Source organism: Molothrus ater, chromosome 13 (assembly GCF_012460135.2).
Source record: "Molothrus ater isolate BHLD 08-10-18 breed brown headed cowbird chromosome 13, BPBGC_Mater_1.1, whole genome shotgun sequence".
In the NCBI taxonomy this organism is placed as follows: domain Eukaryota; kingdom Metazoa; phylum Chordata; class Aves; order Passeriformes; family Icteridae; genus Molothrus; species Molothrus ater.
In genome coordinates, this window is record NC_050490.2 from 14,439,771 (window position 1) to 14,510,285 (window position 70,515).

At 48.2% G+C, this 70,515-nt stretch overlaps 2 protein-coding genes across 2 annotated transcripts in view; one reads left to right on the forward strand and one right to left on the reverse strand.

The window, feature by feature from the left end:
* The first annotated feature begins 1,756 nt into the window (after positions 1-1,756).
* On the forward strand, positions 1,757-32,209 carry ST8SIA2 (ST8 alpha-N-acetyl-neuraminide alpha-2,8-sialyltransferase 2). Its single transcript, XM_036390002.2, has 6 exons — positions 1,757-1,911; positions 15,437-15,499; positions 17,410-17,538; positions 18,055-18,312; positions 21,115-21,408; positions 31,792-32,209. The coding sequence occupies exons 1-6, from the start codon at positions 1,814-1,816 to the stop codon at positions 32,075-32,077; spliced, it is 1,128 nt and encodes a 375-aa protein (XP_036245895.1). The 5' UTR covers positions 1,757-1,813; the 3' UTR covers positions 32,078-32,209.
* A 23,066-nt stretch (positions 32,210-55,275) lies between these two features.
* Positions 55,276-70,515, reverse strand: part of FAM174B (family with sequence similarity 174 member B) — a 16,380-nt gene continuing 1,140 nt past the window's right edge. The window contains exons 2-3 of the mRNA XM_036389648.2: positions 64,220-64,351; positions 55,276-59,069 (exon numbers count right to left, since the gene is read on the reverse strand). Coding sequence (XP_036245541.1) covers positions 59,066-59,069; positions 64,220-64,351 — 136 coding nt within the window. The 3' untranslated portion in view covers positions 55,276-59,065. The remainder of the gene's footprint in view (positions 59,070-64,219; positions 64,352-70,515) is intronic.

Genomic DNA, 70,515 nt, shown 5'->3' on the forward strand with positions numbered 1-70,515 from the left:
TCACACTGCTGGGGAACTCCAGAACAGAGTGGGCAAAAGGAGTCCAAGATGAATAAAGCAGGAGGAAAATTAGGCTTTTCTCAGATTTACGCAGAAGGTAAATTATGGGGCTACTTATGCCACCTAAAATCACTTTTTCCCCAGGGTCCTGGAGATGCTCCATTATGAAAGCTGTATACTGGAGTGTAAATTTGCCACATACACACTACAATATAATTGTACCAGACTCACCTGTGTCGTATTTTTCACCTATAAATGTAATGGTGATTTGTTTGTCTCCTCTTTCTACAAGAGTTTCAGAATCCCCAGGAAAGCACGTGGGCCATAACACGCTCCTTCCACCATTTAATCCAGATAAAGAGAGAAGTCTTGTGCTGAGTGTGCCTCCCCATACACTATACTGGTGTTAGCATCCCTGTACATATGGACAGCTTTATCCTGGTGCAAGGCACCTCGGCAGGAATCACACAACACTGACAGTGTACCACACTGTACTTCTGAATTGATGCAAAAAGCCGTGCACAGAAGGGAAAATGGCAGCTTTCCAAGTGGCCCCAGTTAATAGCTCTGTTTTGCTTAATGGTGCCTCCCATTCAGACTAAAGATGCTGTTTTAAATATGTAAGCAATTAGTATCTCTCGCTCTCAACACATCTGTGCTGCTTCTCTCTGCTGCATTATAAATCTATCGCGTGCCTCTCCAGCTCGGCAGTGCATATATCACCAGATATTCTGATTTTCAGCAACTTTCTGGTCTGAAAGAGTTGTGCTTGGATTTGGTGTGGCTGTGCCAGGCTGGCATCGCCTGAGCCTCTCTTCTCCATGCCTGCCACTGGACTAACAGATAACAGGGATGTAGGGAAAGCACCTCTGGGTGTTTTTTTTTGGCAGTTCTTTGGTCCAGCCAGTACTTCTGTGTTTTTCCCAGCTTTCACACACTTTCTGTGTAGGAACTGCAGTTTTTTCTCTCCGTAACAAAACCCAAGGGCGCCTTGTAGCCTGCAGGAGGATGTTTGCAGGGGTTGCAAGGTGGTTGAGATGCAGCCAAGCATCTCTGAAGCAGAACACCTACCTTGCAGTTTTGTTCTTAAATAAATTCTGCCCGCACAAACTCCAGCGGGATCTAGAGTCATGGCAGGACTAGCGCGGTTATGACGGTCAGTATTTATAGGAGTGCAAGAAATCATTCTTGCTAAAACAGCAATTGATAGTAATAGAACTGGGTGTGATAAGTTATTCAGCTTTTTTTCTCTCTCTTTTTAAGGGGGAGAAGGCACCGCGCGCGGGAGTTCCCGTTGTCTGATTTTATCACAGTTTTTTGTCCTTTCGCGGAGAAGCCGCCCCGCCTGCGCGGCGCCCACCCCCTCCCCGGCCAGGACCGACCCCGCCGCACCGCGCGGTGGGCGCAGGGGAGGAGACGGCGGAGCGGCGAGGAGCGCAGCCCGCTGGCCGGGGCTGGAGGGGCTGCAGGAGCTGACGAGGGCTGACAGGAGCCGGCCGGGGCTGCGGGGGGCTCGCAGGGCGCGGCGGCGGCGGCGGCTCAGCCCGGGCCGCGGTGCGGGACGCGCGGGCCGCGGGGCCGCGCCGCAAACTTTAGCGGCGGGGGGCGGCGGGGCCGAGCCCGCCCCGAGCGCCCCCTCCCCGCCCCTCCGCAGCCTCCCCGCGCCGGCGGGGCGGGCCGGGGGCGCCGAGGGGCGGAGCGGCCCCGCCGGGCGGCGGCGGCGGCGGCGGCGGCGCCGAGCCGGGACGCGGCGCCGGGCTCCGCACCCCGCGGAGCGGCGCGGAGCGGCCCAGCCCGGCCCAGCCCCGGAGCCATGCCGCTGCCGTGCCGGGGCTGGACGCTGGCGCTGCTCACGCTGCTCGTCGGTTTCCTCATCTTCGCCGATATCTCGGAGATCGAGGAGGAGAGCGGGTAAATCCCCCCCGTCCCCGCGCGGGGGAAGGGGCGCGGAGCGGTGCTGGGCACCGGGGAGGAGGCGGTGGCGGCGGCGGAGGAGGGGGCGGGAGCCCGGACAGTTTCTTTGTCTCCGGCTCTCCCGGGTTTTGCCGTGCCCAAGTGGGAAGGGAGCGCGCTGCGCTCCCGCGCGGCTCCGCGGGGCCGGGGACAGCCCCGGGCGGGACCGGCCCGCCGGGCAGGACGAGGCTGGATGGGGCTCGGGGCCGGGGACAGCCGCGCCGGGCCGGGCAGGGCTGCGGGAGCCGGTGCCTCTCCCGCTAGAGACGCGGTGGTACCGGTCCGAGCAGGGATGCCGGAGCAGGTACCGGTCCCTTTAGGGATGCTGAGCTACCTGTCCGGGTGGGGATGCCGGAGCAGGTTCCGGTCCCTTTACGGATGCTGAGCTACCTGTCCGGATAGGGATGCCGGGGCAGGTACCGCCCCGTTACAGATGCTGAGGTACCGGTCCGGGCAGAGATGCTGGAGCAGGTACCGCTCCCGTTAGAGATGTGGAGGTCCTTTTAGAGAGGCTGAGGTACCGGTCCAGGGATGCTCTATCAGGTACAGGTCTGGATAAGGATGCTGAAGTGGGTACCAGTCTGATTAGAAATGTTGGAGCGGATCCTGGTCTGGAGAGAGGGATTTTGGCACGGGCAGTGCTCGGGTGCTGATGGACGGATGGAGCAGGTCCCTAAGTGGGGTATGGGTGTGAGTGTTCTGCTGGACAGGGATGCTGGGGCAAATTGCAGCCCAGGGGGCTTAGGTGCCACTGCTGGTCCAGATGGGTGTGGTGGAGAGGGCACCAGCTGATGGGAGTGGTGGATAACGGAGCAGTCTGCAGGTGGATAAGGGACCAGCCTGTGGGATAGAAGAGACTGAGCAGGGATCAGTTGGGTGGGGGTGATGGAGCAGAGAGCTTAACCCACTGATGTGTCCCTGTGGGATGCTTCATGATCACCCCTTATTGATCACTGTGATGGTTGGTGTTTACCTGCAGGTGCCATGTATGGCAGGGGCTAAAGCAGCCCCTCAGTCTGTGGAGCAACACCCTCCCCACCCCATAAACCCCATCTCTGAGGTCTGCTTGGAAATTTAGGGTATGAGAGGAACAAATGCAAAGAGGAGGGTTTGCATTAACTTGAGGAACTTGCTACAGCAATGTGGAAAACCAAATAATTTTAGTAATGAGGTGTGCACTCGGGGCGCCCAAATGACACAAAGGTCTTTCTGTTTGGGACCAGCTGGCTTTGTCAGCTTTTACACTGAAACAAGCACCTTTATGAGATGATAAATGAAATGCAGGGATTTTTGTTTATTGTTTCATTGTTATGTTATGCTGAGTGCCACAGGCAAGAAGTGCTTAAAGGTCAGTAGCCTTGTCCAGAAACATCCAGCACCAGACTGTGGGTTACCAGGGTAGATGAATTGTTGCTCTGCAATGAGCTGGCACTATCTATATAATAATAAAGGAAATTAAAATTTTCTGATGCATCCTCCCCATTGGACAGGCTGCTCTGATCCCCTTGCTTTCTTCTCATCTCCTTTTCCGGCTTCTGTTCTTTCTTCTCTCTCCTCCCCTATCTGCTAGATCTACCCACTAGAACTTGCTGTGCCCTTATTGAAAATCTATTCTGTTTTGTTACTTACTTGTCCTGTTTTTCACTCCGGTTCATTAGGGATTCCCAGTATTGTGTATTTTTCTCCCCTCTTTTCTATACATTGTATGGAAATTGGCTGTTTGCTGGCTGCTTATCTCCAAACCCTGGCATCTGAGTTTGTTGCTGTAGTTCCTCCGAGGAAGTTCTGCCAAGCTGTGCGGCGGCAGGGACAGCAGCAGGGTCAGATGAGTTCTGTAGGAACAGCAAGCAGCTCGTTCCACACAGCCTCAGAAATGGCAGGGCAGCAGGGAACTGGCAGAGGAGAGGAGCCCCCTGCATCCAGGGGGTGAAGGAGGGTCTGGGTCCCAAGCCCTCTGATGCACATGATCACCAAACCTTTTGCAGATCAGTGCCCACATCAGCTGTGCTTCCCACAGGGGGATAAACAGAGCAAAGGTGGGACCCTGCTGTGTTAATTATCTATTATTTAATCATGAAGTTGGGCAAACCGAGCCTTTCTCTTGCTTTGTCCTCACCCACCCACTTTTCTCCATTGGATCTCTGGAGTGTTTTGGGTTTGATGAGCTCCTGCATCCCAAACACAGTAAGAGAAGCACAGAAGCCTGGCACAATGGGCACTCCATCCCTGTGTGCTGCCATGGTGCCAGGAGTGGTGAGCACAGTGCTCTGACCTGGCTGAAATGTATTGCTCTGGTGACATGGAAGAGCAGAGTGCCTGGTCTGCAGCAGGTCAGGGGATGATAGAGGGTTTTCAACTGTGGGAGCCACATAATAGTGTTTTTGTAAACAGGTCCTGTAGGTAAAGGGAACTGTGTGACAGCAAAAGTGCACAGCAGTGTAGAGAAGAGACCCTTCCAAAGTTTTCCAGGAGCTCTCTGTGTGTCCAGGAGGGAGCAGCTCCTCTCTGTGAGAGGTTTGGGAGGTGCTGTACATTTGTGCAGCTTTCCCCCACATCAGGAATGTTTGGCTGTTGTATTGTGTGGCTCAGCATCCTCCCTGACACCCCCCAGACCCCCCTTGCTTTGATCAGTGCAGCAGGGAAGGAAGGAGCTGCCCAGCTGTCCCCTGGCAGGCTGGTGGCACTGAGGGGGAGCTGGGAAACACGGGCAGGTGCAACTCTTTTCTTCTTTTCCCTTGGCATGGAAACACTCTCTAATTATTGTGAGGAGCGAACAGCTTGCCCACTTTTACACGTACCCTGCCCCCTGCCTGTGATTTGGATTGTCTTTGGAAGAACGTTCCTCGCACGGGTGGGAGAGGGGGGGAGCAGATTTCTCTCACCTGCAGACACTGAGAAATTTCAGAAAGAAAACACAAAACGTTCATTAGGTTAAGAGAGAATATAACACTACTGGCAAAAGGACAAAAAGCCCAAAGCCATGCTGTTTGTCTGGACAATAAGTTCCCCGCCTCGCAGGTGAAGGGAGGTAGGAGCCGAGGGCAGCTGGAGCTGCTCTGCCTGTCACAGGCTTCTGAGAAAGATGTTCGTGCCTTAAGCAGTCCCATCTCACTCCTCTAGACATCCTTAGACCACCTCCCACAGCCGGGAGATGCTGAAACAAAGAGGTGTTGGGGCAAGGATGAGAATTCAGCAGTTTCTCGCTCCTGATGCTGCGTCGCTCTTGCTCAGCCCGTTCCTCCCACCCTGCAGCCACCCCTGTGCGGGTTTTCCCCCTGCTACATCCTTGTCACTGTCTGGACGTGTCACCGCTTGTGTGGCGGGGCTGTGGGATGCTGGTGGGATGCCGGTGGGATGCTGGCGGGCAGGGACACGCTGGCCAGTGTGTGCTGCTCCGTGAGGTATTGCTGTGCTGAGTGGTCTTGGCACTTTGTTTCCGAACAGGCAGCTGGTTCCGGGCTGCTGAACTTTTCCTGCAGCCCGGTGGCGCCTGCGTTTCCATGCAGCGCTCCCGCTCTTTGTTTGGCTGGCAGGGAACAAAAGACGCGCTCCGTCTGCCTTGGGGAGCGCTGATGACATCGCAGCCATTCCTGCATCCGCGCCGGGATGGGGCAGCGCCGCACACCTGTCCCCGCAGAGCAAAACAAAGGATTTGGCATCCACTGGGGTCACTGTTGTCGCTGGTGAGGAGGAGAATTCCGCTCTGGTTTAAGGGGACTCTCTTTGTTAGTGTGCGCCTGCTGTTGCAGTTCTGCAGGGGTCCGGCTGTGTCCTGGTTGTCTGTAGAGGGAGCTGGTGACCCGCTGCCACCAGGTGACTTCTCGAATTAGCGTCTGAGCCATCTTAGGGAGCACTTGACACTTGGTCTTAATATGAGCCAACCTTTTCCCTGCTAGCCCAGACCACATGCCTTTCCATCCTGATTACAGGAGGAATTATGTTCTGCTCGCTCTCGGTGACGGATAGGAGTCTCTGATATTGCTGGCCTGCCTGCCTGGGAGCTTGTCAGTAAATTGCCACTTTTTCCTCGTGTGCCCTTTTCTAACAGCTGCCTTTCAAAGGCTCGGGAAGAGAGATTTTGTGTCCTTTATGGAGGCTGCTGCACTTGCTGTGAGCGGGCTGCAGTCATAACGCCTCTTGTCAGGGTTGGTCCATGAGGTATAAATGTCCTGCTTGCATCCTCCAGGCTGTGATTTACTGCACCCAGCCCAGAGTTAGTCTAAGGCTTGCTCTCCAGCAGAAAGTTTTACTGGAGAAAGTGCTGCATTCTCCCAACAAGCGTTTTGTGCCCTCACACAGTGGGCAGCAATTATCCAGGTTGGGCTGGAGGAGGAATGGCTCTCGGCAGGAGAGGAGCCCATAGACATCCTGGAAGTGCTCATGTGTATGGAGCCAGAGGAAACCTTTGTGCTCCTTGGGCATGGCAGGGCTCTAATAAAAGCTCCGTGACACATCAGGCTGGAAAAGAAAAGCAATGTTGGAGCACTGATTTGAGTAAGAAAATGCTCAGGGTAGGCTTTGATTGCAGCTCTTCTGACAATAACCTGAAGTACAAGCAGCCGATTCCAGGCTGGCTGCAGAGCTCCCTCTCCTCCCCATGAAACTCTCCCTCACCTCCTGCCAAAAACACATCCAAAGCCCTGTGCTCCTGCCTGGAGCAGGTTTGGGAAGTGATTGTCCACATTAAGCTGAGCTCTGAGGGAATGGTGGAGTAGTAGAGGGCTGGGATCAGCAGGATGGAAAGCACTCACAGACCCCCAAGTGAAACAAAAAGGAAAAGCCAAAAGTGCTAAGGGATTTCCAGTCTGTTGAAAAGTTACTCCTCAGCCAGTACTGATTGCCAGCAGCTTACAGGACCCCCAAGGAGGAAAGTTCTGACCTTGCTGGTGAGGAGAGCTGTGGTAGGAGGATGCAAATCACCAGCCAGCCTTTCTTGCATCACTATTGCTGTAGCCAGGCCAGTTCATGTGACCAGAGCAATGGAGACAATAAAGCAGTTCCCAGCAGGGCTTCAGGTTTCCTTTTTGCCCAGGTGGGCTTTTTGTGAACCACCTCTAACCCTGCAAGTGCAGAATTGCAGCTGGGAGTGCAGAGGAACCCTTTCTGTCCAGCAGAGAGCACGGAGCTGCGAGTGCTGGCTCCCTTAGGGAAGGTTTGTTGAGCAGCTCACGGTGAATTCAGAGATTCAGCATCCTCTGGGACCAGGGCCAGCAGTGACACAGCAGATCCTGCTGCTGCCACCACCCCTCCCAGCCTTTCCCAGGCATCTCCACCCCTCCCAGCCTTCCCCCAGCAGGATGAACTCAAGGGGTTGGTTTCCTCTCACATGGCAGATGGGCTTTTGATCTTCCAGGAAAAGCATTTAACAGGAGTGCCTTTATCTTTCCTTGGGCTTTCAGGCTGTCCTAATGATAAGATGAGGAAATGGCCTTAACTAGCACCAGAGGAGTTTTAGATTGGATAGTAGGAAAAAGTTCTTCACTGAGAGGTCTGACAAGCAATTGGCACAGGCTGCCCAGGGAAGTGGTGGAGTCATGATCCCTGGAGGAATTTAAAAGATCTCTTAGGACATGGTTTCATGCTGGACTTTGTGGTCTTGGGATGACTGTTGGACTCAGTGATCTTCAAGGATATTTTTAATCTATATGATTCTGTGATTCTACAGGTATCTTGCTTTTTCATCCCTGAGAATAGCAATGCTTAAATACATCAGGCACAGTTCCTGCAAAAACCAGCTCTTCCAAAACCAAACTAAAATTGGACTTCTTCTAATTGCCTCCCACATTTGTTTCCCCTGGGCCTGGGTCATCCTCAGCAGCAAGAAATAAGCCCAAAGTACAAGATTAGACAATAATTATTTTGCTGCTTCTCTGGCTTCCATCTCCAGTGGCCTCAGGAAACAAGCAAGTTCCCTGGCAAAGTAAATTCACTGGAGGTGCAGAGTTCCAGGTGTCCTTCAACAAACACCACTGCAGAGCAGACAGGTGTCAGCTTCTCAGTCCCTTGCAATGCAGTAAAAAAGAAGAAAAAAGAAAGAGGAAAAAAAGGAGAGTATCTTTACAGCTCCTTTTTCTTCACATTTCCACTGTAAATCCTTGTGTTGGCTGGCAGCAGCCTTGATGGTGGTGGTGGCCTTGGGAGATGCATCTTCAGCAGCAGCAGCAGAATTGGCCCTGATTGGGAAGTGGAAGGACTGATCCAAGGGAATGGGCACAGCACTGCTGAAACCTGCCTGAGCAGTGACAGCCCTGTGGGGTGAGAGCCCTTTCCAAACTTAGTTCTGAATGCTTCTTGCCATTGCAAATCAGGTGCTTGTTATAGCATGCAGAAACCCCCTGGGACATCCCAAACATGCACAAAGCCCAGCCCAGGCTCGCTGGCCTCGTGCTGAGCCCACTGTCCCTCCTCATGCAGCGCTCTCCATAGGCAGGGCTGCCTTGAAAAGCACATTTTGTCACAGTTTTGGGGTGCTGTCTCGAGGCATCCAGTGGGCTCCAGGTATCACCCATGTGTCTGGCAGCTCTGAATCCAAGGGTGGTTCTTACAGCCAGGCTTTTCCAGCACCCTCAGAGATATCAGTCAGCTCTTGGCCAGCAGCTACAACAGTGGCCATGTTTCCCCTGAAAAGGTTAAACATCATCATGAGGCATCTCCAGCACCTTTTCAGCCACCCAGAAGCACATTCAGCTGGCAACCAGCAGCTGCTCAGTGGGTAATTAAACTTCTTACTGCTGCCTGGATTTCCATGGTAGCTTTGTGAGCAGTGGTGCTGAGAGGAATTCCAGCTCTGAAACCATCATGGACTTTTCAGTATTTGACAACTTAACATTGAGATCTGGGATCTACATCACTGTGAAGGCCCTGGGATGGCTCAGTTGCTGGTTGTGGGGTGTAGCTCTCACCCAAGCACTCACAGCCCTCTTTGTGTAGGCACCAGATGTTATTTATGTTATTTTGGGGATGCTCATACAAAAGAGCTTCCCCAGGAGGGTGTCTCTGCTCAGGAGAGGTCCCTCAGCATCTGCATCAGCAGGGAAAGAGGAAACCACATGAGGCCTTCAGTATTCCAGAGTGCTGCACAGAGCACTGGGAGAGGGATGAGAGGGGGGTAGGAGGATGAGCCCAGGGGCCCCCAGCCCCACATGAGAATGGTTCATGTTGTACCATCTCCCAAGGTATGTGGCACCCAAGGTGCTGCAGGAGCCACTGGGATTTCTGGTTTCTGGGGCACAGATGCTCAGGGTGACAGGTTCTGCTGCAAGCCTGATGCTCTGCTGCTTGTGCTCCCTGAGAGCTTTGCTCTGTTAGCACAAAAAATTATCTCAGGACAAATGTATGGTGTAGACGTGTTTTGTAAGCAGGGAGGCTTTTGTCTCAGCTACTTTCTCTATCTTCTCTGAACTTTTTTTTTACCTTCTCCCTTCCAGAAGGAAAAAAAAACAGAGAAAGAAACTAAATGACACAAACATACATGAAATTTAGAAAGCACACCCTGCCTGGTCCCAAGCCCCTCTGGATGTTTTTTGCCCCTTTCAATGTCTGTTTCTTTGCTGGCTGTTTCATTAACACAGCCAGAGAAAAAGAGCTGATGCCAGGAATAATGTTTTAAAGATGAGGGAGGGAATAAGGTCCTGCCAGTACTCAGGATGGGGAGGGGGGGAAGTGTCTGCCTTTGGAGCAGTGATGGAACCAGAGCATCTTGAAGTGATTGAGTCAGGCCATGCTGATGTTGTGGCAAATGCACGTGGATGTGAGAGCTGACACTCCACAGGTGCCAGAGAGGCTTTTGTGGCTCAGGAAAAGCTGATCCTGGGTTGTGCCCAGAGCTGAAGGCAGGGACAGGGGTTTGGTTACCCCAGTGATCCCCAGCAGTGCCCTGGTGAGAGGCTGCCACTGCATCTCCCATTGCCCCATGTCCATCTGCTGTCAGAGCTGCACCATTCCTGCTGATTTGTCACTGCTGTTGTCTCAGAAGTGTCTCAGACTCATTGGCATGTTCCTTACTAAGCAATAGATGTCTGCTTTGCAAACTCATGTGTGTCTATCCCATCGTGTCCTCAGCAGACACCTGCAGTGGTTGCTCAGCGTGGCTCTCAGCCAGACAGGGCTCAAACCCTGCTCACATTTACTGCAGAGCTGATGTGGAGCCAGTGCCAGGCAGGGACACTGAGCGCTCCCAACCTTCCCATCCTCTTGTGGTCTCTGGGAAGGAGCCTGCAGGGTGGGTGATGTTGTGGAGGTGGGATTGAGGTGTGGGAAGAGGTGACCAAATTAACAAGGCTGCTTTGCATGGGACTGACAGATCTGCATTTCCCATTTATGGGTTATGTCCAGTTCCATCAGGTATAAGACTATTCCTTCATTGACTTCTCCTATTTGTCTCAGATTCATTTGATTCCATCTTACCCTGACAGTGATTATTTTTCTTCCTTTCTCTAAAGAAAAATCCAAACAGAACCATCTAGGAACCCATACTGGCAGGGAAGGTGGGGTAAGAAAGGTATTAAAGCACTGGAATAACCAAGGAGACAGCTCATAGCTAATGTCAGGGGGGCAGAGACATTAATCCCCATGACAAGTGCCATGAGCAGCAGTGGGTCCATTGCCTGGTGCCTCCCTGGTGCTTGCTGGAAGATGCTGTTCTGCCAGCCTGGCTGCTCCTCATGTACCAGCCCTGCACTGGGAGCCCAGGTGATGTTTCTGAAAGCCATAATACAGGCACACTTTCCCAAATGTGATTGTATGACTTGCTAGAGTTAAGCTTGGAACACTAAAAGTAGCACCTGATATTTAGGAAATTTTTGACACTTGGGCTTGCCAAGCTGTGACAATATAATCAAGTGAGATTTTTTAAACACATGGAAGTGTGAATTCAAATATCTCATCAAGAGTTTTTGCAGGACCTTCTATCCTAGCAGACAGCTGCTTTGGAAATATCTTCTCAATTAATCCCTTGCTTGCCTGGGGAGTGTGGGTACACATCCACCACCCAGCAACCACCACTTCTCTTCAGCACAGTCTCCTCTACATCCCAGGGTGAGGGAGCCTCCAAAAGAACTGGTGACATGTCACAGGAGTGGCCTGCAAGGGTCTGATGTGCCAGCTCCCCCCAGAATTTAATGAGATGGGTTGCAGGAAGGGGAGATGATGCTGGAGCCTGGAAGGAGCAGCATTCCTGGAGGGGACAGTGCCAGGAAAGTGCACAAAATATAAAATACAAAATAGATACAGACTGCCTTAATGGGCACAGTCTGCAGCCATCTCAGGAGACTGTTGGCTGCTTTTTGGGCCAGTGAAACCTTTGCAGATTAATTCCTGTGGTCCTCTGGGTCCTCTCACCCAGCAAGAGCCACACCCAGCAGGTAAAGAGCAGCATTTTCAAGGGGACAGGTCTGCTGGAAGCTCACAGTGCCTGCTCCTGGCTTGTGGAACTCCTTTTTTGGTGTTAAGGGCGAAGCCACTTCACCCCCAGTGTCCCAGCTGTAAAACAAGGATCATAAAATGCACCTAACATAAAAGCAGGTTGTGAAAACTTAATTAGTAGGTGTTAGTCTTTTGAACCCCTCAGGTAAAAATTGTGGCACTCTGAACTCTCTTCCTGGGGAATTCAGGTGGATAAATTCAGTTTAATAATCCCCCAAGGGACTATTACTTAACTTTTATGTGGAGGAGAGAGAAGAGGAGGACTTGAGTTGCCCAAGGAAGAGGCAGGGGTTTTGTTCCACCAGAAATGAGCTTCACAAATGTGGTTAAATGCGGGAGGGTTGGAAGGAGATGATCTTTAAGGTCCTTTCCAACCCAAATTATTCTGTGAGCTATGAAATGTGTGGTTGGGCGTGGCTGAAATTTCCAGTTACAGTTCCTGTTTCTGGTGCCCACTTCCCATGCGTATCACCTGCCACAAACGCTTGGGAGGGGAGCAGGACTTGGGGCTGGGCATCCAAAATAGCCAATGGAAAAGACATTTTCTAGTTGGTGAGCCTGGGAACGTGGACGTGTGGAGTCTGCTGGTGGAGATCTGCTCTCCCAACCGGGCTCTGTGACCTACTTGCTCAGTCAAAGCAGCTTTGATTTCACGTGTCCGAGTGGCTCCGAGCGAGACCAAACTTACCTAGCAACAATTAAGAGAAGCATTTAAGGAGCAGGAAACTATGAAAAGGGAAATAAAACCCCTAAACAGGCCCATTCACAGGGGGTGAATAGAAGAGTCTTTGCATACCTGATTTTGTCACAAATTGTTCATCCAAGAAAATTAGGACCTGAACCATATGACAATTTTTCTTTTGCATCCTCTGATATATGAATCAGTGTCACTTTAGATCTGAGCACAGAACGTTTTGACCTATATAATATCTTAGATAGTTGAAATGCAGCTTGAAAATCTCAGAGAAAATGAGAAAAGATGGCATAAGTCAGTAAGATGGCATTAGCACATATAGATGCAACTTATCACTGGAAAACATCCCAACAGAAGCCCAAAGAAAAATGTTTTGTAAATAATAGGATTAGGAAGCAGGTTGGTACTTTGTGGAGCTGGCTATACAATGAAACTGATAACAACTAGATTAATAAGGCAATTCAGTCCAAACACAGTGTAGCACTAGAAAGCTTTTCAAAATCAATGCTATCTGTGCTATTTTAATCGAGGTTGGTCTTTGCCTTTTGAAGCAAAGAGATTTGAAACTCCAGGTCAGGAAGGTGTAATAAAATGGACTGGGTTTTTTGGGTTTCTTTGTTGTGGTTTGTTGGGTTGTTTTTTTTTTAACATGTGCTTCCTAATTAGTACCCTCCATTTCTAAATGTTTTCCTCTTCCAGGTGGGGGAAGTGAAGGCATACAGGGGTACTGGCTTGCCTGTGTTGGCAGTGAAGTGTGGCAGACCTTGGAGAATACTGTGCTTGCCTCAGTTTCAGTGTTTTGGGCAGCTGGTTTGTCTGGCTGGGACCCACCAGAGGGCTGAGCTGAGCAGGGTGGCTGGACAGGGCCAGAGCATCCTACAGCACACGTTGCCTTCCACTGTACAAAGGGAGATTGCAGGGAAAACGTCCTGAGGTTGTAGAGTGGCACACAAAGCACCAAGGACTGACAGTTTGGAGCATTTTAAGATCCACTAAAGCAGCTCAGACCTTCAGCCAAGTACCATGTCTCAGCTTTGGGCAGTCTCCCTGTCCTGGAGAGAGAAGCCAAGCCTGGCATAGGGTGCAGTGTCTCTGCCAGCATCTCAGTATCCACGAGAGCGTCGTGGCCAGCAGAGCAGTGATCCCAGTGCCATGGGCAGGTGGTTAGCAGAGCCTTGCTCTCCTCCACCACTGAGCTGCCCCCTCCCTGTTCATTTATGACAGCAGAACCCTTTATGCCTCTGTCTGCATTGCAATATTTTTGCTTTTCACAGTGTGTGAGGAGGAGAGGGTAACCCCTGACACTGTCCCTGAGGCACTCTCAGCTGGCAGCCAGTCCCCTTCCCCACCAGGCTGCACACAGGCAGAGGTGCTCTCAACTTGTCTTCCTCACATCCAGCATCTCCAGCCCCTACACCTGCCTTAATTCCAGGAGGAAGCACCACAGAGCTGTCACTGGGGGCATGTGAAGCCAGGCTGGGTAAATGCATTTGAATAATACGTTGTGATGCTCTGAATCCTTCCTGCTGTAGCCACAAAACATGGATGAGGTAGGAACTAACACCTAGGGAACAGTCTTCTCTACTTCCTAATTTACCTTTTTTCCTTTCACATGTGAATCAGCATGTATTCAGGGGAAAAAAAAACCCCATTTCTTTCTCTAAGCTTTGTCTGTCCTACAGCGAGTGTGAAGGAGTGTGAATCCCATTTGGAAGCTCCTTCAGAGGAGATGTCTCTGAGCAGGTGCGTGGTTTGCACACTAATCCAGCCTGCTCCCACACCCTGCAGTGAACCCCATTAATGTGGAGCCTTGTTAAATGCCACGAGGCTCCAGGAATGAGCCAGCCCTGCTGTTCCCTTGATGCACCAAAAAATGAAACAGCTCGCAGGCTCTCGGGTCTGCCATAGGACAGAGGAGAGCAGGAATCGCTCTGACCTGGCCATGGATGGTCTCTGGCATGAGGGAGAAAAGGGAAAACCATGGTGGCATTTCCAAGGGTTTGATGTTATGTGGTGCTGAGGGCTGTGCTCAGCCTAATGAGGGGATTTATGTGGCATCCTGCAAGTCTGAAAATCCTTTTTAATGGCACCAAGCACACTCACACGCGCTTTTCCTCTTTCATTTTTGTCTAATGCATTTGGGATTTTTTTTTTTTTCAGAACTGGTAGAAATACATTCTCCTGAGATACATTTTCATTAAGGTGTATATTTCTGGGTAGCAATATTTCTGCTGGAAGAGAATTTGGTTCTCTTTATGAGTGTGCTCATTGGGATATCTGTGCAACGGGAACAATAAAACAGAGCAATGAGTACATGGAGGTTAAAGTGTGTCTGAATGGGAGCCCAGCTCCCTTGAGCATCACAAGGTGGGTGGTTTGTTCTTTGTGACCCCTCTGAAAACAGCAAGCTAAAGCAAGAAGGAGCTCTGCAGCCAGCTAGATGCAGACCAACGCTTGTGTGTATTTAAGTGAGGATTCACAGCTCCTGTGAATGGTGTGGTTCTCTGAAGGAGCTTGGTCCAACCTGTTCTTCAGTATAGCTTCATGGAGGTGCTGGAAACTTTGGCTGCTCATTCCCACAGGTCTTGGTCAGCCTGGTCTGATGTCTGTCCTTGTGGGGTGGTGTCAGGCCATGGGAGTGACACTGCTGTCACTTCAGGTCTCAGCTCCAGCGTGTGAATGACTGTGGTGAGCTGGCCTTGGAGCTTCAGCCAAGTCCCACCAAAGGTGGGGAGAAGGGCTTGGAAGGCACTCACAGGATTGGAGTGGGCTGGAGTGGAGCTCTGGGTCTGGACTGGGTCCCTGGGAGCTGGGAGAGGGTACACTGGGAGTGTGAGGTCTCCACAAGTTGTTCAATCTGTGTAAAATAGAGATATTGGATGTCCTCAGCTAAAAGCCCAGGTGAAGACAGCAGTGGGATCTGTCCAGATCATTCAGTCCTTACCTGAAAAGGACAGGGCAAGTCCATTGGCAGCTGGAGATGGAGGAGAGCTTCTGTGTGCACTGCTAACACCTGGCTGGTAAAGAGAAGGGGAGATGTATTTAATGCAGCTGTAGGGCGCACTCTGCCGTGGCAGCAGGACCAGATGTCTGTGATGGCTGGTTAGATCACACAGGAATTATTAATTGGGGTGGCTCGGGGCGTTCTTTGTCAGAATGGCTTCATGGTCACAGCAGGGCAGCGGTGACAAGGGAGGAAAAGCCCTTCAGAGGCATCAGGACAAGTCCCTTCTGGATGGGGTGGGACATGGGCAGCGTGGCAGTGTCTCTGCTCAGAGCCCTTCAGAGCAGGATCTCTTGACTGTTGAACAATGCTTGGCAGAAAGGAGCTGGAATTATAAATAATGCATTTCCTTTGTCTTGCAGGAGTTCTGGAGGCAGAGGTACAATCAGATCAGCTGTGAACAGCTTACATAGCAAATCTAATAGGTTTGTAAATTAGATTTTGTGTTCATTTGTTTTTGCTGTAAGGCAGCTATTAATCTGCTTCTCCTCTTCGCTGGATAGTGCTGTTCTTATTTAGCAAATGTATCTGTTCCTTTTCACTTCTGCTTTGCATTTTCCTAATCATTCCCTCCCTTCCTTCTTCCAGCTCAGTGCAATAATCATTTGCAAATAACCAAGGATCTGGAAGTTGTGGTGATTGAGAGAATGAGAAAGAGTTTACTTATTGTGAAAATAAGTCAGTGATAGAGTTGCTATTTTCCATAGTTTTAAGTGCTATTAGAGGAGCGATCACTGTGTTTGGGATCAGAGCTCCAGTTCTGTTGCAGTGCACTCCCATAACATCCCTTTGTGGCAGAGTCATTCCCAGCCCCATTCAGTGTCTCTCTGTGTCATTTTTACAAAGATTCCCTGCCAGCCCAGCCTTGCCAAGTGGCATGTTTGAAAAGCTCTGTGACAGCATGCAAGGAGGAGTGATATCGTTCTGTGATGATGTCACCACCCATGACCAAAACACAGAAAATGGATAAAACAAAAACCCCAGAGTTATTCCCAGGATTGCTTTACACTACTTCAGTCACGATTTTTGACACCTTCTAGGTAAGGTTTCCAAGACATGAGTGATGCAGCAAAATGCAAGAAGCAAACAAATCCAACAGACTGGCAGCCTCTGGAGAGGTACTGTACACACACACATCAGGACACTGGCAGCCAGCATTTATAAACACATTTCCTTGCCATTTCGACACATTATACAGTGTGAGCCACAGTGTGTCCTGGGGAGCTCTTTCCCTGAGCTGGAGATACCTTCCCAGGAGCTGGATGTTTGTCCCTGAACCTGGGCCACCACCTCTGCCCCATCTCTCACTCTGCTCCCTCCTTGGGGTTTATATGCTTTATATAAATGTATTTATTTACAAAGCATTTCCCAGCTGGAAGAAGCCCTTTGCAGTGGAGAGGGAGATTCCCTTTAGCTGATAGCAAGTGCTTTGGCTGTGTGTATTTTTCAGAGTGCTCTGAAGTGTGAAGGCTTTTTTGGGTCTGCAGATACATACTCAGCTTCTTGATGAGATGCTTGGCTTTTCTTTTTGGAGGGCAGCTGGCTGGAACCAAATATTTGGAAGCTCCTTCAATTCAAGCAGTTTGATTTTAATGTCACAAAAGTTCTGGGGCCGATTTGCTTCTCTGAGCAGGGATTAAACACTGGGGTCTCCCAGTGATCTCTGGAAGCTGCTCATTTCTTGGTCTGGAACAGGTGATATGGGTGCTGAAATCCTTGTGCCCAATTCTAAAGAGGAGAAAAGTTTCCAATGAGCCAGCCTGCCCCTCTTAGTACAGGATGCTCACAGCCCAGTCACACAAGCAGCACCCAGCAGCTCAGCTGAATTAATTTAATTTCTCCATTGGGTGAAGAGAGGGTTGCTCCTCTCTGCTGAGGATTTTAATCTTCTCCAGGAGCTGAGATGGCTCCACTTTGGGATGTTGATGTGTGACCACGAGGCAACAGGGCAGCCACCTTGGCTAGGAAGTTTCTTAGTGAATTCTGGGGGCTTTGGGGTGTCTTGTCTGCAAGTGCCCACCTGCCAGCCTGTCCCAGTGTGTTTTTCTGTGCATGCCTCCCTGCAGCTCAGTGTGTAATGGTGTGTTTGCTGTGGAGCTGTGCCTGGCTGTCAGTCTGTGCTCGTGGAAGCGAGCGGGTATTTAAGGATCTCTGTCTGTCTGCTTGAGTGCAGCAGAATAGGAACAGGCTTTCACTTCTTGTTTAGCTAATAACTACAATTTGGCTGTTCTGATGAAGTTTGAATTCCAGCAGCCAGAGCTGAAGATGGTGATTAGAAGTGCCATTGGGATGCTAACGGATTCTGTCTCCCTCTCCCTGACTTTCTTTTCTCTAGAGCTGAAGTAGTAATAAATGACTCCTCATCTCCAGCTGTTGTTGACAGAAGTAATGAAAGCATTAAGCACAACATTAAACCAGCCTCATCCAAATGGAGACACAACCAGACACTCTCTTTGAAGATCAGGTACTGGTAATTACCTGTAGGACAAGAGACAGATTTGGTCCTCTCCAGTGCAAGCTGGCAAATTGTGTATCATCTAAAGAAGTCAAGGAAGAAATAAAAAGACTTACCTCCTGCTGAGATAGGCTTCATATCTGTAAATGATTGCTTGGAAATGAGTTCTCAGCTAAGCCAGCTGGCCTGGCAACAACAAAACAAGGAGCACTTGAGCTCCTGTTTTTCAGGCCAAGTGGAATTTGTGTGTGCAGGTGATGGGTCACAGAGGGAAGGAGACCCTGAGTCAACTCAGGGACCCTCACTAATGGTGGGGTGACTGTGGTGGCCTGCCCCGGGCAGGGATGAGTGGAGAGGGAGCAGGCATTGAGATGGAGATGTCCTTTAGTGAGCTGTGCCTGGAGAGCATGGTCAGATGGACTGGCCAGAGAGTCAGGGCAGCCAGGAGGCAAGAGCTCATCTCACACCTGACCCAGCTTATCTCTGCACCTCACCTGACAAGGCTCTTTTCTTCCCTGTGCTCAGAAAACAGATCTTGAAGTTCCTGGATGCAGAGAAGGACATTTCAGTGCTGAAGGGGACGCTGAAGCCGGGGGACATCATCCACTATGTCTTTGACAGGGACAGCACCATGAACGTGTCCCAGAACCTGTACGAGCTGCTGCCCCGCACCTCTCCCCTCAAGGGCAAGCAGTTCCCCAGCTGTGCCATCGTGGGCAACTCGGGGGTGCTGCTCAGCAGTGGCTGCGGCCCCGAGATCGACGCTCACAGCTTCGTCATAAGGTAGGGAGGGCACTGCTCCTAAAGCACAGGTGGAGTTTTTGTGGTCCCCCGTGGCAGGAAGGAAATGAATCTGACTCCATGTTCTTAGAAGGCTGTTTTATTTTTACATATTATTTTATTTGATTTTATTTATTTTTACATATTATTTTTATTTATTTTTAATTTATTTATTGTTTATATTCTATTTATATTGATATAATTCTTGATTGCATTATTTATAATTAATAATTATAATGATTCGTTGATTTAATAATTGAATAATTAATTACATTAATATATTTTATTATATAATATATTCTATATTATATTATTTATATTTATTTATATTATTATATCACATATGATATTATAATATAATATGTTATATTATATTATATCATATCATATTATATTATATTATATTATATTATATTATATTATACATTATACTATACAAAAACTATACTAAAGAATAGAGAAAGGATACTTACAGAAGGCTTAACAAGATTCTAATTAAAGCTCCTGAACTGCTTCCAGTCCCGACACAGCTGGATGGTGAATGGTCATTAAATAAAAAGAATTCACATGAAACCAATCAAACAGCCACCTGTTGGATAAACAATCTCCAGCCACGTTCCAAAGCAGCAAACACAGGAGAAGCAACCAGATAATTGTTGTTTTCATTTCTCTCTGAGGCTTCTCAGCTTCCCAGGAGAAGAAATCCTGGTGAAGGGATTTTTCAGAAAATGTGATGGTGACACAGAGGGGCTTTGGGAGCAGTGCAGGGGGCTGGAATCCAGGTCAGCTGGGGCAGCACAGCCTCACAGCTCCATGTGCACTCAGAGTTCTGCTGGAAACCCTTCCACACATCTCCAAGTGCTCCCCACGTGTTCTTGTAAGTGCACCTTGTCTCTTCTCATGGGGCACCATTCACCCCCTCAACCTCCTCTTCTCTCAGGTTTGTCCTCTTGCAAACAAACCCCATCCTGGGCTCTCACAAACCTGATTCACTTCTGCCCTTGAGCACGAGGCACCACACAATGCCCTGGCACCACATGCCCAGGTGTGACTGTCCCCTGTGTCCCCTCTGTCCCCAGTGCTGCACTGCCCTAGGGACCTGCAGCAGCACATCCTGAGCCCTGCTGGGACACACCAAATTCACTTCTGGAGGTGTCTGAAGTGGAGAGGAGGAGCTCCTGCCCTCCCAGCCCCATGCCCCTGTTAGCTGAGAGGCTGTGAAATCCACAGATGATTTATGTACATGCAGACATTTGTTTTCTGGTGAGTCTATTACAAGGACAGCCCAATCCATCAGCAGCTCACAGAGGCGGTGCTGGTGTGACGTGGGAATGAGGATAATGTCACCTCTGTCCCCCTCTCAAGCCCTGCTGCTCCAGCTGCCTGGCTGCTGGCAGCTCCAGCCTGCCCACAGGGGATAGAGCATCATCCTCCACTGGAACACAAGTCAGCAGAGGGAAAAACTGCTTACTGTGCTTCTGGCAAAGTTCAGTGAGGGGCATTCATGTCAGGCAGCAAAACTGCTGGAGAAAAGCTCTTCTGGATGTGAGGATGGGGATTTTGAGCAGCTTCTCCCCAGCCATTTGCTGGTGCAGGTCTGGCACAGACACACTTCCCATTGTAGGTTGTTTGAGCCACTGCTGGAACCTGCATCTTCCTGAGGATGGTTTGCTCCATCCAGGCAGCCTTTTCAGCAGGGTTGGCAGTGACCAGTGATTGGGTCTGTGTCCAGGATACAGCTCCAATGTTTATTTTTACTCAATTCATTCCTGTAATGAGTCAATCAAAAGGCCCCCATGCCAGTAGCTAGATTTTCCTTTAGTTTTCCCATCTGTAAGTAGGGAAAACAGTAATAATATCTGATTATCAAGGCAGATGCTTAGGATGCAATTCCTGCTTGTTAAATACTGTAACTTCACTGTCAAACACCACAGCAGAGCACTCAGTGTGCAAACACATGGGTAGCCTCTGGTTTTTGGGATGCTGGGGGAGCATCTCTCTGCATCTCCCCATCAGCTGGTTCCCAGTGCCATTTGCCCTGTGCCATGGGCATGGCACAGACACAGATGAAGCTGTAGGAAACCACTCTATAACCAGGGTGATTTGTTGGCACTTTGTCCCACAGGCCCTCAGCCCTCACACTGCTGTGGCACAGGAGATCAAGACACATGGCCCATGCCCACATGTACAATCTGAGAGGAGGCACCAATGAACACTACAGAAAAAGGTGTTTTTTGAGGGTCAGAGCCTCCAGACAGGCAGACCCTGTGGCGACCATGTCCTGGCATCCCCCTCCTGCTGGTGTCAGTATCACCACGGTGCCACCAGGTCTGCTGTTGGCAGAGACTCACCAGGGGAGAAAAGGCCTTTGAGAGTGTGTTACTCCAGCAGGGCTGGAATTAAGAGGGAAATGCTTTCCTTGAGTAGAAAAGGCTGTTTTGTCTAAAACCTGCCATGAGAGCAGAGACAGGAGCTTTGTTGCTGATGTTATCTTTGAGAGGCACCAGAAGAGCTGCCACTCCCTGCAAACCACCCAGGTGACACCACAGTTGTGGCTGATATTAGCCTTGTCCCAGGGGGAGATGTGTGCACATGCCATCGTGCTGAGGGATGGTGGCTGAGATGGAGATGGCTCATCATCACTAATTTACTGCAGAGGGTCATTCTCCCTCCTCTTCCTCCCAAAAGCACGGGCGAACGGGTGCAACGTCACCAGCCCTGGCTTTTGGCACCCCACCCCACTCCTGCCTGTCCCTGCCCTCTCTCAGTGCATTAAACAGGGCTGCTGGGTGTTCTCCTTTGCAGGTGCAACCTGGCCCCCGTGCAGGAGTACTCCCAGGACGTGGGCATGAAGACAGACCTGGTGACCATGAACCCCTCGGTGATCCAGCGCGCCTTCGAGGACCTGGTGAACGAGACGTGGCGGGAGAAGCTGCTGCAGCGCCTGCACAGCCTCAACGGCAGCATCCTCTGGATCCCAGCCTTCATGGCCAAGGGGGGCAAGGAGAGGGTGGAGTGGGTGAACGAGCTCATCCTGAAGCACCACATCAACGTCAGGACTGCCTACCCCTCGCTGCGCCTGCTGCACGCGGTCCGAGGGTGAGCGCCGCTCTGCTGAGCTCCCAGCCCGCAGCCCCTGGGCTGCAAAGGGACCCCTGGGCTTCTGGGATCCACAGATTGTTTTCCTGCAGGAAAACAGCACCAGTTGTTCCCTTCTGCAGACCATGAGGATGGGGGGTGGTGGATGGTCCCTAGATAAGCGTGGTGTTTGTGAGGTCACCAGGCTGGAGGAGGAATTGAGAATCTGACTCCGTGTTCTCAGAAGGCTGATTTATTATCATATCATATCATACCATATCATATCATATGGACTCTGGGACTCTGGAAGCAGTCACCAGACTTTATTAAAAACTTTTATAGGTATCTTTAGTATGGTTTTAGTATAGCATTCTATAATCTGTATATTATATTATATTATATTGTATTATATTTTAATTATATTATATTATAGAATTCTATATTCTGTAATAATCTATAATCTATATAGATCTATAATCTATAATCTATATTCTATAATATTCTATAATATATCATATATATTATATTATATTATATTTTAATTACATTATATTATAGAATGCTATATTCTATAATAATCTATAATCTATATAGATCTATATTCTATAATATTCTATAATATTTATATTATATTATATTATATTATATTATATTATATTATATTATATTATATTATATTAATTATATTATGCTATACTAAAGAGTAGAGAAAAAATACAGAAGTTTTTAATAGACTGGTGACTGCTTCCAGAGTCCCGACACAGCTGGACTGTGATTGGTCGTTAAGTTAAAACAATTCACGTGTTGGATAAACAATCTCCAACCACATTCCAAAGCAGCAAAACACAGGAGAAGCAATCAGATAATTGTTGTTTTCATCCCTCTCTGAGGCTTCTCAGCTTCCCAGGAGAAGAATGCTGGGCAAAGAGGATTTTTCAGAAAATGTGAGAGTGACAGATAAGAACTTCTGAGCAGGGGCTCCCCACTGTGCTCTTTGAGTGTGAGGGCTTTTAGCAATATCCAAACCTCCAGGGCTTTCCTGGGGCATCACCATAACTCCCAAGCCTGGGTTAGGGCTTTCCATGGAGAAATGGGTGAGCACTGAGCTGGCAATGAGATTTGTCACCTTGTGCTTCAGAGACACAGGTCTGACACAGCTCCTCAAGTCAGGGAGCTCCTGTGTGAGCCTGGTTGGGAGGGGAGTGATGTGTTCTGGTCCTGCTGCTCACATAAACAGGGCCAGGTGGTGGTGACTGGGTTACTCTGAGGGAAGGAAAAGGTCTTTCTGTTCTCTGCCTGATCTTCAGGTGTACAGGAGACACAGCTGGGAATGGTGGGAATGAGGAGGCTATAAAAGAAAGAGAGCCCCAGGGGTGAGATTTTCATGTAAATGACTTGGGAATGGGGTAGGCTCTTGCTTTTGTGCTTTATTTCTCTAGGAGGATCATGATTCTTTAGGCATTTAGGGAGTTGAGGCAGACAGTGACTTTTGCTGGAGATGACTTATGGCAGCAGTTGTCCTCTGATCCTGACTAGACCCTGTTCATCTCACAGGATGGCAATTTCCTTCTGTAGCTTCTAAAAAGCCTCAGCAATAATGTTCCTTGATTTCTTTGAGCCCTTCTCCTGCACTCTCTGAGTCTGAGCTCTGCAGTCAGCTGGCCCCTGCTGGGTGTTTCCTGTCCCAGCTCAGGTTGTGTCAGTGCTGGGGGTGGGTAGGGGACAGGTTTTGGGGTCATTTCTGCCAGGAGCAGGGCAAGGAGGGGCTCTAGGGCAGCCTGGGAGGGGTGGAGGGGCCCCATGGTGCCTCACAGGCAGCAATAATGAGCAAGTACCACATCTGCCCCTAGTGTTAGAGGCTTCCCTGGGCCAGAGAGGCATCTCACAGAAAACACTGGCTTTGAGGTAAGGAAAGGGAAGGAAATGATGCCACAACTCACAGAAGGGGAAGACAGGAAGGAAAAAAAAAATCCCACAACCCAAATTCAGAGCTATTTCTAGCCATAATTGACTTACTTTCATCTGTCAAAATAGAATTAAGCTCCTGTAATAAGCCCTCTAAATCAACAGGGTGCTAATCCTGTGCTGGCAACCATTCCCAGTGCCAGAAACTTCCCATAGGAAGCTTTGCAGAGGAGTTGGCAAGGGTTAGGCATCCCTTTCCCATGGGAGAGGAGGATGCCTCCACAAGCTCAGCTGCTGGGCTTATCTTCCACCTCACAGCATCTCCCTGGCCTCTCTGTGTCCCTGTGCTCCAGCTGGGCTGGCTGGCACACTGGCTGTCCCTGTGCAGCTCCAGCACAGCAGGGCTGGAGCCACCACCTGTGCCTGGCAGGAGCTGCCTGGCTGCAGGAGGTGCAGGGATTCTGGGAGAAGCCCAGGGACTCGGTGCTGTCTCATGCAGGGAGCAAAGCAGCTGTGCCTTGGAGCAATTCCTTCCTTCCTGGAATCCTTCCTTCCTGGAATCTTTCCTTCCTGGAATCCTGGAATCCTTCCTGGAATCCTGGAATCCTTCATGGAATCCTGGAATCCTGGAATCCCAGAATCCTGGAATCATTCCTGGAATCCTTCATGGAATCCTGGAATCCTTCATGGAATCCTGGAATCCTTCCTTCCTGGAATCCTCCTTGGAATCCTTCATGGAATCCTGGAATCCTTCATGGAATCCTCCCTTCCTGGAATCCTTCTTTCTTGGAATCCTTCTTTCTTGGAATCCTGGAATCCTTCTTGGAATCCTTCCTTCCTGGAATCGTTCCTGGAATCCTAGAATCATTCCTGGAATCCTGGAATTCTTCCTTCCTGAAATCCATCCTTCCTTCCTGGAATCCTTCATGGAATCCTTCCTTCCTGGAATCCTAGAATCATTCCTGGAATCCATCCTTCCTGGAATCCTTCCTTCCTGAAATCCATCCTTCCTTCCTGGAATCCTTCCTGAAATCCATCCTTCCTTCCTGGAATCCTTCCTCCTTTTAGTGTAACTCCACTGAGCTCTCATGCAAGGAATGTGGTTTTGGGCCTCTCAGAGCCCCCAGGGGCTCAGGGGTGCAGCCAGTGAGGGCAGCAGGCACCTGAAGTGAGCAGGGGGTGCTGGGGATGGCAGCAGCCCCTGGCTGTGGCTGGTGTCAGGCCCCAAGGTCCAGGTTGGAAATGCATCCACGCCCTCCCTGCTGTGCCCTGGGCTGGTCACCGTGCTGGGGGCAGTGCCAGGTGGCTCCTGGCAGCACAGGGGCAGCACTAATTCAATGATAACCACAGAGGCCAGCGCTGATCCTCGGCAGGGATCGCCCTCCAAGCCAAGGGCGCTGCTGCCTGACCTGCCCTGCTGCTCTCACACTGATCAGCAGCAAAACAAGGATGCCTGCTGATTAGCAATTAGTCTAATGAGAAGTGCAGCCCCCTCAGAAAGGCAGAGCTGATGGGAGCATTCAGCACTGACCCAGGAGCTCACAGAGGGCTCAGCCAGGCTGGGGGTGAAGGGCTGTGCTGTTCTGAGTCAGTATTAACCCTTTCCTTGGGGTGGATTTGAGAGTGATCCAGGCAGAACTGAATGAACTGGGCACAGCTGAGGGAGGTGGGTGATGCTCTTGGGGCTGTGTAGGAAATCTCTCAGGTACCAATGGGGTTATCTTGACCATCTGCTCAGGGTAATTGATATGATGTGGTTTGGGGTGAAGGAGTCCTTCCTCAGGACCAGAATCACTAGGAATTTACTCATTCATCTTCTGTGTCACTGTCCAGTCCCTGTCATCATCCCATGTTTTTTTGCTTATGAAGGGTCTCCAACAGCATCCTCTGTCTCTGCAGCTCTCTCTGTGCTGGTTCACAGCACTGTGTTTTTATTTGATAGATCTGAGATTTGTGAAACAAATACATTTTGTGGCTAGTGGTGTGCAGCAGAGAATGAAAAACCCACAAATCCCCTCAGCACATCCCTCTGTGCTGCAGTGGGCTGCTGTTGCAGAGAGGCCCCATATTCTCCCTTTTTGGATAAAACTACCTTTTATCATCTACCCTGAGTTGATTTGGAACTCACAAAGAAATGAGAAATGGGGGAAGTTTTTCAGCCAAGGCACCCCTTTATTTATTTTTTTTTCCAAGGAATAGCACTTCCTACTAAGGCTGACATCTCAGCCAACTTCAATTTGGCCACAAAAGTGTTGCCTTTTTTTTCTCCACTACCAGCAAAATACATTTGTGAGCCCTTGACTTCTCCTTGAACCACAGTATTTATTGCCCTGCTCTGCTTTCCCTCAAACCAAAACTCATTTCAAGTGGCAATTGAGCCTTTTTCCTATAATTTTCAGTGCATTTTGGGGCATTTGTAGAGGGTGCATTGCCGAGATAAGTAAAAAGCATTTGGTTTTGTTGTCCTTAACAGCATCATTTGAGAACATCACCTTTCAAGCTGTGGGGGTGCTTTAAATGTTTGCTGATAGTGGCAGGCTTTTCTCACACAGTTCAGCCCTCACCAGGAGGGGAGAGAGCCTCCAGCATTCCAGTGCAGGAGCTCAGACAGGAGCCAGCTCGCCCCCAGGGCTGCAGAGGGGGCAGTTTGGTGGCAGGGAGGCACTGCTGTGTGTTTCGGGGTGTGTGCATCCTTACTTTGCAGTGGTTCCATAAAATGTCCCCTGAGCAGTTCCTCTGGCCAAGGGGAGCAAGCAAACCCCTTACAAGTTGCCTGTTAGTGTCTCCAAAAATCCTTGTAATCCCTATTGCCAAGCAGCTTTCATTAGAGAAATAACATGGAATGCAGGCAGAGAGGGAAAATAATTGTGTTGGGAGGTTTGTCTGTCCCTCCTTGCAGGGAATTCAGGGACACGTTTCACTTTGTCTAATCTGCTCTAGCATTTCTCACTGTGTCCATCACAAGGGGCTCTTGGCAGTAACCAATTCCAGTCCCATAAGATTTTGTTAAGGGCTTCTTGAGAGGAAAAAAAAAATTAAAAATCAATAAACCTTCCAGCTCCTTGGCTTGCTCTCCCATTAGGTTTAAATCCAAGCAGCTGTGACAGCTGTTGTGTGCTCTTCAGGACAATGGTGCACCCAGAGCTGCATCCTCACAGCCACAGGGTGCATTCATCTTTGCCTGGGGTGTGTGCCTGGCCCCTCACACCCAAACAGGGGCTGAGCCTTCACCTTTGCAGGGCTCCAGGGCTGCCTTTGCAGGGCTCCAGGGCTGCCTTTGCCATCCATCAGCTGTGGTGGGAGCCCTGCTTGCTCCCTCCTCTCCTCGTGTCCCCATCATGCCACCCCCATCCCAGCCCCCTTTGCCTCACACAGGACAGGTGCAGGTGGTTCTGATCTGTTCCTTTCACTGCATCCCTCCACAGCCTCTGCTTTTCTCTAGCACATCACTAAGCCTCTGCTTTTCCTTCTCAGAGCCCTCCCAGCTCTGTTTCTCTCAGCCTCTGTCTCAGGGTTGGTTCTGCTGTGTCCAGCAGTGTGGGGCCAGCATCAATCACTTGTGGGTTTTCCAGAGCAGCTCCTTCATGCTCCCTCCCTGATGGAGTTCCATGCTCACTGGGGTTCCTCTGAAATACCTGCCCTGGGGTCTTGTGCCTTAAAGCTCTTCCCCTAAACATTAAACAAATGGTTTTAGGGCTGTGGTCCTGCACTCAGGTGAGGGAAAAAGATGTTCAAAAGGGGTAGGGAAAGAAAACAGCCATTCACAAGTGTGTGAGTGGAGTGGGGTGTGAGGGGCAACTGTGAACACCCACAAAGCCTTGTGTGGGATAGATCAGTGGAAATCCTGCAGAAAAAGTCCTTGTGTGAGCTATTATCCTCTCCTCTTCTGCACTTGAGGCACCTTGAACCCGAGCTGTGATGTGTCTGCAATGGGGGCCCAAGAGAGTCAATTTGTTAATCTGGAAGATTCAGTCTTTTCTTTTTCAAAAGAAGTGAAGGGGCATAGAAAGGAAAGGTGAAAAATATAAGGTTATTCTCAATTATTTTCCCTTTTTGTCTGTTTAGAAAAGCTTTAACTTGAGGGTGTTAAGTACCATATGTGTTTGAAAAAAACATCACAGCTCAAGATCTGGAGGAGAGTTTTTTATCTGTGGCTCAGAGCTGATTTCCTTGTGCCAAATCACCAAAAGCAGAACCAGGCTACATGGTCTGGATCCAGTCTAGACCAGGAGGCTGGGTTTGGTGTTTGGGCTTTGCCCAGCCTCTGGATAGAGCCCAGGTGACACCAGATGCAGTTTTTGGAGTCAGTGTCAGCATCTGGATGGGGACATGCCCATTCCTGCTTGTCCAGCACAGCTCTCATCACTGCTCGTGGCTCTTGGCTCTTCTGGTGGACACGACAGAGGAAAGGGCTGGACAGAAAAGGGGCTGGGAGAAGCTGAATGGGGACATCAGCTGCTCCCTGGGCTCCAGCACTTCATCTCCATCCACCTAGCTCTGGGTTCTGTCTCCTGGCAGCAGCTCCTGTCCCCCCCTGCACCACCTCAGCCAGGGTGCTCACTCTGGTTATCTGTGCCTGGTTTTCCTGGCTATTACTGGAGCAGGGTGTGTGTGGCAGACTGATAAAACACTTCTGCCACTCAAGGACCAGCACCTCCACAGCAGCCTGTGTTTATATCACTCTTTTAGGAATTAGCTTTTTTAAAAGAGTCGGAAATTCCATTATTTCAGCTATTCTGATTTGTATCGTGAAGTAATGCAGCTGATACTGCTGAAATTTGATTTCTTCATTGACCTATGTCTTTTATTCATTTCATCAGGGCAATGGATTTTCTGTTAACTTTATCCTGTGGGTTAACCCTTACCAGGAGGGTACAAGTCATTTCAGGTTTTTCTCAGGTTGGTCAGCAGAGAGCAGACCCCTGCCCTGTCTAGCGTGAATGCTGCCTGCAGGGAGGAGTTCTGCACCCAGCATCCCAGCCCAGGTCCAGGCCAGGCTCTTCTCCCCCATTCAGTGATGCTGGGGAGGATGAGCACTCTCAGGGTGGTGGGGCAGGTGCCCCAGGTGTGCAGTGGGGAGGTGCCACCTTCCCTGGCTCCTGTGGCTGCTGTGGCAGCCTAGGGCAGTGGCGGTGTTGCCTCCTGCAGGATTCCCTCTGGGCTGTGGGGTCCCAGCACAGCAGTTTCTTTCCCTGAGAAAAGGCACCTGGCAGAGGTTCTGCCTTAGGAACCTTCTGATCATCTCCAGTGGAGGATGAGGAGATGAGGAGCAGCCAGAACCATCTCCCAGCTGTGGGATGAGACTCTCTGAGCTGCTCTTCTGAAGGCTCAGTTCAAGAAGGTGTCAGGGCTTGTGTCTAGGCTGCCTCCTTACAGAAGATGGCCTTGAAGATCTGATGGCATTTTCCATCTGTCACCACCATGATCTGAAACCAGAGCTGTCTCAGGCAATGTTTCCCTGACAGAATCATGGTTCCTCTTCTGAGCCACATCCTGCTCAGGCTCCTGCCAATCTCAGGAGCTGCATCCCATCCCTGAGGGTTTATTTACAGACACAGCACCAGCTCCTCACTGGGAGAACAGCTCTTAGAACAGAGGTATTGGGTTTCAGGACTGCTCTTTGCTCTTCTCTTTTAATTGCTGTCTCTTTCCATAAAATGTTGCAGTTAATAGTTATGGTGATTGGTGTAGCCAGTTTGAAAAATAATTACTGCCTGCTTCGAGATTATCTTTCCTCCTAATTAAAATCCTGGACCTCACATATTAAAGGTGTGCTGTTGACACAGCATCCCATGTGCGCCCAGACAACCTCATTTGGATTTACAGAATTAATTAGGGTTTATTTCCATCCCCAGCTGTTCTCTCCTGCACCAGGGCTGTGGCTGCTGTCTCAGCTGGACAGTGGTGGGAGAGATAAGAGGAAGGTCTTGCATATTTCCCATCACAAAGCAGTCATTAAAAAGTATTTCCCAGACCTCAGCAGAGGATTTCCCACCTTCACTGTGCAGGAAACAAATTGCAGGAGCTGTGGCATGGCCAGTTTTATAGATTGGGCATTATGTGTTATGTTATGTCATCCATGTGGGTGGTTTGGGACAGCCTGGAGTCCCTCACCCCCTCTCAAAGCTGCATTGAGAATTTATCATGCTGCATGAGTGAGGTTTTTGCAATGCCCTGCCTGCAACAAAGGGAAACACAGACAAAAGAGCCAGGTTTTAATTTTCATTATTAAAAAAATGACTTGTCAGTGTTCCCTACCCCAGTATTATCAAGTGAGTGCTCACTAGATGCCGTTGGTGAGGTGGATACACTGGGTTGGTGGTGGTAGAGCTGGTTTTGGGTGGTGGTTTGTGGACACTTGTTGGGTTTGGTAAGGCTTTCTGTGTGTGCTGGGCTGCAGAGGTCAGCATGTGTCCATAGGGTACCTCAGTGCCTGACCCACCTCATTTTTCTCACTGTAAATATGCATGAAGCCTCATGGTGACGTGCATGCCCTGTGCCTCTGTACAAGCATCACTCCATCTTGCTGCCAGGGTCCTTGGATGTTCATGGAGTATTTACAGCCCCTCAACAAAACACAAAAGATAATATTTTGGGAGGGCAAAAGGTCACCAGTATTTTTCTGTGTACCCCAGCTGGTAAATTGATAGAAAGGAGAGTTTTGAGGCTAAAGCAGCTGCAGGACAAACCCAGACAGTTGTCCTCACTCAAAACCTGCTGCTTAATGTGACTTGACAGTTCTTCCCAGGTGGCTTCCCTGCTGCATGAGGAGATCCTAATTCACGGTGTTAAATGGTTGTGATAATCTCCCATTTCCCTCTGCACACTGGGGGGCTAATGTGCTTACCCATAAACTCATCAAGGAGGCTGCTTTATGGTTACCTGTGGGAGCAGGTGGCTGTGGCACTGCAGTGAGCTCTGCTGGGTCCCCAGCACAGCCCCATGGCTGGGCAAGCACAGAAAATGATGATGATACTGCTTTCCTCCCTGTTTCTTGCTCTGGTTTTGTGCTGGATGCCAGCATGAGCCAGGCAAAGATCTCCTTCCCAAAACATCATACTCATCCTTTGCTTGAACAGCCCTGGACGTGCCACCCCAAAAAACTGTCCCTGTGCCCTTCTTGCATATGCTGAGGAGGTCACTCTGCTTCCAGAATTTGATTCACCAGAAAAGTCAATTTTTTTCTCTTATCTGGCTGAGAACAAGCAAGCACGTTTTGTGCCTCGGTTGCTAAATTTTAATAGCTTTCTTGAAAAGCTAATTTGCAGGATTAAGGCTCAGCTCTCCCAAGGGTTCCTGCTGTCTGAGCACCAGACCCTCAGGAGCCCAGCAGAAAGTGCAAATGAGGAGCAAGGCACTTCCTGGGGCTCCACTGTGACTGCAGGACCTGCCTCAGGATCCCACACATCTGGAGAGGGCACAGAAGTGCCAGGTGCTCTGTTTGTCCAAGGGGCTGCCAGTCACTCACCTTTAAAAGTAATCCAGGGGCTCAGAGAGGCTGTGCACAGCAGGATGGGCGGCCTGCACCAGCCCTGCCTGCTCTGGGGCAGTGCTGCCATCAGACATGCTGGGGGAGGAGGGAATGTGCCTGATGGGGATATTCTCTACCTCCCCAAAGCTTTTGCTTTCTGATTTTGCTCCTCTGACAGTGTTTTCCTGAGCGAACCAGATAAGTTGCTTTTGCAATAAATACGGGGTGCTGGAAACATTTTCTTACAGGATGTTGATTCTGCAATAATTTTTATCAGCAGCCCAGAATACTGATACCATTTCTGCTGTTGCATCACTCCATCCCTCCATGCTTCCCCTGTTCTTTTTGCCATCCCTCATAAAAACTAACGTGCTTCCCAGCAGTGAGCACAGCTGACCTCCATATCTCACATTTTCTGTTGCAGTGTGCCATATTGTGTGTCTGATGGGCTCATGCTGCCGAGCATGGTGATGAATCCTGGTCCAGGATCACAGCAGCAGTGGCTGGGTGTAATGGGAACTCAGCAGTGCATTTTAGCTCTTTCAGCCTGGTGACCCTTTGTTCCAAGGCAGATGTTTTTCTAGCCCTGTCGTGTTTGCTGTCAGAGTAAAATCTCCATTCATCAATGAAAGCCATCAGCATGTGTTTGACTGTGTCTGCTTCGAGGGGTTGTTGGAGTCTACTTGACACGTGGATGCTTTGGTCTGTGGTATTGATCTCCAGGGTTGATTGGAAGATAATTGTAGGCTGAAGTACCGAAGGCCACTGTTGCAAGCAATTTGTTTTTCATAAAGGATTGTCGAGGCACGAGATGCTTCAGTGCCATGGCAACAAGTGTGATGTAACCAGCAGGCAGAGAGCAGGAGCATGCAGTCCCTGGAGAGGCTTTTCCTTGGCATGGAGAGCTCTGCCAGTCAGAATCCTCTCACTTTGCATCACCAATACATCTCAGTGAGGGGCTGGAGAGGGGAAAAAAGGTGCAGAGCAGGGTGTGCTGTGTGAATAACAGGCTCCATGTCCCTTTGCAGGTACTGGCTGACCAACAAGGTGCACATCAAGCGCCCCACCACCGGCCTGCTCATGTACACCCTGGCCACCCGCTTCTGCAACCAGATCTATCTCTATGGCTTCTGGCCCTTCCCCCTGGACCAGAACCAGAACCCAGTCAAGTACCACTACTACGACAGCCTCAAGTACGGCTACACCTCGCAGGCCAGCCCGCACACCATGCCCCTGGAGTTCAAAGCCTTAAAGACGCTGCACCAGCAAGGAGCCTTGAAGCTGACTGTGGGGGAGTGTGATGGGGCCACGTAGGCTGGTCCCCAGGCACGTTCCTGCACAGCCACAGGAGGAGGGAGGGGGCAGAAAGGACGAGTGGTGCCCGCTGGGGTTGGTCTCCGTTAAGGCGCAGCACAGCGACACAAATATATCTACATGGTACCTATATATATTGACCTGAGTGTTATAACTGTTTGGTGTTCACCAAGGGAAGGGCAGGAGAGATGCAGGGGCGTCTCACAGGACTGGCCTGGGCAAGACCCCCTTTGCTGTGGGGCTTGCTGGACTCGAAGGGTGTTTGCCTTCCACAGGAGAGGTGTGGAGGTGGCCTTGGTTCTGCGGGTGTGTTGGGGATGGTGACCGTGAGCCGTTTGTCGTGACTGGTGCCAGGTTGGTAGTTAGTTTGTTTGGCCAAGGGCAGCGAGGTGCACCCTTGGCCCCGTGCTCGTGGCGGGGAGGGGAAGGGGAAGGGGCAGGGAGGGGGTGGGCAGGGAAGGTTTGTTGGTGGCTCTCACAGCCCAGGGTCCCGTGGCTCCGAGCGGGAGCCGGGTCCTGCTCCGCAGGGACCAGTGCCCAGATCCATCCAAACGCGGGGTGGGCACAGCCTTGGGAGCGGGGGAAGCCTCTGGGGCTGCAGGAGGTGGCAGGGAGCAGAGCTGAGCTGATCCCGGTGACACTCACGCATGTGAGGGGCTCCAGAGAGGCGCTGGGCAGGGGGATGGTGAGGAGGATGCTGAATGTTTCTGCTGAATGTTGAATATTTCTCTTCCTTTTCTGAGGAGCAGAGATGCTGGAATGTCACAGGAAGGAGCTTTGCTGCCACAAAGCAGCACCATTAGTATTGAGTAGTCTCACCGTGTCACAAGGACACCCAGCATCTGTCAGGGCTTGTGAAAACCATAAGTATATCCAGCTCTAATTCCTCAAATTCCCAACTGTTCCCTCTAAGCAGCCTGCCTTCTTTCCTCCTCCAAAAACTGCCAAAATATGGATGATAGGCCTAGACCCAGCCAAGCAGAAAGACCACAGGACTTCAAGGGACTTTTTCAAGTCTAAATAATTTATTTTCAGTTTCTCCCCAAAGAGCCAGCACACAGTGCTGAATTCCTGGAGTCCCACTCTGTCAGTCCTTTCAAGCCCTAATTATCTCTCACTCCCAACAGTTAAATAGGATGTCAGATGGATCTGGATGGGATGCTTGCCTAGTGATGAACATCATAGAAATAATCTTTTTGGGTTTTTTTCCTCCCAGACAGAAGCCAAAATATAAAGAATTTTTATAACCACATTTGCTTTTTCTCTGATTTTTGGGGGTTTTGAAGGAAGCAACTAGATTGATCTGATGATTCTGTTTCATTTTCTGCCTCTGTAGCCTATTCTGTTTGTCTCCTAATTAGCACTCAGTGCCAGAATGCAGGTGAGTCCAGGGTTCAGCAAGGGCTGTTTGGGTTTAATTTGTGGCAGAGTAAATAACACTGCACAGGCAGACCTCAGGCATGCACTCCACTGCTGCCATGGCTGGGTATCATCACCTTTGGGCCTCCACCTGCTGCTGTGTTTTTTAAGTTAAAAAGTGCACAGTTTGGGGCTGAAATACTTGACATTGTCTCTTTAAAAGCTGAATGCTTTGAGTGGTAAAAAGAAGAGCTCACTTTCATGTTTTGGGCTGTAAAAGCTACTGTACCCATAGGAGCCTCCAGCCTGCTAATTAGTGTCAGATGAAGATGGCTAAGATTAAGGTATAAGCAACATTATAGTGGATAAATGTGGGCTAATCTGCCACTGAGGGGATGTTTCTTTCCAGCACCAGAAAATCGTTTCTTTCATGTCTTTTTTTTTATTTTTTTAAACCTGGTGCCTTTTTTTTTTCCCCTGCATACTATTTTTACATGACTTTAGTTTCACAATAAAGCTAAACCTGGCTGTGAACCTCAGCTTAACCTGAGACAGAAGGAGACAGAGAGTAAAACTGCAGGATGGAAGTAATCTGCAATGCCAGGGAGCTTCCCACGATTCAGGAGTGGTTTTTAAAGACAGATAATTCCCAGGTTTGTCCCCAGCACAGGGGGAGGGACAGGGCAGGGCTGGAGCTGCAGGGACTGCTAAAGCCAACTGTTGTATTGAGGGGCCTGGGCCATGGTACTGATTGCTGTTAGCAAACCTTCTTTTTAAATAAAAGTAGAGGAAATGAAATCAATGTGCAGGGGTTTTATTTTTATTCTGTATTTTCATTGAAGGGCCAGAGGGGAGCCAGGACCATGGAGTGCCATGGGATCAATTCCAGGAGACCCTGGAACCCCTTTGGCTGGTGCACGAGAGGGGAAGGCTGGGCTTGTTTGCCCACGTGGGGTGGGTGTCAGGGCTGTGCCAGGGAGACATCCAGAGCCATCAGGATGTTCTTGCTGTGCCTACAGGGGTTTTTGAGCTGAAGCTACAGCAGCACAAAAAGGGTGTGCCGGGGGGTGAAATGGGGATGGGAGAAGGGATTTTTCTTTCTGCTGCTCTTGAAGCAGCTGCTGCATCAAAGCACAGGCAAGTTATAAGCAAATTATTCAGGGGGATGAAATTGCTGGTGATGTTTCTATTCCCAGAATGGGTCCTGTTCCACCCCCGTTGTAAAAATGTATTAAACCATGAGCAAGACCCTGCAGCTATTGAAATCCCTGGCTGAGCTCCCATTTCACCTTGCTGCCATGCAGGCTGGTCTCTGCTGTGTTTATATGCACAAAAAACAACTAACAATTTCCCCTTGCTTTGCTGTTTTGTGTCAAGCCCTCTGGTCTGGTTCTCTGAGCTTCTCCTCAGGTTGAAAACACAATTTATCATCTCAGTTTCCAGCAAATAGGTGGGACCTGGCTCCACCGAGCCCCAGAGTGCCACAAAGCCCCTGTGCTGTTCATGAGCAGCAGGAGCAGAGATCCAGATTCACCTCCTGCAGCAGTGCTTGGGGTGTGGGTGGATGATTTTGGGGCTGTTTTGGGGCAGCACAGCAGCTGCCAGATGCTGTGGGGTCCCAGCAGCTGCACCAAGCTGCTGCTTGATGGATTTCTTCATGCCCAATTAAGGCTCTTGTGTCATCGGGAGTGAAACAGAGGAGAGCATTGATGCTCCTTAGGCAGAGATGCAGGTGCACAGTGTTGCACCATGGATGTGGCTGACTGCCCTGGAAGGCAGCAGCAGCTCCCCTTGCTCTTCCCTCCTCCATCCCAGCACTGCCTCCAGCCCTGGGGCTGCTCCAAACTGGTGCTGCTGGTGGCTCTGGTTTGGGGAGCTCCCTCCCATGGGTTTGTGCCAAAAGGCCCCTGGATGGTAAGAAGTGACCTAAACTTGAAAAATAGAGGAAAACTTGACTCTCCAACTGGCTAAGCCCAGAGTCTGGGGCTTTTTGGGGCAATGCTCTAAAAGGTGCTGCTGGCCAAGTGTTCTCCTCACCCTGTGCCCCTGGGGCATCTTTCAGGTCCAACAGCTTGGGGGTAAGGGCTGTGTGTTCCCTGCTCCCCACACCACAGGGAGAAGCCCAGCTGTCTTCATTTTATCCATGTTTTGTTGGGTTGCATCCCACCCTTGGAGTCTGCCACAGCCTTGGCCTCTATATATGTATAAATATCTATCTAGTGGCATGGCTCTTGCTCTCCTGGGGGACATCATGCCATATCTGCCCTGACACCAAGCACATCTCCTCTGGTCAGACTGCAGAGCCTGCAGGCTCCACTGCCAACATCCTTTATCATTAATACCTGCACTGCCTTCTTTAGAGCTGACTGGGGTGATTGGGGTTGCAGCAGCTCCTCTGAACTGCAGCACAGCATCCCCTGGCTGCTTCCCACTCTGTCCAGCCCCTCCCAGCCCCACAGCACAGGGATGGAGTTTGTCCCCTTCCCCCAAACTCTCCTCCAGCCAGGACGTGCTGCAGGTCAATAACCAACCCTCTGCTTCACTCCCAGCCCAGTGAAGTGCAAATAGTCACTGTGATTCAAATTACCTTTTAATTTCTTTTCAAGGTGCCTGAGGGGTTTCTTTAGTCCTATGAAAAAAAAAAATTTTTTCTTTTTTTTGAGACACAAATCTTGCAAACCAGGAAGACACAATATTTTGTATTCAAGGTGTAATGAAAGTTGTTCTCATTTTTACACTGCATTTTGGATACTTCTTGGGAATAACACTGAGCACTTCAGACAGTCTCAAACAATACAAATTATTTATGTTGATCCCAAAACAAATTCATTTTTAATTTTGTGCAAAATAGTCTCAAAAAGGTTGCACCATCTACAAATCATAACATAGACTTTTTTTTTTTTATACACCACTCCTTTTCAAAATTTAAACAATCCAATTTCATGCTAGAGAAGCTTGAAACTATGGAGATTAAAGCTTAAAGCTTTGAGAGACCCACAGGGGACAGCAGGAAAGTGGCTTGGTTTCCTCCAGAGTGTCCCCCAATGTCAGGAGGTAAAACCAGGCACATAACCATGGTCTCCAATGTAATGCTTTGTCAAACCATACATTTTTCAGCTCTTTTGGTCTTTTGGTTGCTTTAATTTTTAGGTTTCTCATGTTTATGAATGGTTCATTAGCATATATTTTCATTTCTGTGTCTTACTCTATCACCCTCAGCACCAGACAGCAGAATTTCATTTTGGGGTTCACCTTTTAACCACATCAAATGCTTTCTAGCCTTCCTCTTCTTCACTACTACTTAATCTTATTTTTCTCTGTGAAAACAACTGAGCACCTCTGAGCTGGCAAATCTTGTCTGCAGCTGCAGGAGTGCTCATGTCCAGGTTCTGCACTGGGTCATCTTCTCACTGTGGACACCACCAGCAGCAGGGAAAGGACTCCATGTCTTACCTGTGCCCCCCAGATGGCTGCACATCACCCATGAAGCAAGGAAATTACTGAGGAAGGACTTGGACAGGGGCCTGAATGATAACCAAAAAAACCATCACCCACCCAAGAGGATGGACTTGTCTCCCTGTACTGGCAACATCAAGGAGTAAGCTCCTTTTCCAGCTGGAATAACTCCTGTTTGAGGAACTCCTGCTCATCAAACCTACCCAGTGCATGAGCAAAGCTGTCACAGGCCGGTTCCCTTCACAGCCCAGCTGCAGGCAGATGCATTTTGCTGCTTAACATCATCCCCAAGCAAATCCACCCTTGCCCCTACAAAAAACCACGGTCAGCACTCACTGACCCTCCAGATGCCCTCAAGACCTCGTGCATGAGCTGAGAGCAGATGTGAAGCAACAACATGGATGGAAATATCTCCTGTTTGGTTAATGAAGGAACCTTCAGCCATCCTCAAGCCCTGAAGAGAGGAGGAACACACCCGAGGGATGGTCTGGGAGATGTCATCCTAAAGGAGATACCAAACTCTCCAGGCTGAAGGCTGCACAGGGCAGGCACTGAATTTACTGCTCTCATGCTCAAAAATAGAATTGAGCAGTATCTGTTGATTGTATCCAGGAGAAAAGCACAGTTTGAGCATGGATTAGGAAAAAACACTGTCCTTGAATGCCAAAAAGCAGCTGGGACCGTTGTCCCCTCTCAGAGTGCCCAGCCAGAACAAACCCATGGCTCTGCTGGAGGAGCACTGCCAGCAATAAAAGTTAAGTCCCCCTGTGCTGAGATGGTGGCAGGCCATCTGACACTAATCCTGTGCCTCCAGCAAACAAAGCCTCTGAGGCACTGTGAAATATCCTCAGCCATTTGCTGGCTTGGTTGCCTGGAGAAGCCGCTCCAAAGTGGAGGGCTGGGAGGAGCACTCAGTGTTCTCACACAGCCCAGGCAGCAGAGGTTAAAGCACATTAGAGCAGCATAATGAGCTTTTTAACCAGTGCTCTGGAAAGCCTCACCTGCCACTCTCTAGAAAACGTTGCAATTTAGGCTGTGGAGGAAGCACAGAGCAAGGAAAATGTTGTGCTTGGACCGTCAGTCCTGTGGTGTCCTGCCGCAACTCTTCCAGATGAACTTGCTCAACTCGGTTGTGCCTGGAACAACTTTGGGCTGGAGATTGCTAGGAAGAGGAGAAGAGCCATGCTCTATTCCTGGACTGCATATTAGTGTTCCATATGGGTGCAGAGCCAAAGCATATGGACCTCCATCTGTCAGGCAGGCCTGGTCTGGCCCCATGGATGGTTTATAATGCGCGTAGATTCATCCAGATTTGGGATTCCTCCAAAGCAAGGCGAGAGCCAATGACTCAAATATTGTGCAAAGCCATTGAAACTGATGGCACTAAACAACAATCATTTGTCTCCTGTTTGATTTTACTTGCTGTAAAATAATGAATTAGTTACGGGGGTGGGTGAGTATTGCGCTGCAGATGGAAGCTTTGAAGGAAACATGGCTAAAAGAAAACAAAACAAGAATCATCCTAGTAACTCTGTATCAGCTTCCTCCTGTGTATTATTCCCCAGAAAGTAAGCTGTGTCCTTCACCTTCAATAACATGGCATTTATGCTCCATCTGTGATCAGATTTAAAGATGTTTGCAGGCATAATTCAGGCAACTTTCAATGACAAATTCAAGGAAGCTGGAGAAACGAACTCTTGAAGTTCTTCCACGACTAAAACAACTCTAGGGAAAATGAACTTTGCTCCTACAAGCTCTTTATTAACCACAAGCTCCAGACTTGGATGTTTTCTTTTCTTTTAAAACAAATAATTAGCCCCAAAAGACTCCAAGTCTTAGCATGCTGTGCTGTTTCTTGCACTGAGAAGCCAGTGTGTGGTGGGACTGGTCCTGACCTCGCTGAAATCAGGAGGCACTGCAGCCCAGCAGCACCACAGCTTCATCCTTCTTCAGGTCACATTTCTGCTTTGAAAGATGAGCCTCAGAGGCTGAATTTCAGGCACCATGCTGGAAACATTTCTGCTGAATTTTCCTGCAGAGCTGTGTGGGACACATGATTAAAGCCATGGGATGACCGCCAAGGAGATGGGCTATTGTGGCAGCCCCTGGGAGAGCTCATAGCAGAAAAAAAAACCCCTCTCTCTACTAAATTAATTAATTGCCATGCATGTTAGCTCTGGGGTTTGGGGAAATTACCATGGCCTGATTTCCTTCAGCACTTTTATTCCTGGCTGGAGACCAGAGGAGTTGTTGAGGTTGCTGACTTAAGACACCATAACAAATGGCTGGAAATGACCGGGCAGGAGCTGTGATTTGTAACCTGTGCGTCTCACCTGCCTCCAGCACGGCTTTCACGGCTCCTTTTTGGGGATTTTATGGAAGGGGCAGATTTACAAGCATGCCAGACTCCTCCTGGGCTTCCCAGGAGGGACCAGGAGGGCACAAATTTCTTGGCTGAAACCCATCCGAGAAGCCAGGCAGCTCTGAACATTCTGTGGTTTATTTTTGGAAGAAGCAATTTTGGTAATTGCATGCGTTAAATGAAAGGCAATTAGGGATGGAGGGAAGGTGTTGCATGTGTGTTGGAGCAGGAGCCAGTTCCAAGCCACAGGGCCTGTTAAAAACGTGGACCCCTGAATGTGCCACAGGCCAAAGGGGGCAGGGAAGGGTGTGTGGGTATTTTTGGGTGTTTAATGTGAAACAGGGCATGGAAACACTCGCATCTGTGATGTGTCTTTTATGGCCTTCCCAAGGTTTTAATTAAAAAGGCAATAAAAGCACGACAAGCAGAAACCAGGATGTTTTAACAATCAGCTGTTATAAATTGTTTTGTAGGAGGGGAAAGAAAATCAAAGAACGATTGTTGGTGTAAAGGAGTTCAGGACACTGAGTTCACACGGAGAGATAAATCCTCTGGGAAAGGTTTTGCTGTCAGGAAGCACGTGCTGCACAGGCAGGAAAGTGCAGGGGGGCTGTCATGCTGCTGTGGGGCTCTGCCAGCTGGCTGTGCCCCCATCAGGTACATCAGTCTGCCAGAAACATGACACATGCCAGAGCATTGGGAGCAGGATCACATGCCAGGAGGTGGGATGAGGAGGATGTTGGATTTGGGCTGGGATGATCTTTGGATGGCTCTGAGGAGTTTCAGCTGTAATTCCTGAGATTGCAGAGCACGATGCATTTTGTGCTTGGTGACAGGCACACTAAAGTCATTTTGTGCAGCACCTGTTGCCTCTGACAGAGGTGACAGCAGGGAAACACTGGAACAGGATGGAAGGGAGTTAATGAGGCCCAGAGAGGGAGCTGCAGGCCATGCAGGCATCATCTCTGGCTGGTTTTGAGGACTGTGAGGGTTTGGGTTTCTCCATGGCCTTGGATAGGATCAGGGGTTTGCTGCCTACTGCTGGGGTGCCCATCCAGATGGAGATGAATCCATCTGGATATGCCTGTGAGCTGGCCCTCTTCCTCCTGTCTCTGTGTTCACATTTTCAGTGGAGAAAGGGACTCTGGGCCAGCCCCCACAGCACTCCTGGGCTCCTTCTCCATCTCTTCCATGACCCTGATGCCTTCAGACAGTTTTCTCTGTGTATGTTACTTTGGTTTTTTGCAAGAAGAGACCTGCCTGTGCCCCCAGCTGGTCCTTGCTGCTCCCACAGAAGCATTCTGGATGGGTTTTCTCTCTGCCTTCCAGAATTCAATGAAAGTCCCCAAGAGCCATGGCTCCCAGCAGCCCCCAAGGACCACAGTTCCCTGAGTTTCTCGTTTAAATGGAGATTTGCTTCTAAGATTTAACGAGGATCTCTGTGAAAACAGTGTCCCAAGGAGGAAACAACAACCAAAAAAAAAAAGGAAGCCCATTGAATACCCATCCAATTAATTCTTCCAACTGATCCTCATTAAACACCATTCCTGACATTTGACAGAGTGGTTTAGATTAGAGCAGTGAAAAATCCCCTTGAAAAGGCAGACTGACATTTTGCAGAGGAGTGTTTTCATAGTAATACTAATGGCTTCAAACCCCCAGCTTATAACCTAACATGAAAAAAAAAAAAAAAAAACCACCAAAACCAAAAAAACCCCAAAACCCAAAACAATCCATTTGGCTCGGCAAAGGGGTAAGGAGCAGCCAGGCAGGCTGGCAGGGAAATTCCTGGTGACCAAAGTCCTGGCTGTAGTGAATTCAGACAACCCATGGCATTGACTCTCCATGTGCAGGGCCCTCAAAAGGCAGCATTTAATAAGATACAGAAGCTGGGGTTTTTTGGCTGAGCTGAATATGAAATCGCCATGGCAACCTTTCTTCCAAGGTGATCTGAGTCAGGTAGCAACAGCAGGGATGAGTTAAAGGTCATCTCTGCAGAGGAAGATGGGCACTGATAAAGCACTTTAACAAGTCCCAGGGGAGGTGGCATTTAAAAGCCACTCAAAGGGCTCAGCCAGATCCACGAGGGGAGAGAAATCCAAGAGCAGCAGTGATTGGAAAGCTCCTGGCTGAGCAGGCAGCTGCATCAGCAGCGCTCAGAGGGCACTCCCAGGAGGGCCCTGGACCCATGAGGTGTCCAGCCTCAGGTGCCCAGGACCTGGAGAAGGCCTTGGTGGGCTTGTTTAGCAGCTGGGTAGGATCTGGGCAAAACCTTTGCAAGAAAAGCTCCTGTTCTGGAGTGAAAGCAGCAACTCCGTGTAAAGGATGAGACCTCACCCCCCAGCAGAGAAATAATAATTTCAAAAATCGTCTAAGGCTAATTGCAAACTGATTTTCACCGGGACTTAAGCTTCCAAAATGCCTGAGGGCCTTTGAGAAATATCCTCTCCCACCTCAGAGGAAGGGCTCAGTGTGACTTGTGACAATGAGCCAATGCTGTTATCCTCACTCCACAGAGAGGGAAAACAGAGGCATGGAGGAGGGTGCTGTCATCTCCACAGCCAAATCCAGGCATTTAAAAATGCAGCTTGGAGTCCAGTGATAGCAGCTGCTCTGTAGTTTGGCCAAGTGCTGGCACACGACATTTTGGGCATTACAGGCTTGGGGTGGCTTGGTTTGAGTGACCCAACACAGATCAGGCAGCAAGGGAATGCTTTTGGAGTAATATCTGTGGGAATCTTCCTGTATGCCATCTATTTTTCATTTTACTGTGGGGTTTTTTTTCTGGTTCTCAGGGTCTCTTTTCAAGTTTTCCCCCTGTAACCCTGAAGGCTATAAACTCACAGCTTTCGTTGCATTAATGAAAGCCGAGCATCCCAAATAATCTCAGGTTCAAGAGCTGTGACTTCAAAAACCCCCACAGATAGCATGCCCTGTGGGAAAAAAAGAGAGAAAAAAAAAAGGTAAAAAAAGTAAAAAAAAGTAGTTGAAGCTCACAGCACCCTTTCCCTTATTCTTTTACCTGGAGCTCACATCCCACTCTCACCCAGAGCTTAGTTTCATCTCCTGCAAGGCTGCAGCTCCTGGGTCAGGACTTTCACTGTTTGAAGCCAGGGGCTAAGGCTGATGGCTGGGAGAGAAACCAAAGGTTCAGGAGATCTTAAGAGCTTGTTCTTGCTGCTGTGCTGGTGGGAGCCTGACAGACAGAGCTTCCCACGCAGTTTTAAGCAAGACCCAAGTGGGAACTTCTGCCCCACCCTGCCCTGTGGTCTCTAAGCTGGATGCTCACATTGCAAACTCTGCTGCACTGGATCTGCCCAAATCAACTTGCAGGAAAAATGCCTCTCTAGCTTTGTTTTGGAAGGAGAAGGTGAGGACAAGGTGGATCTGAAGTGAAGCCCAAAGAAAGGGCACAGTGGGACCATGGTCTGCAGAACACGTGGGGGCTCCAGCCCTGTCCAGATGCCAGGAGTTTGTTGGCTCCTGTTGAAATTTCTGCTTCTCTGACCAAAGCCACATGCTCACTGCTGGCCCCAGCCTTCCTGGCTGCCAACCCATCTGAACACAGAGTTACACAAGTGCTTTGTGCCCTTCCTCTGCTCTGAAATGGGGACAGAATGAACCATTCTGCTCTGCTCTCAAGGAGGGTCAGCCTGCACCTTGCTCAGCCTTTGGAGTTGCCATGCACTTGTCATCAGAGCTGCTCTAATTTGAACTAATGACTGGGGAGCTCAGTGCTGATCACAGGGCACTGCCAGGCTCTGGCTGCCAGCACACAAAAATCCAACTGCCCCCGCAAAGCCTGCTAGGATAACAGCTCACAGCAGTGCCAAAATGGACTTCAGCCGTTTATTTTGACAGCTGTAGTTTTAATTATTCATGGTTAGGTTTTACAGTGTGCTGGTAAAAGGACCGTGAGGCATTTCATAAAGAAGACAAAACAAAAAAAAAAAATTAAAAAAAATAAAAAAGTGCCTTTTAGACCTTGTCTCAAGGCTGTGATAAACCAGGAGGGAGAAATGGGGAAAGGCTGTGCCAAAGAAAGGATTAAGACTGGGAATCTTCCACAGGCCACAAGGAAGAGCTATTTCTCTGTGGACACCTCAGTAATTACCATAAATTGAGTGAGTGGGCAGTGCAAAACTTTGAGACAGGGCACAAATTTGCATTTTTTTAGAGCACAGACTTGTTGCAGGAGGCAGGGGACCTCATACAAGCAGGAAAATCCATGTGTCCCATCCTTTTAACAATTTCATCCCATCCATCAGGCAGAAGAGCATTTCCACTGCAGCATCTCAGCATTTGCCCTTTTGGGGAATGGAGACAAAAGGGACACATTTCAAAGATGAGAAAGTGACACAAATACACATAAGGCAGGGGGAATTTGGAATGGCCAAAAAGGTTCCAGCCTGTCCAACATCCACCCACAGGTAGAAGAAAAGCCCCACTGGCATCAGAGCTTGGATCAAACATACCCTGGGTTCTCCTCTCCTGCTCTGTGGGGCTGTGGGCTCCACAAGACATCTCACAGGTTGGATAAACATGCCTGAAATCTGCAGCTTGGGTCATCTTGATTTTTTTTCCCCAGTCAAGAACATCTGCAAAAAATCATATCATTCCCATAGAAAACTCCAGGCTTGCAGAACTGAAAATTTCATCAGAGGTATATTTAATGGGAATTATTTCCCTAGTGGTGCTGGGCAGCCCTTAAAATGTGTGAACTTGAGGATATAATTTAGTATCTGCTGCAGCTCTTGATTTTCCAAAGGGAGAGAGAAACAGTAGCCCACCTTGTTAAAGCTCTTGGAGACAGATTGTCGAACATTAAATAAAAGCTCCCTGTTACCATTGAACAAGGGAGTATTTGAGGTCCTGCTGCTCTCCTGTGAGGCTGAATTTGCACCAAAACTGGTGCTTGATGGATGTGAGCCTGTGGCAGAGGCTGTCCCAGAGATCTGCAATCACCACTTCAAGTGCTGGTCTGAGGGGACCCATCACTTCAGAGGTGATTTTAAAGGGGAGCATGAAATGAGCTGAGACTTTATACCTGCACATCAAGAGGAGATAGATGTAAAAAATAAATGGGTTTCTCAGGCAGGGGGTCAGGCTAATCACCTGCAGGTTCTGTTTGCTTGGGTGTGTTCCTGACACGGACTCGATTTTCACCCATGTTAAAATAAAAGCAAGTTAGGACACCTGGAACTTTGGGATGGGGCTCAGGGAAGCCCTTGCTCTGGGTTTTCTGCCATGGTTCTCCTCACATGAGGAGCAGGACATGGTAAGAGCCGAAATGAGGGATGTGGGACTCCAGGGGCTCTCCAAAATGCAGTTTATTCCATCCAATACATTGCAGCAGTCCAGGGTTGTGGGTGACAGAGCCTGTGCCCACAGCTGTCAGCTCCAGCTGCAGGCAGGCCTGGACACCCTTTGGTTTTGGTTACAGTGCATTATAGACTTTTCTTTGCTGAGCATCTTAATACAGTAGAACCAATCTATACCTTAACTATTACCTATTGACTATCATAACTACTATAATTACCATATTCATGTTACTGTTCTCCAATCACTAAAAGTTAGTACATTACAGTTTAAGCTAGAAGATGTTTTTCAGTTTTCTTGCAGTGGAAAATTCTGAGACCTTTTTTCTACTTGCAACTTTGCTGCCTTGTTTGCCTGTGCTATCTTCCTGCTTGGTAAAAACATCTTCTTGTTTGGGGTGGGTTTATCCTTTGCTCTAAGTCATAAAAACCCCTTCTAACTAACAGACCCTTTGCCTCCTTGGTTAGACAGCGAAACTGGCTCAGCAATTCTTTTCTTCTATATCAAAACTTGCTTCCATCTCTATTCCTCCATCAGACTCTACATTCAAAAATCTTTCTGCCAAGCACACAAACCTGTGAGAGACATTCTTGCCAAACTTTCATCCTTCCCAACAGGACGTGGCTGTGCCATCCCCCCACTGAAGGAGCTCCACGAGCTGGTTCAGCCATCCCTGACCAATGAGTGCTCATCTCTGCTGCCCTCCACCTCCATGGCCCTCTCCATCAGCCTCAAGTCCCACCAGGTCGTTTCCATGGTCATATCAAATGGATACAGATGACTGCAGAATATGCAGGGCAGAAGAGACTCAGCTCAGCTCTCAGCAGAGCGTTCTGCAAAGAGGATTAGCAGCTGTGGGGGATGATTATTATCATTAATGATGTCAGAAAGGAGGCAAGCAGAGAATTCAGTCTTTAGTATTTTGACAGAAGCCACGGGGTCTGGATTTGCAGTCAAATTCTGCAAAATGTTCCGCACCAAAGGCTTAAAAAACAAGTTAAATGTTTATTATGCTAATAATTCTTCAGTTAACATCAAGCTAGGTGAGCAGGGGATCTAACACTTGATCCCCTGCTAAGGTTTTGGCCATTGCAAATGCTGAAAAGCCCCTGTGAGACTACACAGGATGCACAGAGGCAGCAGCTCAGGAAGGGCTGCTGATTGCCCAAATCTGCCAGCACACACTGTTTGTGCCCTGGCTCCTGACCTCCACACACACAGCCTGAAATCCAGCATGCTCCTGCTCTCCAGCATCAAACACAGCCCAGGAGGATGCATTTGCAGCAGGCAGGATAGCCCTGGCTCTCGTGTGATGCCCTTACAATGTGAGCACACCTCTTCAGAAGGCTGTGATCCTCCTCTGAGCCTCACATGCCTTCAAAGAGGGATTTTTTTTCTGCAGCTCCAGCTCCTGAGTCTGAGTCCGTGCTCATTTTTCACTTCCAAACCCCAAACCAGAAGACCTTGCAGGTGACAGGGTGTGCAGAGAAGTGTGTAAATAGCTGCCCACTGAGATGATCGAGTTAATTAGGAGACAGCATAATATAAAACACAATAAAGGACTAATGAATGAACAAACAAGCCTCATTTGGGATCTTTTCAAACCCTTTCAGGCTTTGACTATTGGATGCTTGAGAGCCTGAGGAGAGGCAGCACCAGCACTGATTGTAGAATCCCAGAATCACAGGATGGGTTGGGTTGGGAAGGACCTTAAAGATCATCTCATTCCAACCCCCTGCCATGGGCAGAGACACCTTCCCCTACTCCAGGTTGCTCAGAGCCCCATCCAACCTGCCCTGGACAACCCTGTGCCAGGGCCTCAGCAGCCTCACAATAAAGAATTTGTTCCTAATATCTAATCTATAGTTCTCCTCCTAAAGTTTAAAACTGTTCTCTCTTGTCCTATCACTATCTGCTTCTGTAAAAGTCTTGCTCTGTTTTGGAAGCCCCTGTTAGGTATGGAAGGTCACAATGAGGTCTCCACAGAGCCTTCTCTTCTCCAAGCTGAACAACCCCAGCTCTCCCAGCCTGTATTTGTAGGAGAGTTGCTCCAACCCTCAGATCATCTTTGTGCACCCAAAAACGTCCTGCCTTGGTTGCCACTGGCAGCACTCCTGCTGTTCTCTTCACTGGAGGCAAGTTGTTCATCCAGGTTTCTTCTTTCTTCACACAGGTGAGGGAAAACAAACCTGTCAGGTGCTTTTTGTGCATAAGGGAATTCTTTGTGTGCTTCACCTGTCTTTTACAAAAGTGCCGCTTTCACTGATCCTTTCAGACCTCGTCACCATCCATCACATCACCCAGGACACCCAGGAAATGTGAGTCATACTGACTGGATCTTGTGCACAGAGAGCAAGGAAAATGCCTGGTACTTCCTCTAAGTTTGGGAGGATATTTAAAATGGCCCTAGATTATTATTAGCAATTCCTTCCACAAGCTAAAGATGAAAGACAAAAGAATCTGAAGGAGGAGGAATGGCATGAGAAAAGAGAGAAAGAAGAAGCAGCAGCATCCTTGTATGCTCTGGAGACAAGGAATGGGAAAAAACCCCATCATTGCTGGTGCCTACATGCCCTGGGGAAGGCTTGTGATAGCTCACAGCAGCCACCAGGTCACCTAGCTGTGCTTGGGGGCCTTTCAGTGGCACAAAAACATCTGAAAGGGCAATGATGCTCACCCTGGGAATGCCTCCAAATCCTGGACAGCCTGACATCAAGGACACAGCACAGCTTGAACAGCTGGGGGAACAGAAATAGCCCAAATTCTCTCCTGAACTGTTTATTTCAAGACTGAGGTGCTTTGCACAAATCACTATCGATGCTCCTCTTCTCTTCCTGCCTCCCACAGCAGCTTCCTGAGGCTGCCCAGGGAGAGCCATGGCTGGCACTGGTTCCAGGCTGGTTTTGGCTGATGGAAAACAGGGCAGGCTTGGTTCGAGCCCAGCACACTTGGTGCAGCACTGATTCCAAAGCTGAGGGGCTGGCTCGGACCAGTGCAGCCTCCCAGAGCCTCCCCAGAGCCACACAGCCCTGCTGCCCTTCCACCATGCCCTGTGCATGTCTGCATCCCCTGCTGCCCTTTCCCAGCCCTTCCACCATGCCCTGTGCATGTCTGCATCCCCTGCTGCCCTTCCACCATGCCCTGTGCATGCCTGCATCCCCTGCTGCCCTTCCACCATGCCCTGTGCATGCCTGCATCCCCTGCTGCCCTTCCACCATGCCCTGTGCATGTCTGCATCCCCCTGCTGCCCTTCCCCAGCTCTTCCATCACACCCTGTGCACGTTTGCATCCCATATTTCATGCACAAATGTAGGTCATTGCTAAGACCATGTCTCAGCACACTGTGGAATCTCAGCTTTTCTCACCTCCCATGGCCCCAGGCTGCTGCCACACTGAGCTCTTCCTTCTCAGAGCCCCTGCTCCCCAGCCAGGGCCAGGAAATCTGCTGGCAGCAGCAATGGCAGATGCCCTGTGACAGGGTGAAAAGAGGGTGAGGTGTGACAAACTCCAGCCTCTCACCTGAATATCTTCAGTGCAACCACCCATCCACCACCCCCACTGCCACGGAGACGCCTCCCAGGTGTGCCTCCCCTCTGTGCACTGGGGTGAAGGGAAAATCAGTTTGTTTTGCACACACAAGGCACTGAATTCTTGCAAGCAGGGGGGGAAGCTCCACCTTTGTGTTGGTGGCAGCAGGAGCAGGGTCCGTCCTTCTGGCTTTTTACCGCTGGGTGGGCAAAGTCAAAGAACCAAAACAACATGTCCATGTACTGAGAACAAAATAAGAATAAGGGCTGGCTGGCTGGGAGCTGGCAGCACAGGAAATCCACCTTTGTGCCATCTCAGCAGAGGCACAGCTGACCCAGCTGCATCTCTGGCAGGAACCCTTCCTCCCTCCCGCACTCGTGGTCAGTATGTGCTGCACCAAAGGCCAATGCAGGCTGAGTGACACCAAGCTGTGACATCCTCTGTGTGCTTGGAGGTGCCACAGCACATCTCCAGGGACCCCAGTGATGAGAGCCAGCCAGTGGAGTGTGATGGGGAGAGAGCTGGAGCCATTGAGCCAGATGATTCAATGTGTTGGCCGTGTTACACACGGGGCTGAGCTGACCTCCTCAACAGCAGCAATTCCAGATTCTTCCCCCAGTGCTTCAAGCCAGGCTGTTTCCCCTGCACCTTCTGCCTCCATCCCAGCAAGGCTTCTAAGCCAGCAGAGTTATTACTGTTAAATAAAAGTAGCTCCAAACAAGGCTCCTGGTGTCTGACCTAGCAGTTCATGGTTTTTTGGAGGGTCACAGACGTGGTGTACAAAAGCTCAGTGCAGCACTGACACCACTGCCTAACCCCACACCTGCTGAACACTCCATATTTGTGAGCTCCATGAACATTTTCTCTGTTTGCACACATCTTTATTAGCCCTTAATAGGCTGAAATAAAGCATTTTCAGGTCCTGCACAAAAACAAAATGCCAATGGAAGCCTAAAATTACACATTCCTCAAGTCCTTCCTCAGATTTCACCTTTTTAGACAGCACATCAAAACAGGAACATAATGGAGCTGCTATTACTGCTAATGCTTTTCCCATTATTCGAGGTGCAGGGAACAATTAGGTGGCATTAATGAAATGTTGCTACACTCAGATCTGCCAAGCTGCAGCTCCATTCACCTTCTCCCTTCCCCTTCTGCTCTTCCCCAGCTGCTCCCCATCAGAGGGCGAGGCACAGCCAGCTTGCCCTGCTTCCTCTGAAAATCCCATCAAAGAGAACTCCAAAGGCTCTGAGTTCCTTTCAGAAAAACCAAACGAAGCGAGGAAGCATCGCCTTTCCGAGGCTTCTGCCCCAGAGCAGCAGCAGCAGCAGCAGCACCTTGATGCCTGCAGCCCAGGGCAGATTGCACAGCAGCTGCCCTGGCAGGGGCAGCCCCACCCCGTGCCCGGCTGCCTGCTCTGCTGGTGAAGAGCCTGGCAGGTCTCCTCAGTTCTCCTTCCCAGCTTTTATGAGCCAGACTCATCAATCACCTCTCCCTTACCAGGAGAGACCTCAGTGCACACTCCCTGCTCGCCAGCTTTGGAGTGAGAAGAGGCAGATGGGGCTCCCAGGCTTTTGACCTGCGCCTGTGGGAGCTTTAGGTTCTGCAGCCCTGTGTGCACGGTGGTGATGCCCCAGCTGACTTGTGAAGTCCTGGTGAAGGGCTGGAGCTCTGAGAGGTCTTTCCTGTGGCTCGGGATGCCCAGGCTGGCACGGGCTGCAAGCCCAGCCTGATGGAAAGCCAGCCAGCCAGCCATGCAGTGATTCCAAGGGCAGCCACAGAGTTAAACAGCTGAATAACCCTGCCCTGGCACTGGGGAAGGGAGTGTCACTCACTTTATGGCTGGAAGGAGCCAGGAGAAAACATCTTGGAGGGGTAAGAAAAGCTCACAGCACCACTGAAGCTGTTGGAGGATTTTGTATTGTGAAGTTCTGCATGCAGGAGCTCCAAAAATGGCATTTCCCCAGAAGCACAGCCATGGTGCCACAGGCCAAGCACTGGGGCAACCAGTGCTTGCATCCTTGCACTTAAAGGGATGTGATTTGGTGAATCTGAATAAGAAACTTTCGGCCCAATTTCTACACAAGATGCCAGCTCTGTTTGGATCTTCACCAGACTTCCTCCTCCACCTGGGCCTCATGGAAAGGGATGGGGTGAGAGCAGCAGCTTTAGAGAGGACAGAACTTGGCAGGTGTTTGGTTGCTTGATGAGACTGAAGAAAAGAAGGGTCAGGGCCAGAAAATGATAAAGGGCACGTGAAGTGGAGCAATCACTGCACGTGGTACAAGGTGGTTGGGAAGTGTTTTGTTAGCTACAGGCCCATGGAGATCAGCAGAGCTCCACACCTGACCAGAGAGATCTCCAGAGGCCTCCTCGAGACAGGTAAGGTAGGAAAAGTAGCTCAGAGGATTTGTTCTGAGCACACAGAGGTGTTTTGGTTTAAAGTGAAATAATGCTGGTGTCAGAAGCTACATTTGTACATCTGCTTGTTTGCTCCTGGCACCCCTCTCCAAGTGGTTTGATAATGCTCAGGGTGGAGAGGGGATGCCTGAGACATCCAGATTTGAGCCTGGAAAAGGGTGAGGGATCTGTGACTTCCTTCCAGCAGCAGTGAGGTGATTGGTCACCTGTACCTGATCTTCAGGCATGAACCCACCCAGGTGGACATCAGGACTCTTCAAAATCCTGACGCTTAAAATGCCTGGAGCTGGCCAAGGGTAGTAATGCCAGCTTGGGGAGTGAGCACTGGGTGTATTGAGCCTGTGCTTTCACAAGACTGAGGGGTTGTGCTGTGTTCTTGTGGGTTTAGAGCAAACAGAGCAGGGATTGATACATCTGGAGTGCTGTGTTCTGCATTTGACACCGAGCGTGCACCTCGTGTGCGTGGGTACTCATCCTCCAAACAGGCTCCTGCCTCTTTGCTCTCACACTAATGAGATATTCTCACTCATTTCTTTGTTATGCCAGCTCTAATTTCCAGCTCTTTGACACAGCAACCATTTTTCTCTAAAAGGCTGAGATCACATGGCAGGATTATAAATTTACTCCTGAAATGCACCATTAATAAATAATAAAGTGTTTATAAATATGCAAAATAGATTATTAGTCAATTCTATAAAATCTTGGCTACAGGAGCATAAAAGTGTGCCCTGCAGCTTGTATATCTATTATAAAAAAAAAAGAGGAAGAACTAAAAAGAAATTCAGATTCCCTTTTTAACTTCCAAGCAGTAAACGCTGAATAACTTATTTCTGATAATGATTATGTTAAAAGCAAATCATTTGTTTCCTTGAAGAGCAATGAACAATGCACTGCAAATATGTGATTTTAAAAATATTATGTACAAGCAGAGGGACAGAGTATGTCCTCCATTTGAGCAGCTCATTAAATAGAAGCTCCTCATTGAAAGCACCCTGTCTGTGAGCACCCTGAGCAGGACCATTCTTTTATTCAAGCTTAGCAAGCTTCAGGAGTGCTAAGAGCATCTAAATCTGCCCATGGAGTCAGACATGGGAAAGTTCCTGAGGATCTCAGCATTGCTCTGGGTAACCCCTGCCCTTCTAGCAGCACCCATCCTCATCAGGAGGTTGTTGCAGCAATGTTTTGCCTCGTTAGTCCAAAATAAAGAGATTCATTTCTCCTTTGCCACAGCTTTATCCACAAGGGTGTTGTTAATCTGTAACACACAGAGGTTGGAGGTGGGAGTCAGGAAACTGGGAACTTGGTGGCAGAAATACCATGGGAAGCTGGATGGCAAAAGGGGCAGGAGGGGAAGAAGAGCAGGGACCACTGCATTCACTGCTGAGCTCTGAAAGCATTGCTGCACCACCAGCAGGAGGAACTGCTCTGACCCAAAAAAGGTTACACACAGAAAAGGAAACAGGAGAGACATTGCCTAAACAGACTGGTTTGGCTTTTTTCTGTTTACCTGAGAATCATCTCAATGCCACTGGGATCTGTGCTGAGTCCTTATGCAAGGAGATGGAGAGAGCCAGGTAATTTCAGACACTGTCCAAAAGGCAGTACTGAGACAGCTCTGCTGACAGCCAGGCAAAAATGAAGTGGGGAAATGTCAAATGTTCTTGACCTGAGCTTAAACTTTTATGAATTGAGGGCAGAGGGAGAGAAATGTGTCTGTAAAGAAGAGCTTCTCTTCAGATAAATATGTTTGTATCAAGGCACAGGCAGCCTGGAAATCCATGGAGGGGAAACATCGGGGGGAGGCAAAGGATTTGGAAGTGATGCTTCAAGGAATTGATGACAAAGAGTTTATTTTTGCTCATCAGCAGTGCAGTGGCTATTCTGGACTGGCATCAGAGCTGAGGAGAACCAGCTACATCAACACAGGCCCTTTTAACAGACTTATTCCCTGGCAAGAAATGCACATCTGAAACTCACAGCTGAGGATTCACTGGAGGGGAGGTTGGCTTCTGTGATCCCATAGCCCAAGGAAAGTCTCTAAGTCTCTTTCCAGTCTGGATGTAAGAGGGAATTGTGCCACAGTTATTTCACTGGCATTTAGACTTGGCAGAGGAGCCCCCTAGGGATGTTCTGTGCTGCTCAGCACAGGTCAGAGAAGATGTTTAAATTGGTTTATTTGGCTTTTGGAATTGGTAAAGGTCCTGGGCAGGTAACTAGTGCTAGACTGTTGATAAAACAGAATAACAACATGTACATTGAATTAAATTATCTCCAAAGAGCCACTGCAAGAAGCTCAGAGGAGCTTTAAGCAGGTGACGTGTTACTCTTCACAGAAAAGCCTTAAAATAAATTGTCCTGGCTGAGGTGCTGCAGTAGGTCACCTAATCCTTATCCCTCCTCATCCTTCAAACAACAGTCCCCATCTGCACAGGACAGAGCTGAAACCCTGGCCAGGGGAGTCCCTGTCCTTGCTTCACACTCAGACCAGTGGGTTCCCTCCACCACTGGGCACACAGACAACAACCAGGAGAGTGTTCTCAAGCCAGGGCTGGCAGCCTTTGAAGCTGGCAATTAGGATTGGAACACCTTCCAAGATAGAGATTAAAGATGCTGGTGGAAGCTTTGGAGCAGCTGCTCAAGCTCCTCAGGACCTGCCTTCTCCTTCCTTGTCCATCTGCAGCCTAAATGGGTTCTCCCCATGGAATTGGAGGGAGCTGGGCTCCCCTGTGCTGCTGGTCCCCCAGCATGGAGACAAGTGAGGGAACAAGGTGGCTGGAGACACCAGCATGAGGGGACAGAGAAGCCTAGAAACCAGCTTTATGCCTCCTGAGCCATCAAAAACGGCATCTGGATTTTTAACACCCTTTGCTTCTTAGCTTTAAAAGCAATGGCCACGCCTTCCATGCTGCTTTCTTCAGCTGAAGAGTTGTTTTCCATGAATTAGAAGTACTGTTTTGAAATTTATTTGGCTCATCTAGCATGCTGTGAGCAAATGGCCAGGGAAGAAGTGAGCCAGCCTGGAGTGGGTGTCTGTCTGGAACCAGAGCTAGAAGAGTTCCTGGCCTCCTCAAAATCGGTAATTGCCAGCTGATAGGGAGATTAACTGTCCTCAAGGCTTCTGTGCAGCCTAGTTACACACTACTCAGTCTTAAGCAATTAGAGCTGTTCCTGTTTCACACTCTTAATAGAGCTTGTTGTCAGGCATGATTCCAATAATCTCAGTGCTCAGCTCCTGTCTCTGATAGCATTTGCCACACATCACTGACAATTTTGCAGTTATCAGTATCAAGGCATCCAAAGATCACTGACACTGAGACACAAGGAAGACATCATCCCCACACCTTTTCCAGGGTTGTAAATGTGAATTAGCTCTGTGCACTTAACCTCTCACTCCTGCACACAGACTTACCAAGAGGACCAGCAGCTTGTACGAGGGTGGTACCAGCCACCCACGGCAGAGGGGAAGCTGTGCTGTACTTTGGCCCATGCAGAACTCTTCTAGAAACTGCAGAAACATTCCCTTAACAGGATTTATTTAGAAAAAAAATACATTAAGACTTGCCTGAGAAAATCTTTGTTGCAGCTTTGGGCTTTCCCATGTCAAAATTCAGGAAGGGCTAAGCTGAGCCTTGCCCTTTCCTCACACAGCCTCAGCTGCAGTCACCTTCCTCAAACTCAGCTCTTACTTAGGTAATAATTTCCACAGGTCATTTGCTCATCTTCCACTTGAGACCCCTTCAGAAAGGTAAGTACACCAGCATTGCAGCTTCTGCCTTTTGTTCTGTCCCATCCTCACTCCTGCAGCCTGTCCTGCTCAGTCAGAGTTAGGCTAGGGATTACCTTGAGGGGTTTTACACCTTCCTAAACAAACCAGCTTAGCTGCTCAGCAGCTGGCTCAAGGCTGACAGCAGCAGTTTTTTGGGTATTCTGAATTAGATTGAGCTTCACTTTGCTGGCAGGACGTAATTCAAAAAGCAGAGGTGGGACAGCAGCTGCCTCTTGTCTGTAGCACTGAATTACTCTTCAACTGTTCCTGAGGAGATGAAGACATCAAGGCAGAGAAATCATGGCAGAGGAGAGAGGCAGAGCTAATCCATGCACAGGGTGCTGGACCAGTCTGTCCTGTAGCTGCTCCAGAGGCCAGGAGTGTCTGCTCTCTATATCCAGGAGGAAAAAGGTCCCGAGAGCTGCCAAAGTGTGGAACAAGCAGCCTCAGACTGCCCTGATCCTCATCACCAGCACTGCAGCATCTTGCCATGCCCTGAGAGCCACAAGGCAAAACTGCTTCAGAGATGGGCAACTTCATCAAGCAAGTCTGGAGGGGAAGGAAGTCTCCTGAACAGCTGTGGTGTGACCTGGCCACCCCAGGGAGGGGACAGGGCTTGGCCCAGTGGTGCTCAGAGTCTGGGACAACAAGTGTGGATACACTTTGTGGGCTCTGAGGTACCAAGCACCTCATAAAGTCAAAGGCACTCAGATCCCTTCCCTATTGCAGAGGATTTTGCCTTTGGATCCCAGCAGTAAGCCCAGCTTCCTGATGGTTGATGGGGACCTTTTATGATTAAACATATTCCTCCACCATGCTGCTAAAACCAGGTTTCCCCCTTGTCATGCCCTGATTCAGAGTCACAGGACAAAGGGACTTGCAACCCTCTAATAATGGAGCACACAGGAGATCTGACATCCACCTCATTCCAAAAAGCATCAGCCCTTTCCTATTCCTGCCTGAAACATAACACACAGCACAGGGATCTCAAGAACATGTTTAATGATGGCAGTTTCTACTGAAACACATGAAGTCCATTCAAACACAACCAATTTTTCCTTAAAAAGAAGCTTTGGTCACAATGACAAATTCTTTTTAAAAAAACTTCAAAGCAATTGCACAAAACTGAACACATGGTCCTGATACCTCCTCACACACAAACTGCAGCAGCAGAAACTCATCTAACAAGGAAAAAATCTTTAACAAAAACCACAGCCCTCCACCCTGCAGAGATTATACCATGTACATGGAATTAGAGGGAACAGTTATGAACAAAATGTTTGGCTTAATTAGTGTCCATGTGTTCAAGCTTCATTAGTGCCCGTAGACTGTTACAAGTAAGTTTGGTCTTAAGATAAACACCAGGGGATCACAGAGTCAGTGTGCTAAACAAGTGTTTGCAGTCATCTCTGCAGCTTCCAGGGAACAAAAGGGGGGAAAATGCAAATACAAAGCTATCTGTGTACTTAGTTCTGCAGGTAAGCATGGCACACTGACTTCTGGCTTCTCAAGTGTAATCTCTGGTGACAGGGCTGTGGCTGGAGCAAAGCAGCTGCAATTCCGTGCAGGGTTTTCCCTCCACATGCACAAAGAGAAAAGCCTCTGACTCACATACTTGGTTTGCCTCAGCCAGGAGTTGGAGGATTCTGTAAGCAGTAAGAGAGCTACAGACAAGACAGCTGTAATAACATTTCTGTTTTCATTTTCTGTAACAAAAACATATGCCTTTTAAAATGCTCTTGAACAAAGCAGGTTTGACTATGCAACACAAAATAGCAGCAGATACTAAGACACGTTACAGTCACAATCAGATTAAATCTGCAGTGTAAGATACACAGAACATTAAGGTAAAAAACTCATGTAGTGGTTAATGGCTATTTCTTCTCTGATGAACTCCTAGAACTACCTGAACCAAACAGTTAAAATTATTAAAACTATGTTTTAAACTGATTTCTACAATTAAAAAAATATTCATATATATACTATTAGATGAGTCACGTCAAGTGCTCTTAAAATCTTAACTAAATATAGCTATAGAATATTTAACCAGACACTTTAAATCACATACAGCAAGTTTTGTAGAGGTAAACATTGCCTCACATTTGCAACAGCAACTGAGTATCAGACAAAGCATTTGGATTATTTTCATGACTGTGAGCAACTGGTCAGGTTGACCTTTTATTTCCACCAAGCAGCTGCTGCTTCCCTACAAGCACTTTTTAGCTTATGGCACACAGTTTGGGACTTCCTCAAGGAGCCAGGAAATCCCAGCTGCTGTTGAGCACCTCCATCTTCAACATCTTAAAATACCTGATCCCTGTCCACCATTGAGATTTGGCCATGTTGTGAAAACAGTGGGATATTTTTGGTTTTTTAAGCTACAAGCAAGGGGAGCAGAGGGCCTTTGCCAGCCTAACTCAGCAAGTAACCTGAAGCTGCTGGAAAAACTGATTTCAAGAACCGACTTGCTCAGAAGGCAGAAGTGCCCTTCATGCTTATTTTCTTCTCATCTCTGTCCTACATAATTTGGTCTTGCCTTTCTTTTGTGCAAAGAGATGGTTTCATTCCCTGTCTCCACTCTGAGAGTGCCTGATGCTCAGCTTAATGAGTGTGGCAGGAGAGTGGGCATGAACATGTTGCCATGGTGCCTGCACAGACAGGGCAGCCAGCTCATCCCATCCCCTCCTTCCCCAAATGCCAACAGAAGCTTTTAACCTCCCTCTCTCCTCACAGCATTGCCACTTCTCTGACTTCAAAAGGGCTTGCTCTGCCCACAAAGTTCAATTGCCAGCCTTCATTCTTGCAGCCCTGAATAAACTCAGTATTTCCTTCTGGAGCATCCAGCCTAGAGCCTGAAACCTGCTTTACTGAGGTGAGGAAAGAGCTCCAGACCTCACCTGAACCTGCAGCATCGTTCCACTCTCTGCTCCCTGTGGTTCCTGCCAGCCAGAACAACCTGCCCAGCCCATCCTCACCTCACAGCTGACATGTCAAATATTGCTTGGTAACAGAGGCACAGAATGACTCAAACTATTCCATGAATGAAAATAACAGAGCATTTTATAGTGCCTTGATGACTAATATTAACACAACAGTCTGCTTTGGGATTTTTCCATCCAGGCTGAGTTGGCTGTCTGCAAAGCCTTTGCTGAGTCACAGCTAGGGGAAAGCAAGCTGTGGTATGGCAGCTGCTGGGATGAATGCACAAGGCTGCTGGAAAGGAAGAAAAATTCCCCTTCACCTCTTTTTACTGGCTGAAGGGCCAAGGGGAACCACGCAGAACTGGTGCAGGTCGTGGTATCATGACAAAGCAGTTTGGTTTCTCAACAAGCCTCAAATCTCAATAGGGCTTTAAAAAACAGATAAAAATCCCAAAAGTGGCAGCCTGCTGCAAGGCTGGTGCTTTGCCAGAAACTGCAGTCTCCTTGAGGGATTGCAACTGCAAGGCTGGGAGAGGGTCAAGCAAACAGTGGGACAATCCTAAAACAATTGGAAAATATGCATTCCCCAAGAAAAGCAAGGTTTCAGCCAGCTTAAAAACCCAAAATAGAAGGTGTTAAGGAGTGCAGTAAACAGTAAAATCTGAACTTCATCCGTGGTTACTCTAAAGGAAAACCACAAAGTGAAGAAAGTAACCCAGTTAGGTTTGCCCTTTCTACCGCTGGCCTGGAATGCCTGGATGCCTGTGGTCTCCCAAACCCAACCTTTCCAGATGCTGCAATCCAATTCCCACAGTGTCATCCCACAGCTCTGACCTCTGCAGCACAAAGCACAGCTGGGAACAACAGCTAAAAATTGTCCTTGAGTTAAATGAGCTTTGTCAAGCAGGTAGTAAAGGAAAATTTCCAGTTTGACAGAATAGGATCATTTACATGAAGCTTCCATGAAAAATAAGACATGTTCTCTCTGCAATCCAATCATTCCACATGAGGACTTACTTTGCTTAGAAAAAGGTAATGAATTGTAGACAAGTTACAGTCAGCACAGGACAGTACAAAACACTGGTTTTACTCCCAGTGGAAGGGCAGAAAATTACAAAAATATATCTTCTTTAATCCAAGATTGTTGTAGTTTAGAGCATGCCTGATTCTTCCTATTTCCCTGTGGTCTCACTTACTGAAGTTGATCTGATCAGAGCTCCTTGGGACAATGAGAGTGTCATCGTGAAAACTTAGTGCAATTGTTGTTTAAAAAAAAAATCAGTAGCAAGTCAAGAAAATTTCCTACATGAGTCAACCTCCAACCCCCTCCCACCCAAACCCTACACCAAACATAGTGTGGCATTTCAGCATGGCTTACATTTTTACCAACTTAAGTCCTAGGTCACCTCTGTAAGGCCCAAAAATACTTCTTGATTTTTTTTAAACACATGATCTGTTTAACAATGACTGAAGTTTAACAGTGACTGAAGTGTTGAATTAGGATTTTAGAAAATAAGTCCTTGGGGCAGCTTGTCTTCCTTGTCTTCCTCCTTCTGCAAAACTTATTTAGAGTGTAAGGAGCTGCACCTTGTAATGCTTTGGTGACACTGCAGCCCTCCCAAAGCAAGAGAGCCCAGTTTGCAAAGAGGAACTCTGGTCATTCCAACACAGGAGCTGGGACACCAGGGAACCAAATGGTGCTGTTTGAGTCAGAAGATCCACAGCCTGCTGCACAAACAGCACCTCGAGGAGGTGCAGAGATGAAAGCCTCCCCTTTCTTTCACAGTTATGGGTTCAGCAGGTCCCTTGACAGCAGAGTGACGTCTGGCAGGGCACTGATGCTCCATGGAGCTGCTTTACCTGGAAAGCAGAAGAATTAATACAGCTGGAGATTTGCAATTCAAATTACTCACAGGCAGAGATGAGAACCCACGTGTGAAGTGGAGAAAAAAAAAATCCCAATGGCCACAAAGGAAAAGGCAGCATCATTCACTGGGATTGCCACTGATCCCAGCAGTTTGTGTATCTGGTGGCAGTGATGGGATCTTAGTGCCATGCCAGAGAAGAGATACCAAGGCAAGACAAAAGCAGAGTTAGATGAGGGAAAGGCCAGATGCTGGAAGGTCCTGTGGCCAGTCCCTGTGCAGAGCAGAGAAGGGAATGTGCACATGAAACCACATTCTGCACCTCACAGCTTTTACACACCAGTGCACCCCTTACCCATCAACACACATGGACCATCCTCCTTGGACCTTCCTCCTGACATCCTAACTGCTTCAGGGCTCAAAAAAAATCTTAACAGGAACCTGTTACACTGCAGGAATAAGGCGAGAGCCCTCCCATAGGACTGCAAGAGCAGCAGAACATGGTGTGCTCTGCAACAACTGTCAAATAGCATCAGGAAAGAACTGGCCTTCAAAACCCAGCAAAAATTGCATTTTGACTATCGCTTTTTCTCCCCTGCTGTGGACCTATGGGAAATCCTTGACAGCAGCACCAAAGCTTTGGCAATTTGTTGTATTTATAGTGAGCTGCTGCCTGTGTTGGTGATTTGCACCCCCTTCAGATGAGGATAAATGATACCCCTCCATTTACACACAACTTATCATTGCTGCCTGCTAGGGAAAAAAAAAAATAAGCTGCTATAAACCCCAGTACAATTCACCTGGCATCATCCAGAATTGCCTGCAGCTTTCACTGGAAAAAAATCCATTAGAGCTGCTCCCTTGAGAGTGAACACCTCACAGTAACAAACGGAACAATCCCATGCTCCATTCAGAGCTGCACACACAGCCAGGATCTGGAAAGGATGTAGTCCTAGAGAAGGCACCAGGAGTGTAACCCATATTTTACAGAGACTCCCAAGACTTGGGTACATCAAAGGCTGAGCCCTGCAACTGTGCTGAAGATGTTTCTCTACAGTTCAAGGCTATCAGTGCCTGGAAAAGGGATGAATCCAGGATCCAGCCCTTACACCACCCCTTGTGGTGTATCTTTCCTCTAAAACATCCTGCAAGCTCTCAAAAGCCCTTTAGACCCACAATGGTAGAATAAATATTCCTGTCCTCTTCCCTCAGCCTGCCACTTCTCCTTACACATAAATCCTTCTCCTTTCAAGAGCACTTTGGAAGATGCATTCCTAAACCACTTCTGTGTTCTGCCAGTGCTGCTGCTGCTGTTAGAGGAAAAATGACAATCCACAAGGAAAATAAACTGAGGAATTTTACTCAGCCGACAGGAAGGACAGAGGCTTCAATCTGCCCCAAGAAAAACTTTCTATCAGTATTTATTTAGGAGCCTGACACCAGGACTGGCATTTAAATTCCAGGTTCTTTCCCCAGCTCTGGGCTGTCACATGGCACATGTGGCCCTGGACAGTTGTGAAATTCCCCCAGCTGGGCCCAGCAAGCGAAGCAGGAGCAGAACTCAGGAGCAGAACTCGCTGCCTCCAACAGCTGCAAATCAGCAGGGAGAGGAGCCACTGCTGATATCCCAGATTACTGAAGTGCTTTCAAAGCCTTTCATGTGCAAGGCACCACGGAATTTATTCAGAACCTGTTTTCAGTTTCCTATTGAAGCTGACAAGAAATCCCCCAATGAGCCTCGCTAGAGTTAATAAGCTTAACAAGCTAACAATTTTATTTACCTTTTCAGAAACTGGTTCTTTTTGCAGCTGTTTTAATCTCTTTCCTCTTATTACACAAAATAAGCAGAGTGCTCTGTGGTGGGGGATGGACACCAGTTTGTTGGGGATGTTTGCCTGTAACCTACTTTACTTCCCTGCTCTCTACTCAAGTATCCCTGAGTGCCAAATGCCTGATGAATAGATGGCTTAGCTCCATCCCAGAGATCACAGAACCCGGGCAAATTCCCCCTGCCCTCCTGAAAGAAAGAGCTAAAGGAGCAAAGAGGAGAGGGAAATCTTCCAATCAAAATCTATTTGTAGGATGAGAAAAAGCACATATGGAGAGTGGGATCTAGCTTTCCACTAACTCATTTTTGAAGATGTGCAGCAAATCCCATCATAAAACTTGAAAAACTACCTGACATCTGGGAAATGATGACCAATATAGTTCATATGATCCAGGAATCAACTGGACAAGAATACTTTTTGGCCTTCAGCACAGACTGGATCGATGATCAAGAAGCAAACACTCTTTCCATTGCTCTGTTTGCTTTCCTTGTGTAGCTTTATAGCAATTTCAGAACAATTCCTGAGCTATTTATTCAAATGCCTCTCTCAACAGCAGAGCAAACATATAGAGAAACACACATATTAAAACTGTGGTTTCCACAAAGCTTTTTAAGGAGGTATCAACGTCCAAGTGATCTGGCACTTTTACTCTGTGACAATCTTTGTTTCATACTTTCCACCTCTTTTCACACAGAAATGGTGCCTGCAGGATTAGAGGCCACTGACAGAGCTGCTTCCCTGCTACTGGAATGAGGTTGCAAAGAGGGGATCTGATCCAGCACACATTTGACAGAGGCAGCACTGAGTGGCTTTTGCATCCACAGAAAGGGCTCTGTTTGGGTAAGATTTTGAAGTGGTCTCATTAGTCTCCCTTACTGGAGAAAGGTGGTTATTTCTTGTTGCTCCACTGCCCAGGGGAAGCCGGGGGGGGGGGAACTACTGGGAAGCCTAAAACTTTAAAGCCTCCTGGAAAAAAAATGGAAAAAAATAGCAACGACCTTCATCCAACAGCCCAATTTACACTGTCTGCTGTTCTTTGATGCCTCGTGTAAGACTGGAAACGAATCTGCACAAGGACAGAGCATTAAAGGAAAGAAAATTAACTGCACGAGAACCAATTGGAGAGGTAAATGTCGCTTCTCCCCTGTTGCTGCTCCATACCAACCGCCTTTTAATTAGAGAGCTGTTTGCATTACATGGGGAGAGAGCTCAGAATCTCAATTACTCCCCCAAAGTGCCCCCCCCACTCCATGCAAGTGCCAGCATGGATCTTTCAGCAATGGGAGGGGATCTCAAATAAATCAGCTCAGGGCCTCCCACACTATGAATACCAGCTTGGGGGGCAGGGGAGGACTGAGGCAGAGATACCAAGAGAAGACCTGTTAGAAGTTAGAATCCCTGCGGGCAAGTCTGAGCTGTTCTTTCTGCAGCTCTATCCCTCTCTTCCCATCTGAACACAAGCACCTATGAAAAAAGACCTGAATAGTTCAATGGTCAATCTCAGCAACTCAAATTTGCCAAGGAGTCTCTTTACTGGTGACAGGATTTGTGAACTGTGTGGGATATACTCTCCAAGCTGCACAAAGGAACCAGAGAGCTTGACACCTTCCACAGCAAATGTATCCTCAAAGAAGCTTTCCCAAAACCAGCACTGCTAAGGGGCTGTCTGTAAGATGATCTTCCCCTCCAAAATGAGCAGCTCTGTTTAAGCTAAACAAAAGTATGCCTGAAACAGCAAGGACTGCAGAAAATGTGCAATCTAATAGCTGTTGCACTGTGGCAGAAAGGAGGAATTCCCACAGCTGAAAAGAGGACTGGCTGGCCAAAAACAGGGACCCAGGATGAGCTGCTACCTTCAGTGACAGCAGCAGAGCTCCTACTCCAGGGAAGCAACATCAGATAACACAAACACAGCTCTCAAGAGACAAATGGTCTCCAGCAATCTCTCTTTGTTCATCCACTATTTCACTTTTAAACATCTTGTCCTGAAGCACTGCCATGATTGAGATTATTCTGTTCTCTCTTTGGGGAAAAAACCATCAGATCCCATTTCCAAAAGTTCACAGAGAAAGTATGGAGTTAAAAGGAAAAGGGTGGGACATGGGAGCTGTTTAAACAGTCATGGCAACTCAGATCTCTGCACTCTGGGTTTAACAAAGCTTCATCCCAAAGTACAAACTGCACAAGCCGAAATTATTAGAGTAAACCCAGGGCAGCTACAGGGAATGGCAAAAGTCAGGTAAGGACTGATAGGAGTCTTCTAAATCAAGAACTAATTGTTTACACTAAGGCTTGACTCACACCCTTCATTGTTTCATGGCTCTCAACTATTTCCTGATTTTTAGAGAGAACTAATGCAGTGATCTGGGAAACAAGCAGTGGAGCATATGGTGGGGTGTGGTTCAGATGTTGGCACACATGTGCTCAGAGCAGATGCAGTGTTCCCCCTTTTCCAAAGTTAGGAGATGGGCACTGAGTAAAGTCTGTAAAATCACCAGTTAGAAGTTGTCAAGATCTGCATTTTTATAACTAGGAGAGCTTATTTCAGCCAAAGTAGGACAGATTTTAGAGTAGGCCTTATTTGGATGAGAACACAACTTGAATAGTGTGGATGGCTTGATGCAAACAAAAATAAAAGATGCAGATACCCTGATGCCATAAATCAAGAAGCAGCATCTTTATGTGCTGAGTTGTTGCCATAAATCTTCAGGCCCAGAATAGGCAGCAGAACTTTGGGGTTGTCACACCACTTCCATCTCAAAAAGACAAACATATTTAAGGAAAGTTTGTTGCTAAGGGGTAACTGCTAACAGCATCAGTGAGGGCCCACAGTCCTCTGTGTCACAGACCAACACAGGAGCACTCTGGTACAAATCTTGTGGAGATTCATTCTGATTTCCCTCTCAGGCTCACAGCCTGGGAAAGAAGCCCTGGATGCACGACCCTTGATCCACAGCCCTCCATCCAGTGTGAGCACACAGGAACGACTGCCAGCAGCTGCCCGAGAGGGGAAGTTCAGTCTGTCAAACCCTGTCAGCTATCTGGGACACGTGTACCCCGTTGTGCTGCTCTGCAGGGGAAAGAGGAGTGCAGACAGCCTGGGGCAGGGACAGGGTTATTGCAGGAGCAGGGGAGGACAGAGCTGTGTGCGCTGGGAATAGGCCGAGGAGTGTAAAGGAAAGGGATAATGCTTGGGCAAAGAGGGAGACTGTGACTGCCTCATCCCTGCCAAGTTAGCCCAGCAGAGAAATAAAAGAGCTGTTTTCGCTAACAAGTTCTCAGTGAGCAAGTCTAATTGGATGGATGGCAGCAGTACCTGTATTTCACATCAAACACTGTTGAGTCTTCGTCCTCATCATCTTCTTCGTTCAGAGGAGCCATTTCCACCCTCTCGGCCGGGGTGGTGATTATGTCGTACTTCCTGGTCTTCTTAATCCTCTTGCCAGACCTGAAACAGAGGTGGGAAACACTCTGTATAAAATGCTTTTATACAGCATTCCTTGGAGAGGCTGAAGCTGCTCTCAGCAGCTCTGACCCTGCTGGATTCAGACCCCCTGACAGGAAGGTTGCAGAACCAGCCTCTGTCTCCTCCTGCTGCCTTCCCAAGGCCACTCTTGGTGCCTGTGTGTGGAGCAGTTCCTCGCCAGCTGCAATCCAGGTCAGTGTCAGCCTTTCCACTGCTGACAAACCAGAGATGCTCTGGCACCCACGGCAGGCACACGAATGCTGCAGCCACCACGTGCTCCTGCTGCCACACTCAGTAAGTGAGACATGGGCTTAATCAGCTGAAGCAGCCACAGGTTTAGTGAACATGTTCAGATGAGAAAGCACAGGTTAAGCCCTGCTGAGCCATGGGAATGTTCTAGGCAGGATTAGGAGCAAGGAGGTGATGCTGTCTGGGTACGAAATTGCCTGCTTTCCTTGCAGTCAGGCCAAGCTCAGGACTCTCACAGCAACAACCCTGGGTCTCACCTGAAGCAGTTTCAGGCTCCATCTGTGCAGGTGCTATGAAAAATAATCAACCACTGTTCAAAGCTAACTGTACCTACCACCTCTCCTCCCACAGATGCCAGCCTTACCTTCCTTTGTAAATGGACATACTCACACACCTGCACATCCCATGGTTTTGACAGATCCATTTTCTAACACTTACTTTCAATTAATAAACACTTCGTGTGTGGCTTTTCAACTTATTCTCTGCCTCCAGCTTGAATTGTGTGGGTCCTTTTTATTTACTTCACCTACTGTTTTCATGTATACTAGGAAGGTCACACTGCTCATGCATGAATGCATTTTTGTGATTATACATTCAGGAACGTGTTGATGTGTACTCGGCCAGCCTTCAGGGAGAAAAGTGGATGGTTTTGGTTAACAAAATGCAGAACTTTCCCTTACACCTCTTAGCAAACAAAACTGCTACCTGCCAAGCATGACAAGGGAGCTGGTGCAGGCACAAGCAAGCAGCCCAGCAGAGTTTTGGTAATCACAGCTAGTGCTCTGAGCACATCCCAATTGCACTTTCACCATCAAGAAGCCTTGCCCTGGCACATCATGTAAGGTGTGCCAGATTCAAAAGCACAGCTTTTGCCTCGAGAAGTCTTTAAAACAGTTACACAGCAACAGGAACTGGGGTATGAGCACTGCAGAGACACTGGGACTCCAGCCCTGAGTGTGCATCTCCACCACAGTGGTCCCTTCGAAGCTTAAAGTTGAGGAAATTTAAAGCAGCGACCAGCTCTGATGTGGAAATCTCAGTACCTCTGCCAAAGCACTGCTTTTGGGCAGTAGTCCAAGGCTGAACAAACAGGTCCCAGCCCTTGGGATGAAGCAGTTTGCATTTCCTCCCTGTTCTAAAGGCTGGGGTTGCATCAGGAGTGAGGAGAAAGTCACCTCCTGGTCTAATCTTTAGAGCTATCTGTGCTGCTGTGTCACGCAGAGCACAGGGTGGTTTGCTCTTTTACTGCTGTTGTTGAAACAAGTGATTTTATATCCAGTACAGGAGGACTCTTACCCCAACCACTTCAAAATCCTTTTGAAACCACTTCTCTGTTACTCTGCTTCCCTGCTAAAAACTAGTAGCAAAGTGATGGAGGGAGGTCTCCTCTTGCAAGTAAAACATTGTTTTTACATGAAATATTTACTCATGCTGGGAAGCCTAAATATAGACCAAGACTAACCTGTCAGAACTAACCAAGCACAGCCTTACCACTTTGCACTCACATACAGGCTACAGAGGGTTTTCCATGGCTTCCATTTAAGATCCTACCCAAGTATCAGGCCCACTTTACAGAGACCCTTCCTCTCTCATTCCTTCCCATCAGAAAATGTAACTTGTTCCCCAGAGTTCATCATAAAACTGTTAATAATGTAGTGCTTGAAGAAATTACTGCAGAACAGATATTTTTAGAAATGGGAAACTAGAATCCTTTTGCCTCCAGCCATTAATTAGTCTATCTGGGCTGCATTTTTAAGAGGACCTGGAGCAGAACTCACTGTACAGTGACCTATTAATCCCCACAACCTCATTTAATGACGGTGCTCATCTAGGATAGGAAGGAAGCTCATTTTGCTGCTGGTTTTTGGCTAAGCTGCTACAACCAGTTGTTTGCCATTGATAAGGCAAAAAGGTCTTTCCCTCTCACCCTTTTCTCAATCTATTCCACCCCAGATTATCTAGGTAATTTGTCATTAATCTGCTTTCCAGAAGTCAGTTTTCTCATTTGCTCATTTGCACAACTCCCCCAGGCTTCATAAATACCAGAATTACCCGAGTTAACTTTGCAGGAAAGCCTTGGGAGTTTCCCTACATGCCTGTCAGGAAACTGTTTCACATTAAAACTCCTGAACCTCAGTGGGATCCCTGTAACCATCAGCAATGACAGCACAAAAAGGAAAAGCACTTTACTCAGCAGGTGGGATGAGGCAGCAGAGCAGCACAGGGCAGGAACTACAGAACACAAATGTTTCATGAACTTTGGAGACCTCCTGGACAGGATCAGGACACATTAGACCTCTTGGGCAAACAGAGTATCTCCCTTTCCAGCCACATTCATTTTGTGGGGTTTTTCTAAAAACGAACAAGAAGCATGCTGGAAGCTGTGGGCAGAGTGTGGCCCTTGCACAATGACAATGCACTCCCCAGGGTAGAAGTGGTTCTGAGTAGTTTAGCACAGAAAACCATCTTCCACTTAAAAAAATGCTGTTGCTTCTGCTGATTCAGCCACCCCCCATAATTAGGAGGGAGTGCTACAGGTCTTGCCCAGAATTATGAGGAAAAAAGAAAATCCAGGCTAACTGGGGGGATATGAACCTTTCACTGCAGACCCAGTGCTGAGGCACCACACCAGGGTCTGCCTGCTCCACCCCATCCACATCCCTCTCCAGACAGCAGGGAATGACACACAGAGAGCAGAACGCTGCCTTTGTGGCTGTACTTTGACCAGAGGCTATTTTGATCAAGCACCAGTCATATGCAGCACTTCATCCTCCTTTCTGAGGCATCATGTGGTGGGGTAAGTGCTCAAATCAACTCACTGGCTCTTTGTATTATTTACGCCTCTAATCTATTTTAGTCCACAACCCTGACATTCAAAGATTATTCTTTTCCTGACCCAGAGAGAGAGAGAGGTCTCTGCATTTTTTACCTCCTGCTAAGAGATGTAGACGGAGGGGACCATCCCCTGGAAAGGAAAAATAAAAAAAAAACAACAAAAACCCCCAAACTCAAAAAAACCCTTATCCCTTCTAAGTAGAGTGCTTACTGGAAGTCTGATTAAGCCAGTCCCTCCTAGAACTGCAGCAATGTTCTATGCAGAATGGAATCAGGACCAGTTTATTTCCTGTTAATGGACTCCCTTAGGAGTTAAAAAAAAAATGGGACTAAAAACCTCAGGAAACTCCAGGCTTCCTACCAGCTGATGAATTAGATCAGCAATATTCCATTCCTGTTGATCTCTCTGGGTATCTCTGCTCTCTGGATGCTGCTGTGTACAACAAAGTTGAAGCACTAAGCCAAGTGCTCATGTGTTTTCTGGAGATGGGACATGTAGTGACAGGCCAAGGAGGAATGGTTTCCAACTAAAAGACAGCAGGTCTAAATTAGATATTAGGAAGAAATTCTTTACTGTGAGGGTGGTGGTGAGCCCTGGCACAGGCTGCCAAGAAAATCTGTGGCTGCCCCAACCCTGGAAGTGTTCAAGGCCAGGTTGGATGGGGCTTGGAGCAACCTGGTCTAGTGGAAAGTGTCCCTGCTCATGCAGGGGGGTTGAAATGAGGCAAACTTTGAGGTCCCTTCCAACCCCAACTGTGATTCCATGATCAATGCTGCTGCCTGCCCATGGCTTTCAACATAGGTCACACATATATATATTTTAAGGTTGGATATTTGGTTGATTTTGGGGTTTTTTTCCTCTCCATTTAATATAATTTGAGTTTTTCTTCCCTGTTGCTGGCAGGAACATAAAGCCTTGTCTTTGCTGGAGGACTGTAACTGGCTATAATACAATTAATTTTAAATCAGTAAAACTCTCTGGGGTTAAGCCTTGGATGGCCTGGAGCAATTGTCCAGCTCATAGAACAAAGGGTCCTGTATCTTATGGTCATATGCTTGAACCTCTCTCCTCAATCTCATTTATACCACTTTTGCTATTAGTGGAAAACTAAGCTTAAAGTGGTATTTGATGAAGAAATCAAAATTGAACAAGAAGAAAAAAAAAACAACACAAGGAGATGCAAAAGAAGCAGATAGTTTTTCTCTAAAAATCTAGATATACAGCAGCCTTTCCAGCCTGGATTCTGTTTGTTCAAGGGCAGGTTAAGACATGATGCAAACACTTACAGAGCAGAGTTTTCTGCAACTAAAACTTTGGGTTGCTCTCAGCTGGCCCATTGGAGCAAAAGTAACTTATCAGATTTCCCTAGAATGCACATGGTCCACCAGCACAGTTGGCCATATCTGAAAAATTCTGTTTCCTGTGAGCTGATCCCAAAAATTGCATTGCAATGGAATGAACTGAGCTGCACCAGGGGAGAGAAACAGGGCAGAACATGGGGGTAAAAAAGGCAAGATCCAAAACTCAGATCAAAGAGTGAGTTTAGGCACACACAATCTGTTGCAGACACTGTGCTTCTCGGTAATGCAAACTACCCAACTATTTGCTTGAGAATAACATGGAATTTGGTTTGTTGTGGAAATGGTTTTGGGTTGGGAGCATGCAGAGCCCACGGGTGTAGGAAAGAAAGCAAACCCAGGACTGAGCTTGCAAAAAAGAATAAATAAATAAATACTATAGCAAATTAGAGCTTGCCACATGCAGACAAATAGCAAAGTCTTGGCTGGCCTTCACAGACCCCAGCAGCCACAGAGAGAAAGGAAATTCAGACCACTTCGGGTGACACCACATTCTGAACCACACAACCATCAGATGAACTCAGAGCATAACATTTCCAAAAGGAATGAAAAGGAATCTCTGAGTGCTGCCTTAAGAACTGAGCTGAAAGCGGGATAAATACATCTACTCCTACTCAAACAAAAAAGGGAAATAATATCAACAGAAAAATATGTAAAAATGAGATGTATATAAAAAATAAAATGTATAAAATATTAATCCGATGCCTGTGACGATCTGATCTGGCCAATCAGTGGTTTATTTTATCTCTACAACTCATATAAAAGTATAATTTACTTCCAGCAATACAGAATAATTTCACAGTGAAATTTTAAGCAAAGACTGGATTTCAGCAAAATCTCTTTAATAGGAATCCATGACTCTTCAGAAAAAAAAAAATCACAATGTTTTTGACTAAGTGTGAACAAAGCTTGTATTCTGATGGAGAAAAGCTTTACATTTATTGAGGGTAAATCCCTTATCTCTTCTGCAACAGAATCTCCACTGATCTGTGTTGTCAGCTACAAGTGTGACGCTGTACAAACATACCTGTTGGTATTCTTGTCTCGTTTGCAACTGGGATAACTGTTTACAAACAAGTGCTCTGTCAGATAAAGAAACATACTCAGAAGCCAATAGCTTCATTTTCCACTTCCCCAGCAGGCTCTACCAAAGATACACATGACATCTCAGAGGGTGTTTAACATATCTTTAATGCTGCATTAACTCTGATCAGCTGTATAATGATGACTCTGGCATGGGAGAATAAATCCATCTTTCCCAAGGTGACTTTAACTTGGACCTGTTTTTGCTGATAATGGTATAGGGAAGGCCTTTAAAGGTTATCAGTTTGCCTTCTTTGGCTACCAATATTCAGCCAGGTCTCCTTGACACAAGATATTGCTTTATACTCAGAAGAAACTATGGCAAAGAAAATAAACTCTCTAAGATCATGCACAACTAGGAGTGGAAACTTAGTGCAGAATGAAAAGCCTTAGTTATAGACTTCCTAATTCTAGCTCATATAATCTCTACCAATTCTGCTGTTTGTATGTGACAACTCTGTACAGCTGCAAAGCAGACATATTGATTAAAAAAAAAAAACAAAAAAACACCTCTTCAACATTTTATTGGGCTCTCCCAAACCACATCACTTTATGAGCACATTTATTTGCATTGCCTGTGCCAGCTGCTGCAGACACTTAAGCAGAATACAGTTAAATGT

Coding starts and splice junctions, on each gene's coding strand:
- ST8SIA2 (XM_036390002.2), top strand. CDS start 1,814: ATGCCGCTGCCGTGCCGGGGCTGGACGCTGGCGCTGCTCACGCTGCTC. Junction 1,912..15,436: donor GAGATCGAGGAGGAGAGCGG/GTAAATCCCCCC, acceptor TTTGTCTTGCAG/GAGTTCTGGAGGCAGAGGTA. Junction 18,313..21,114: donor GCTCACAGCTTCGTCATAAG/GTAGGGAGGGCA, acceptor TCTCCTTTGCAG/GTGCAACCTGGCCCCCGTGC.